Raw genomic sequence first — 61,614 nt, 5'->3', positions numbered from 1 at the left:
AGTTCCCAGCAATCATTACGTATAGCAGAGAATGCTGCCCTGACCACCCTATTTAAAAGTACAACTCACACCTGCCCACACCACGATGGACCCTACTTACTTCTCCTCCCCTGCCTTATTTTCTTTATGTTACTTGTGAACATAAGATGCTGATGCAGGACAGGCAACCCTGGACTGGAGTTTAGCCCATGAGGGTTCTTGGCAACAATTCAAGGGTGAGCCAGTGGTAGGGTAGAAGAAAACAGCTTTATTGAGGCGGCAGTGTTATGGCTCAGGCAGTATTACATCTCCGTGACTGCTCCTACAGAGATGGGCTACCCCATGGGCAGTGTGCCGAGAGTAGCAGCTCAGGGCAGTTTTGCAGCCATATGTACACCTACTTTTAATGACTTGGAGATTAAGGGCCAGTTGATGCAGAAATTTCCAGAGGAAGGGTGGTAACTTTGGGATACTTGGGTCATTGCCTTGGAAAGGGGTGGTAACCCTGGATGTTGCCATGGCAATGGTAAACTGACATGGCAGATGGGTGAGGTGTCTTATGGAAAGCTGCTTCCGTCAGGTCTCTGTTTTAGCTAGTCTTCAATTTGGTCTGGTGTCATCGGAGCCCAGCATCCAGAGTCAAGTCCCTCCTCAATACCATAGATCTAATTTATCTTACCATAGATCTCATTTATCTTGTTTATTGTCGTTCCGTTTTCACCATGAGGGCTGGTATTTTTGTGTTTTATCCACTACAGAAACCTCAGCACCTAGAACAGAATGGAACCTAGTAGATATCTAGCAAATATTGGTTGAATTAATAAATGCATTAATTTCAAGTGAATTTTTTATATGTTAAAATTATGATTTTTTTTTTTTTTTTTTTTTTTTTTTTTTTTTTTTTTTTTTAGTTTTTAGGTCTCAAATATTTTAGAGGCCCTTAAAATCTATATAGACTGTAGGTACTCTGCCTTGTGGTGGGGCTCCTCCCCCAGCTTCCACCTTGTAGGCACAGAGTACTCGATACTCCTTACTGGGGACAGCAGACTCGGCTGTACTCCTCTCACACCACCTTGAATCCTTCTTACAGTCTCTTGTGGGTCCTATCTCCACTTCCCCCCCACCTTCTTTGGGCTTTTTCCTATACCTGTGATTATTTTTAAGGAGCTGCCGCAGGCTACGAGGGCTGCTCTGCTTACAGGGAAGATAACCAAAAGTGCCTGGGAGTTTATGCCTCTCCCAGGGGCTCTTAGCCAGGGACCAATCGTAGGGGGAGTATGAAAGCCCACTTCTTTTGCTGCCAGTTGAGAAAAAATCTGGGGTGAGATTTACACTTCTGAGCTCCCCATAGGATCAGGCTGAGGCTGAGATTTGCCTGAAGTCACATCTTGCCTGGCTGGCTTCTTTCCCTTCCCTGGGCTGCTTCTCCCATCACCCCACACAATTCTTCTGGGGGAACATTCTCAGTAAATCCTTGCCCATGAATCCTCATCTCAGGTTCTACCACTGGAGAATCTGACCTGGCACCCCCACAGCAGCCTCACGCAACATGTGCTTAATTTCCTTGGGGTGAAGTTCACTGTGGCTGCTGCTACTGCAGCCTGCACGCCCAAGAATCCAGGTAGGACCAGGTACCTCCGTCATGTTCTTCATGGAGTGAATGGCCTTCTGGGTGCACAGCCATCCCCAGACAAATACCTGAGAGGAGGGAGAAATGATGGGATGAAACAAGTTTTAAAAATGACCACATGATGCTCAGAAGCACAAAGGTTGGAAAATAGTGCCATAATATTGAGAAATGGGTTCAAGCTCAACTCACTTACAGATTTATTATGTGACCCTAGACGAGCCTCCATTTGATCAACTCCAGCAATTTTTGCCCCCTAAGTTCAAGTCTGTGTTGAGCTTTTGATTCTCCCAAAGAAAATTATACCACTGCAATAGCTCTTGTTTCCAGCTTGCTTGTTTGAATTAAAGCTTTGTGGCATTTTAGTTTATGGTATCTCTGGGGAGGAGTGAATATGTCAGTGTAATTAACTCATCTGATGAGAGAGGTCTTGTTTATTTCCCCTACAAAATAACAGGTGGTGGTTGAGCTCTGATACATTATGGTGATATGAAACACATTTAGAATAAATCACATTAAATAAACAGGGAAACAAAATGATTTCGAGGTACATTTTTTATTGTTTTAAATTAAGTTTTGAAAGTGAACAGCTGCATACCAAAAAGCCACACAACTGCTACTCACCTCCAATTTGCTTCTTTGAGAAAGGGTTAATGGCATTTTTAGGTTCAACCGATTAGGACTACTAGAAACTTAAGTATTCTCAAATTATTATCCAATCACTGTCTTTCTGAGCACCCTCTTTTTGCGTGGGATGTGGCAGTCTAATCAACTTGAGTGATCAGTTAAAACAACCATATGCATTTCATTTCACAAAATCCACAATGACATGCATTTCAGAAACATGTAAGAGTAACACCATGTGCTGGGCATTAAGTAAATAAAAACAAATATGGAAGAGTCTTTCCTACGAGAAGTTCACAGTCTAAAGAAATATCGTAAATAAAAAGGCATTTCCAGGTATTAAAATTGTAAGGAATATTATTCCTTCCTCCAAAAACTTTTTTTTTTTTTTTTGATATGGAGTCTCACTCTGTTGCCCAGGCTGGAGTGCAGTGGCATAATCTTGGCTTGCTGCAACCTCTGCCTCCTGGGTTCAAGCGATTCTCCTGCCTCAGCCTCCCAAGTAGCTGGGCCTACAGGCAGGCACCACCACCCCTGGCTAATTTTTGTAATTTTTGTAGAGAGCGGGTTTCACAATGTTGGCCAGGCTGGTCTGGAACTCCTGACCACAAGTGATCTGCCCACCTCGGCCTCCCAAAATGCTGGGATTATGGGTGTGAGCCACAGTGTCCAGCCAACCTGCAAAAACTTAATGTAACTTCAGAAATTGATTTTTCTTTTTTACAATTAAATGAATCAAGATCCTAGAAAGCAAGAACAAAAAATAAATTCAGCAAACCAGAAATGATGAAGAATTCCTGATGTGGTTCAAGGTGAGAATATTTGATTGGAGCTATAGAGATATTAGGCTGAGAAAACCTGTGAGAAGGAGAATATGATGTAAGGGAAGTGGAAGAAGGATGGGAAAGGGGGAAGGAGAAGGTGGAGGGGAGGCACCGAGGAGATGAGGAGGGGTACAGGGGAAAAGAATGCAGAAAGGAAAGAAGGAAGGGAAAGAAGGTAAAAGTGAGGGGAAAGAAGAAGGTGGTGAAGGAAGGAGGGGAGAAAGGGGGAGTGGAAAAGAAAAAGGAAAAGAGGTAAGTGCTTGGAAAGATTGAATGGGTGGAAAAAGGAAGCAAAATGGCTGGGAAAAAGGAGAAAGGGTGGAGAAAGTGAGAAAGCCGAGCAAAGCTGGATCAGATGGATGAGGACAACGTTATGACTTTTGGCGCATAATAAAACTCCAGCCTCAGGGTCTACAATCAGAAAGAGCAAAAAGGGCCCTTATGAAACTGAATAAAGACCCTCAAAGATACTAGGTCTGGAACCTGTAAATATTACCTTACATGGAAAAAAAGGTCTTCGCAGATATGATTTAGTTAAGGATCTTGGGATGAGGAGATGATCTTGGCTCACAGTGATGCAAAAAAATAATTTTAAAGGCATAGAATATAGACCCAAAATTTCCACTATTTCTCAAGAACGAGTTCTAGAAGGAAAGAAGAAAATTATATAACAAATAATCATAATAAAAGAACATTTTCTAGAGCTGAAGAATAAAAAGTATCTTTAAATTGAATGGGGCCTTTGAACATTCAGCAACAGAAAAACTGATGGCAATAAAAGACCCTCCCCTATAAACATTATGATAAAATGTCAGAACAAAAACTAAAGATAAAAACCTGAAAATAAAAAAGCTAAAGTCATTTCCCTTTAAAGGCTAAAGTTCTGATTGTCATTAGCTATCATTGTGCGCTAGACAACATTGTAAGATAGAAGACGGTGGATCTGATCAAACAGGCGCTTGACTATTTGCTAACACGTAAGAAATCAGAAACCTTACCATCCACAGAGTCTCTTTGAGTTCCTTGAAGATATACCACAGGAAAATTACCAAAGAATCTATGATAGAAGAAAATGACATACAAGAAAGGGTAGAAAACAAGAAACCAGTAAAACATAAGGTCAAATTGTGGAATCAAAAAAAAAAATAGGTTGAATACATAGAAACAGAGAGTAGAACAGTGTTTACGGGAGCAGGGAGGAGAAGGAAATGAGATCTGATAAGTCAAAGTGTACAAACTTGCAAGTAGGCAGGAGCAATAAGTCTAGATATCTAATGTACAGCATGAGGACTATAGTTAATAACATTGTATGCTAAAAATTTTCTAAGAGAGTAGATTTTAGGTGCTCTTACCACAAAAATGAGGCAAATAAGGAAGGGGATGGATATGTTAATCTACTTACCCATAGTAATCATTTCACTGTGTAATGTATATCAAAACATCATGTTGTACTCCTCAAATATATACAACAAAAATAAATAAGTGAAAATGTATAAAAACTTTACAAAAGGAAAAAAAGAAATAGAACTTTAAAAGATGGCAGAATTAATACAACCTCTTCATTCACACTTTGATAGGCTGGATAGAAGCATAGCCAAGCCAAATGCTTCTAAAGCGTGAATAGTTTTAATGTGATTCTGGAATTGAAATTTCAAAAGGTCACTGTATCATAGATAAGGAAGTGAGACTGGAGAGGAGTGAAACATACTAAGGTTTCTTTCCTGCTCAGAGGATACTGACTGACTCAAGATAACACTGGATAGATAATTTTCCGTGTATGTGATTTAAAGTGTACATATAAGCATCAAAACATAGAAATAAGATACAAAACTGTGAAACTACTAAACACAAAAATAAGTAAATCTAATCCACTAATAACAGTAAAGTTAAAAATATATATATACCTAGTAAAGGAAAGATATCAATGAACAAAGATAGATGTTCAATTAATAAATATAAATGAATTAAATTTAGTTATAAAATGGTAGATAATTTTTAAATGATAAACATTTCAATAGTACAAAATAATATTCAGTATGAGTAAGAAACAGGGCAATATGGGCAAACATAGGACCAAAAGAAGCATTTTTAAGATGGCAGAGATTTTGGTCAAGTTAAAATGCTGAGGAGAGGAAATTGATAGGGGGGAATGAGATGAGGAGGAGATGATTTATAAATTGATATCTCTGAAAGGTAGGATAGACTGGATCCAGAGCCAGATGGAGGGATTCACCTCAAAGAAAAAAAAAAAAAAAAGAAGCTTCCAGATTTTTCAGATTTTTCTATACGTCATTTACAAGCTGTCATTGAGAGTCAATAACCAAGGTTTCTCTATTATCACCATGATGGGAGGATTCTTTATAAAAACACATTCTCTCATTAAAATATTGTGAATATTTATTATTATGGAGTTAAAAAACAAAGATTATAAAGAAGATTTTTAAAACTTCCTAAAACACCATCTTCCAACTTCTTTCCACTTTTAGTTAAAAAATAAACAAGTTTTCATTGTTCTTTTTTGTGACCAGTGTTGCCAAATACTACCTGTTTTTTTTTTTTTTTTTTTGCTTTCTTTATGTATGATCTTTCCATTGAACAACTAGGAATACAGCTTTTGTGATGGAAAAGGAGCCATAATTTAATTTTAATTAATCTTAATTCTGCTTGATTATTAAAAAGCATTTGTATGAAAAAGTACATTTCCAGTTTAGCCCACATGGTCTTCCCCAATTTCTACAGACAATTCCCTGCTAACATGGTTCTCTTTCCAAGGAGCCCAACTACCTCTGGAATGGAGATGAGGGTGGGCTCAAAGAGGTACAAGGCTAGAGGCAAGTCCTCACACCCTGGAAGTCTCATAAATGAACAGCAATGGTAGATAGTGATTGAGAATATGGACCCTGGAGCCAAACCTTCTGGTTTTAAGTCCAAGCTCTGCCATTTATGAGATCTGTGGTCTCAAATGACATAATTGTCTTCTCTATGCCTCAGTGTTCTCATCTGCAAGATGAGGTGGGTGTGTAAAAATACGCTGTACATCATGGGGGTCCCTAGAGATTTTAGTGTACTGATGAATATTAAATGCTTGGTTACAAGAGTGTCTAACACAGACAATAAGCATTATTTAAACATTAGCTTGCATCATAAAATTATTTCCTAACTGTTGGGTTTCCCTGAGAGTACCCGGTCTTGATGAGTCTTTCTCATGTGTGAAATTTCATGTTTATACTAGCAAAGTTCTGAGTTTCTACTCTATGCCAGGTCCTGTACTAAGTGCTTTTATGAGCAGAGTCTTTATTTGATCATTCATGTAAGAACTATTAATATTTATTCAGTCCCTTCTTTGTATTAAGAAACATTATGTCCAGAAATATTATAGTGAAGAAAATTAGGGATTATCTCTAGTCCACTTACAATAGTCAAATAATTCCTCATTTAATTCTCACAATGGTCCCATCAGGAAGATACCATTTTGCAAATGAAGAATTTGAGTATCACAAGGGCCCAAGGACCCAGGCCAGTTAATAGCTGAGTCTGGCTCCAGATCTCACCCTCTTCATCATTTTTTTATACTGTTAGTGGTGATGGGCTCTCTAGGCTGGTTGCGGATGGCAGAGAATCACATTTGTCTCATGCCTGGTTGGTAGAGGGCCTTTCAGCTGCCTCCCTAAATGCCCTGTCCTCAGGATCACCTGGACCCTTATTGCCTATGGTATTGACCTGACTCTACTTAGGAAACGGCCTGATTAACCAGAAGCCCATGTCAATGGTCAAATCCTCAGCAAGGGTTTGATCATATTCTCTCCTCAATCCCTCAGCATGGGAGAACCCCAACAATTGTACTATTTAGGAAATGCATCTCATGCATTTTTCTTTTGATTCCTCATGCCTTTTGAGAACCTCTTTTCAACTGTTAGTCTACTTCCTGGTTGGGCTAACCTTCACCTGCTATATCCTGTTGTGGTCACTTCTGGTACCCAGATACCTGTCCCAGTACTCCAGAAAACAGGTTGAAGCTGGACACTCTCTGGAAAACCCAGCAACAAGAAAAGACCAGAAGCCTTAGGGCTGATACCAACAAAACACTTCTCTCTGTCATTTTCATTGAGGACATGGTATACTCAGTCTGCACGGTGGCATGCCCCCAAATTCTACAGGATTTGAAGTTTTGAATAATCCCAGGCATTGGTTGAATCCTGCCTCTACCATGTTCCTGCTCTGTGACCCTGGACCAGTTCCTTAGAGTCTCTTGCCCTGTTTTGTGTGTGTCATTTATAAACTTGAGATCAGTGCAACAGTTCCCAACCCATATGGTTATCATGAACAAAGACATGTACTAAGTTAAACATTAATACAGTGCTTAACAAAGAATATGTCCAATAAACATTATCATAATAATAATATTCTAATTATTATTTATTTTGGCCATTTTGATCTGGGATCATGCAAAGTACGGTCTCAATGGTACTTTCATTCCTGGAAAACCTATCCCTCCTTACACACATACAGAGTCTTTTTAACTCATAGTATAGCTAAAATGTAGTCACTTTTAAACAAAACAGAAAAATAAATATATTGAATAAAACATGATTTTTCACTTATTCTGAATGTTGATGTTTGAAGGAAAACATATAATTGAGGATGAAGAGAGAGAGGAAGAGAGAGATGAGGTAGCAATTTTATAGGGCCTTGCTACTCAGTATGGTCCACAGATCCGCCTCATTAACATCACCAAGAGCTCCTAAGAAAAGCAGAAGTCCAGGTTCACCCTAGTCCTACTGAATCAGAATCTGCATTTCAAATGATCCCAGCTAATGCCTACCCACTTTAAGGTATACATTTAGCAGCACTACCCAGGGCTTAAAGCTGGTGGTGCTGGCTCTTCATGAAGTCAATTTTTACTTTGGAAAGTCTAGGTGACCTTTTTCTAGATGTATGTCTCATTACCACAACTTTTATACTTACCAGTAATAATTAAAGCATTTTTAAAAGTTCAATAATTAAAATGGAGACAATGTTGGTGAGGAGAAAGAGAGGGACAGAGATAGAGACAAATAGATCAAGGCAGATTTTCCTAAATGACTGCCGTACAAGTCTCAGAGGCTACGGTGCCTGGGCTCTGGTTGCCAAGCAGACTAGCTGTAGCACTGAGATTGGGCAACATGGGTTTCAGTTCAGATCCTGGGTTTCTTCTAAATCCTACTGTGGCCATGAAAAGATGATCCAAAGAGGAAGTTCCCTTATAAACCAGTGGTGCTCCAAGCTTGACTCAAGTGGATACTTGCACTGGATTTTGAAGAAAAGAAGAACCAGGAAAGAAGGAAAGAACACAGAATTTGAAGTCAGGGTCTTGAGTTCAATTCTACTAACACCATCGACTGGTGGGAAGTGTAGCACAGAACCAAGAGCCTAAGGGTCAGTTCAGGCCAGGATTCAATACTCAGTCCTCCAGGGGCCAGTGTCAGAACATGGGTATGTTAGAAAACCACCCTGCTGTGGTCTGAATGTTTGTGACCCTCAACATTCATCTGTTGAAATGTTAACCTCCAGGGTGATGGTATTAGAAGGTGGGGTCTTTCAGGAGGTGATTTGGTCATGAGGGCAGAACCCTCATAAATGGGATACATGTCCTTATTAACAGGCCCAAGAGAGCTCATTTGCCCCTTCTGCCATGTGAGGACAAAGAAAGAAGGTGCCATCTGTAAACCAGATCCAGAGTCTGTTGATGGTTTGATCTTGGACTTTCCAGCCTCTAGAATGGTGAGAAACAAATTTCTGTTGTTTATAAGCTACCTGGTCTATGATATTTTGTTATAGCAGAAGGAAAAAGTATTTTGTTAATTTTCCTAAGTAAGATTCTTTACTGTCAGTTATAGCAAGCTTCAACTATACAGAGTCCCATATGGTTGTTCCCACTGAAAGCAGGTAAAAGAAGCATCATAAATACAGAAAGTGCAAAGGTATCTTTGTGAATAAGGAGTTACAAACTAGACAACTTGAATTGGGTCTGGTTCAAAGGCCTATTTTGTTGCTCTAAACATGAAAAAAAATTAAGTATCAGAGTGTCCATAATAATCCAGATTTCTGGCTTCTTTTAAGGCAATTTGTTAATACTGAAACCACATTTAAGCAGGATAACAAGCAAATGGCACTGACCTTGGCTTATCCCTGTAGAATTCAGTCAGACAGTACCCTCCAGTCCCTGTTTTCTTACATATGCCTGATTCACCCAGTTACGTTGGCTGATGAATCTTGAGAAGTATTTCAATTTGCAACCCCTGCCATAAATGAAAGACCTCTGTTAACCAATTTGGGGTGAGCTAGAGTGAGGTTCCTCCCACCACCGACCCAGTCTGGAACCCAGACTCAAGGGACCAACGTCCTCAGTTCATAATGATCTGCAATGCAGAACAGTTATCATTTCATTTAATCACGATGCAGAACAGTTATCATTTCATTTAAAAGTAGTGACTGCTGGAATTACATTTCCCATGTAAAACAATAACACAATTCCCAGTTGATCAGCAAATAAATAAGAGAAAACAGCTTTGTAATTATTTCGACAGTGGTCGGGCTCAAAGAAACCCATCAAATCCCATTTCATGAGAGAGAGCGCTAAGCAGAATTGAGCAAACATTTTACCTGAGTCTAGTCCAACGCATCCTGCTCCAAAGATGACTCCTATAATGAAAATCTGTCGTTCGCAAATGACTCATCATCTGAAAACTGTGCTGAAGATGCTGGAAATGCGGGTGATGCATGTGAAAACGAAATTAATCAATATGAAGATGAAGATCAGCAGTCTATCACAGCTGAGCTGTTTGATAATAATGAACAGGGGAAACAGACAGGGCTCAAGAAACTCATGAAAGTGCAGGAAATGTCAACAGGAATTATGAATTAGTAACTATTGCTAGAAATAAAGAAACCAGAGTAAGAGGACAAAAGAACAGTACTGTGTTGGGAAATAACCCCGTGCATTTCTACCTCCCTTGTCTAAGCCACCAGTGTTGCTCGTATGTATTATGACACTGGACTCCTCACTTGCCTGACCCACATCATGTTATCCTCACAGCAGCCAAAATAATCCTGTTGGAATGCAACTCACGTCAAGGCACCCTTCTACTCAGAATAGTCCACTGGCCTCTATGTCACTTGCCATTAAAGCCAACATCCCCACAATGACCGATGAGACCTGCATCACCGGGATCCCACTTCCTCCCATTGCCCCTTCACTTACTCCAGGCACACCAACCAGAAACACAATGTTCCCAAGACACCAGCCATGGCTCCTTCTTGGAGCACTAACAGGTGCTCTTCCAAGAACTTGGAAGTTGCCTCTCTTAGGCAACCTCAGAACTTGTTCCCTCACTTCTTTACAATCTTCCCTTAAAAGACTTGTCTCAGCCCAGCCCTCCCTAGCCAACCTATCTGAAGTTAACAACCCTCTTATCCTAGCCAGATAAATTCCCTACTCGCCACCCTCCTTCATTTTGTTCTTTAACATATTATTATCTCAAATACACATATTTTAGCCAAACATCTGATTTATTGTCTGCCTCACCTGTTAGACTACAAGCTCTAGGAGATCTGAAAGTTTTGCTTATTTTGTTCTCTGTTGCATCTCCAGTACCCAGATATGTACCTGGAATGCAGTAGATGCTTAATAAATATTTGTCAAATACATAACTGTAATTCAGAGATGTACAGGAAAAGAATGATGACAACAATGTGTAAAAGAGATTGTTAAATTTGCCAGAAATACATCCAGGTAACAGCCCCCATCCCCTCCCAGAGGATTTGTAAAGGTGGTGAGACAACACCAATCTTCTCCCAAGTGAACAGGTAAAACGAAGGTTCTGGGACCACTACAGCTGAACACTCTGCCTGCATTGGTGGTATCCTGGCCCTTTTTTCTCCTCTGGGGTAGTTATATGGTGAATCCCAGCCTGAAATCACCAGTCAGTCTCTTTCTGTCCCACTTCTTTATCAAGAATCAAAATGGACTGATTTGCAATTCAATTCAACAAACATTTATTTACTGAATTGAATTTGCAAGTACATTAAGACTTCAATGTGACATAAAGGGAAAATTGTTAAGTTAGTCCTACAATGAGTTTTACTTCCACTTATTTATGAAGATCAATGATAAATATTTGACATCAATCTGATTGCTTTTTATTTGCACGTCTTCTATAGGAACCATTGATGGCAATTCGGCAATATTTGATGCCTATCTGCAAAACTACAGCAAAGGGTATGAATTAGGAAATGATGCATTTGCAAGATGGCCATTCTCAAAATTTATTATCAGCATCTGAGTGGGTCTTCCTCCTCTATCTAGAAAACTGATTCTCTTATAAGGTACTTCACTGCTTCAAGATAGACCAAGGGACCACAGAGGAGAGGCAACATTCAGTAACAGCCATACACCTAAGTTGGTATATATTTTACATGGAGTCTTGCTCTATTGCCCAGACTGGAGTGCAGTGGCGTGATCTCTGCTCACTGCAACCTCTGGCTCCTGGGTTCAAGCGATTCTCCTGCCTCAGCCTCCTGAGTAGCTGAAATTACAGGCACACACCACCACACCCAGCTAAGTTTTGTATTTTTAGTAGAGACGGTTTCACCATGTTGGCCAGGCTGGTCTCAAACTCCTAACCTCAAGTGATCCACCCGCCTCAGCCTTTCAAAGTGCTAGGATTACAGGAGTGAGTCACCACACCCAGCCAGTAAGTATATTTTTCATTATCCTTTCTCCTTCCTTCACCTTAGAGGAGATATCTTAAAGGTCCAAGAAGCCCCGATGACAAATAATCATGCTTGTGTCTGAGTGCATTCTGTTTGCTTCCACAATATTCTAGAGAAGTGTTTCTCAACCTCAGCACTGTTGACTATTGGAGATGAAAATTTCTTTGTTGTGAGAGGCTGTCCTGGACGTTGCAGGATGGTTAGCAGCATCTTTGGCCTCTACCCAGTAGATGCCAGCAGTACTCTCCTCCCTATCAAAACATGTCTCCAGACATTGCCAAATGTTTTCTGGAAGGCAAAATTGTCCTCAGTTGAGACTACTGTTGTAGAATGAGTCTTTCCATAAATTGAATTACGTTTTCAGCACCCAGTTGAAAATAGTACATAATTAGGCCCTATAAATGTATCACCATGGTATGTTTCATAGTCACCCCTTCCTCTCCTCATGTATTATCTCACCATACTTCAGGGTCTTGAGAGTGTCCTAATCCGGGAGCAATTTGGTTGTTTTTTTTTAAAAAAAGTAGAAATCCACTTAATTTAACCAAGTAAGGAATTATATATCCTAAGTGTGCACAAGAACTTCTCAGACCAGAGAAGACAGAGTGAAGACTTATAGGACTTATAAAGTAGACAAGTAGTCAACTCTTTCTTCTCTCTCCCTCCTCCTTTCTTTCACTCCTCTCTCATCATTTGTCCTTCACATAATAGCAAGAGTGATCCCTTTAAAATATAAATCTGGGCTAGGCGCTGTGGCTCACGCCTGCAATCCCAGCACTTTGGGAGGCCGATGAGAGCAGATCCCTTGAGGCCAGGAGTTCAAGACCAGCCTGGCCACCATGGTGAAATCCCATCTCTACTAAAATATACAAAAATTAGCTGGGCATGGTGGCATGCACCTGTAATCTCAGCTACTCAGGAGGCTGAGGCAGAAGAATCGCTTGAACCTGGGAGGCGGAGGATGCAGTGAGCCAAGATTGCCCCACTGCAATCCAGCTGGGTGCACTCCAGCACTGCACTCCAGTCCCCTTGAGACTCTGTCGCAAGAAAAACAAACAAACAAACAAAAATCACATCTATATAAATCTGGTCATGTTTTTCCATCATGCTTTAAATAAAATCACCATGATGACAGCTTTAAATAAAATCACCATGATGACAGTGACCTTCTGATCTGGCCACTGCTTATGTCTCAGACCTTATAACTCTCTCCCTCCCTCTCACTTCTATAGCCATATAAGCTTTCTTGCCCCACTATATATGCTCACATCTCATGGATCTTGCACCTGCTTCCTCTGCCTGCAATGTCTTTTCCCCAGATAGTCCTGTGGCTTACTCTCTCATTTTATTCAAATTCCTGCTCAAGTAGTACCTTCTAATAGATATCTTCTGCAGCTATTCTATCTAAAGTAGCACGGTCCCTGGCCCCCAATTTCTACCTATTCTCTATCTCCTTATTCTCTTACCCTTTCTTCATTGCCTTTGACTCTGTAACATAATTTCAGATGGCATTATTTATTTATTTTCTTCCTGTCACCTCAATTAAGCACTTTCTGGGAGGTTAGGCCATTCCACTCTCATAATTTCAAAGCCTAAAACAGATGATGGCATTTTAGTAGGTTCTCAGTCAATATCTGTCAAGTGAATGAATACATATCTCATTCTTTATCCTTTGAAGAGGGACTCATATGTTCAACACACTTACAGGTAACCCATCATAGATAGTCCAAAACAGCAGCCTTAAACCTTGAGTCCATGAAGTGATGTTTGAGCTTCACTCCAGTTAATTAATCCAGTCTTGGTATCATTCTAAATTTGGAGGAAGAAACTGTCTTTTATAGTCAGTCTTGGCTGGGTATCCATTCCTTGTTCAAGCAGCTGACATCAGAGATCAGGCTTTAAGGCTAAAGCTCTTAAGCCATAAATAGGGCAGATTCGCTAAGAAAAAGGAATAGAATGGGCTAAGATGCTCAAATCTTAGGTATTGGGTACCTTAACCTCATCCTCTCCTCCACTGTCAATATTCTAAGACTTTCCTGACTGCTAATTTTCAGGGAGCCAGGAAATAAAATCCCTTCACAGAGTGAAAACTCAAGAGTTACGCTGTCAAGAAAAAATGGCTAAGGTAATACCTAGGCCAGAAACCATGGCAAGTAGATGCTAACCCCAGCCTATAATTTGCTCATAACTAAGAGTTTTAATCTTGAGATCAAAGTAAAATGCCAAGATCAAAGTCAAAGGAATGCGACTGAGGAGAAGAATGTAAAGTAATCTCAAAGACCATGAAGGCAAGAAGAAAATATGCCCCAATTAGAAATCAGATGCAGTCCAGGTTGCAGTGTGGTTGGCTATACACATGGGAATGGACATTGGGGGAGAGAAGGGAACATTGACACTCAAAGATTTAAGACAGGCAGGAAGAAATAAGCATGTGGGCTTCTACAGCTGGAATATGTCCCTCCACCAGGCGCAGTGGCTCATGCCTGTAATCCCAGCACTTTGGGAGGCCAAGGTGGGCGGATCACTTGAGATCAGGAGTCCAGGACCAGCCTGGCCAACATGGTGAAACCCCATCTCTACTAAAAAAGTACAAAAACTAGATAGCATGGTGGCGCGTGCCTGTAGTCCCAGCTACTCAGGAGGCTGAGGCTCAAGAATTGCTTGAATCCCGGAGGCAGAGGTTGCAGTGAGCTGAGATCACGTCACTGCACTCCAGCCTGGGTGACAGAGCAAGACTCCATCTAAAAAATAAAAAGAAAAAGAATATGTCCCTCAAAGTTCATGTGTTGGAAATTTAATTCCTAATGTGAAAGTTTTGAGAGGTGGGGGGGTTTTAAGAGCTGATTAGGTCATGAGGGCTCTTCCTTCATGAAAGGATTATGTTACTTTCATAAGAGTGGGTTTAGAATCACAAGAGTGAACTCGTTATAAAAGGAAGTTTGACTCCCTTTTGCTCCCTCAAATGCTCTCTCTAGCCCTTGTGGATACTTTCCACCATGTTATGATGCTGCAAGAAGGCTCTCATCAGATGCCAGCACCATGCTCTTGCACTTCAGAACCTCAACAACCATGAGCGACATCAATTTCTGTTCGTTATAAATTATCCGGCTTGTGGTATTTTGTTATAGTAGCACAAAACAGACTAAGACATGGATTGAGCATGAGGAAATAGGTAAGAAACTGAATTCTTACTTATTATTTGATAAGAAAGTCTTCCACAAGAGGGTAGACAGAGCAGTACCCCTTAGCAGCAGATCAACTAGGATTGAGCTCTGATTGCTGGAAAGAATGTCTACATACTGCGATTATAGGCCTTTCTGGTGTGAGAAGATGTGTGCTCTGTCCCGAACAAAAGGCTGAGCTCAGCAGCAGGCAGTGATTGTAGCTGGGCGCTAGGCCCATGAGATTTCTCATGGTCCTAATAACCAGCTTCCATCATGAGCCAATCCATCATGTACATTATTTCCACGTTAATGTTGTTAAAATGACACTAACAGCATGTCACTCCTTTGTTCAGAAGCCATCAGTGACTCATTGATGCCTAGTGGATGAAGTACAAATGTCTCAATCCTGCACTTGCAACTTTCCATAATTTACACTAAAGTGTTCATTGTACAAGAACCAAAGAATGCAGGACTGGGCATTTGTGTCCTCCAAAAAGAGATATGCTGAATTTCTAACCCCCAAAATCTTAGAATGTGACCCTATTTGGAAATAGGGTCTTCACAAATTCAACTAAGTTAAGATGAGGTTATTAGAATGGGTTCTAATCCAATACTACTGGTGTCCTCATACAAAGGGGGAAATTTGGACATAGACAGCACAGAGAGAAGATTATATGAAGACACACAGAGAGAAGATGGCTATGTGACAATGGAGGCAAAGAGGGGAGTGATGCATCTACCAAGCCAAGGAATACCAAGGGTTGCTGGCCTTGGCATCAGAAGCTAGAAGACTCAAGGAAGGATTCTCTCCTAGAGCTGTCAGAGAGAACATGATGCTGCTGACACTTTGACTTCGTACTTCTAGCTTCCAGAACTGTAATAGAATTCATTGTTGTTGTTTTAAGCCATCTGGTTTATAATATTTTGTTAAAGCAGCCCTAGAAAACTAACATATGGAAAAAGGGGCATACCAGGATCTTCTATTTAATTTCACATGGGAAAAGTGACCAATATCTCAGTTTGCCTGGGTTTTCTCAGGGATTTTCAGTGATAAAACTGGGAAAGTCCCAAGTACACTGGGACAAGTTGGTCACCTTGTGTGGCAGCCTCCTCCCTTAGTAGGCAGAGTTCCAGGGAGGAAGTAAAGCAGCTTTCACAAAGTTCCTCTGTCGAGAGTAAAGTTAGGGAAAACTGTTAGGTAGGATATGGCAGCCTTAACCAATGCACAGGGGCAAGGAAAGGTCAAGAGACCCTAAATATAAATTTAACATGAAGGTCCTAGAAATTATGATTGGTAAACTAGTCCCCACAGGAGCTAAATCAGGAGAGAGATAAAGCAAAGGGTAATTTCATCTTGGGGTGATGGTGAGAAATAAAAATAGTCCATATTTGGCCCTCCTGGAGCAGATTCACCAAATGTTCCCCAGCACTGGTATTTTTTTAAATTTGTATTTGTTTATAGAATAGGTAGAAAGATACCTTTTTAGTATGAATTTATTTCTTGTTAGGGTCAAGCACTTTCAAATATTTACTAACCACTTGTATTTCCTCTTATGTGAATGGAGTATTTGCCCATGTTTCTCCCATAGGTTTTAGTTTTGAAAAATTGGTTCACATGAGTTCTTCAATAGTAAATATATTTACAATGCATGTGCCACATATGTTGCACCTATCTATCCATGTTTATAGTATGCTTTTTAATGCGGTCTATGTTGCTTTCAACGTATAGAAAATTTATTTAAATTGTTGATATTTCCTTCGTGATTTTTAACCATTTTTTTTAATTTTTCTCTTAGGCAGTCCTTACCCATAATTTAAACTTGTTTTTAATTTTTAATAGATAATGGTAATATTTTATCCTTGGAAAGAGAGGAGCATAAGATTAAAACAGTCATAATTCCATTTCATTATAAAAAATCATGTCATCTTTACTTACTATACTAAATGGCTCTTGTTCTTCCTTCCTATGGCTGGCGCAGCATAAGCCAGTGCCTGGACTAGGGTGAGGGGAATAAGGTGCCAAGGGCACCAAATGGAAGGATTAAATAGTAATTAACTAATTAGTATGTTTGAAAACATAAATACAACACTAAAAATCCAAAGAGTGACAGAGGGTAACAGAGGAAGCAATGTTAGAAAAATAAGGAGGAGGATAAGAAGAGAATGAAACAACTTTAAAAATTGGTATCAGAAATACAATAGGAAATTTCATTGAGGTGGGGTTGTGAGGATGAATTGAAATTATTATTTCCTTGTTAATGAATGCAATAGATATTGGAGAACCACACTAATTATTGCTCATTTTTATGTTATTCTGTACTTATAGAACTTACCTGTTTAAGCCCTATTTCACAGTTTTGCTATGTGATATCTTTGGCTAGAAGAAGTGAAAGAATGGTGTCTTGAAAAACTAAAAGTCAAGATTCTTTATGGAATACAGTCCATATTCTATTCCTTCCTTATGCACTTGAAGAATTATCATTCTCAGGCCTCCGATAGACTGCAACTGCTCTCTTTCCTTCTGTACCTAGCATCCCAAATGTCAACATGGAGCTGGCTGTGAGCTTGCCTTCCACTCTCTGTACTGCTGGGGTACCATAGAAAGGCAGTTGGTCTTTGTCCTGGCTCCTAACACATATTTCTTAAGTTCCTTGTAATTTCCTGCATAATAAGGGTGACAGGAGCATCTTTTGCTCAAATGAGGTGACTCTTGGCGGGTCCCTAGATAGCTTCAGGATGGGGAATAGTTGCCAGAAAAGACCAAACCTTGATTAAAAGCATGGAACTTTTAGCTCCCAACCTCCACCTCCAGGGAGGGGAAAGGGGCTAGAGATTGAGTCAATCATCAATGGCCAATGATTTAATCAATCATGTCTACATAACGAGACCTGCATTACAAACTCAAAATGACCAGGTTCAGAGAGCATTTCAGTTCACAACCACATCTGTGTGCCAGGAGGGTGGGGCACCTCAACTCCGTGAAGAGAGATGCTGCATTCGGAACTCATCTAAACTTTGCCCTATGTACCACTTTATCTGGCTGCTCATCTTTACCCTTTATAATAAACCAGCAGAAGTAAGTTAAGTGGCTTCCTGACTTCTGTGAGCCATCCTAGCAAACTGTCAAAACTGAGGAGAGAGTTGTGGGAACCCCCAGTCTATACAGCTGGTTGGTCAGAAGCATAGGTGACCTGGGATTTGCAATTGGTGTCTGAGCCCTTTAACTTGTTGAATCTTTTGCTAATTCCAGGTAGATGGTGTCAGAGATCAGTTGAATTATTGGACACCTAGCTGGTGTTCAGAGAATTGGATAATTCGTTGATGTGAAAAGAAACCTCTGATTTGGTGTCAGAAGCATTGTTAAGTAAAAACAGTTCAACTGTATAACTTCCCCTTTCTTGGGAATTCCCTTGCATCATTTCTGCCTTTGATAGCAGAGCTTAGTGGCTCTTTTGATCTCATCATCCAGAAGTACAAAGTTCACCTTTTAAAGGAGAAATAATTATACAAAATATTGCATTTTTTATTATATATGTAATTTCTCTTAAGTAAGATTTAACATGTATAGGGCAATATTAATTGATTTAATGTGGCTTATCTTTTGTTTTAAATTAAATTCCCCTAAAAATAATTTTTATGTATAAATCTCTGAGAAGTTGTGTTTTCTTTTTATGTACTCTCAACATTTATCAAAGACTAAATAATTCCCATTTATAGATGGTGTTTTTACTTTAAGTTGCACTTTCCTATAATGTGATTTCAATGTATAGGAAAAACCAAATCATTCCATATATTTTTTTCTATACACATAACCTTGATATGTATGGAATCTAGATGCTTGGAATTTAGGTTAACACGATGGATGTGGCCTTTTACATCAGGAAGTTTAGTATGGAGAGTGTGTTAGGGAATGACTTCCCTCTTCTGGCCTAGAAGTTCTGCCTCTCTTTACTGCGGCATTTAGTTGGTGGACGGGAATGATCCACAGGCTCTTAGAAAATTTGTTGGTATGCAGCAAACAAGCTCACCTCTATTGGTTCCTGGCAGGAAGGAGGGATGCAGCAGCAACTCTGCAATTGTGAGCAATAATTTCCAAGAGAGATGTAAGACTGTGCTAATATTGTCAACACCTTGTTGATTAACTTTCTTTGGAAAAGCATGTATAGCAACTAATCAATAACAAGTCCAAGTCTTCTCTTCTCCTACTATTCACTCTTTGGTTGATGGAGGTTAAAAAAAAAACTTATGTTTATGTAATTTTTAACAACTACCAGAACAAATCCTGAGTCAATGTTTGACAATCTAAATCCCTTTAAAGTCCTCCTAGGGATTGCAAGTTGTTTATTGATCAAATCCTCATGTTTAGAAAATGAATTCCTCTATGAAATTGGGGGAAGAAATTCCAGTCATATGAATGAGTTGGTCTTTTCTTCCAAGGCCAATAGTGAAATAATTTATAGAGAAGAATTATAAGTGAATTAGCAATTGAGACACTGGGACTTATCTTCAGAGGAGAAAATCTAAATATTTGTCCAAATGAAAACGGTCACACTTCTGTCTGTTAAAGAAAAAAGTAAACAAGAGACACAGTATTTAAGTCCTAAGAAGAGTGGCTAGAAAATGAGGATTTAAAATTTTATCCAAGAAAAAGAATGAAATAAGCACATTTTTACCTATTTCTCCTTTAAACGAGTTACATCTGTTGAAATTATGCATTTATAGACATTAACAATTTGGACAGTTGAGCAATTCTTTATTGCATTTTGTTCCTTAACTATTACTTTTAGGCAGGAGTGATACTAAAATAATCAGCAACCTACATAGCACTGGCATGGCACTAACCATTCAGAACAGACATTCCCTTGTGCAGGCTTTTTTCTTTACTCTTTATTCTTTATTCTATAGCTGCTTGATCAATAAGAAGTCTTAGTGTAGGACCTTAGGTGACCAGGATGAGGTAGGGGATCTTCAGAGGAAACTAGAGAAGAAGCAACATATAAACTAGTATGGCAATACCAATCATCTTTGCTGACTATCAGCTCTTACTTTTAAGTCCAAAGTCAAACTTCATTATAAAAGACATCACAATACCATCCCAGTTTTATTTTATTTTTTTTTTCTGGGATACTATTTTGTCTTAAGCAATTGTGTTATTAGCATAATCCCAATTATACATTCTTGAGTTAAAGCTGAAAGAAAAAAACCTGAGGTTTAGTCCTCAGGTTAAATGTCAACGAGGAAATGCAAGGTTCTTAACAAAATAGAAAGTTTTAATGTTATGTGCTTTTCATTCCAACCTCTTCTTTTTTCATGCTCCTAAGTGTTTTGGTATGTTGCATTTAGTTTGGATGGTATATTAATCAGGGTACATCAGAGGAAAAAAAAGACCAATGAGATGGGAGGAGAGAGAAATAAGATTTTTTTTTTAATTTGCTCATGAAATTGTGGGGGCTGGCAAGTCCAAAATCTGTAAGGCAGACAGGCAGACTGGAAATTCAAGTACGAGTTGATGTTGCAGTCTAGTGTCTGAATCTGCAGGGTAGGCCAGCAGGTAGAAAACTCAGGCAGGGTTTCCATGTTCCAGTCTTGAGACATAATGGTGTCTTCGTTTGGAAACCTCAGTCTTTGTTCTTCAAGCCTTCAACGAATAGAATAAGTACCACCCATATTATGAAGAAAGCAATCTGCTTTACTTAAAGGCAATTGCTTTGAATGCTAATCACATTCCCAAATATCTTCACAGTAACATCTAGACCACTGTTTGACCAAATAACTGGGCATCATAGCCTTGCCAAATTGACACATAAAATTAGCCATCGCAGATGAGTATTTCTGAAACTTAATAATATGAAGGATGATGGAACTGCTAAGGTATGGCAAAATAAAAAATCCATGACTAATCCAGTACCTTTAAATATGTACTTTATGCTGGGCCCAGTGCCAAGTGCCTCCCTCTTCTACACCTTACAATAGCTTGAAGGGGTAAATATTGTTATTATTCCACTTTGTACACGACCAAACAATGGTTAGGAGAGATTGCATCACTTTGCTGTATTAATTTCCTATTGTTGCTATAACAAATTAGCACACATGTTTTGGCTTTAAAACAACACAAATTCATAATCTTACAGTTCTGGAGGCCAACAGTCAAAACTGGGTCACGCTGGGCTAAAATCAAGGTGTCAGCAGGGCTGTGTTCCTTCTGGAGGCTCAGGTCTAGAGAAGAGTCCATTTTCTTACCTTTTCCAGCATTTAAAAGCTTCTTATATTCTTTGGCTTGTCATCTCTTCTTCTATTTTCAAAGTCAACATGCTAGCAGTTTCTAACCTCTCTGATTCTGACCTCCTTTTTGGGATGACATTTGTTCCACTCAGATGATTCAGGATAATCTCCCACCTCAAGATTCTTAACGTAATCGTATCTGCAAAGTCCCTTTTGCCAGGTAAGGCAACATATTCACAGGTTTCAAGGATTAAGACACTAGCATCTTCAGGGAGCCATTACTCTGCCTGTCACACTTGCTTAGTCTCACACAGCTGATAGTAGTGAAGTCAGGGTTCAAACCCAGTCCCATCTAACCCCAGAGTCAATGATCTTGACCACGGTAGCTTTTCACCTCCCTCAAATACCATGCAAAAGGAATTTAAGTCATTAGAGTGACTATGTATTTGAGCATGAGCATGAGCAGCGATCATCAAAAGCATTTGTCATAGAAAAGCAAGCAGGTTCACAAAGCACTGCTTAGTAAATTATCCACAGGCACATGAAAATGCTTTGTTACAAAGAATGCTTAAACGTCTGGAATTTTACTTCCATGACCAACTGAAAAAGCAAATTATTCAGGCTTCCAACACTAAAATGATGCTTCTCTGATCACACAGATTAGCTACAAAGCCAAATTTGGAGAAGACTGAATTTTTAAAGAGTATCTTGGAAGAAGAAAGAAAGGAGACAAACAAGGACACTTTAATGCCAAAATTAGGGCTACTGTCCTCACACAGAACACCCCAAAATCTCAAGGATCAGTTCACAGACTTGACCAGCTCCAAGAAGCCACATGGATAAAACAGGGATGGGAGGATTTGGAAAATAAAGCTTGGAATCCCCCAGCTTACGACAGAAGGAAGAAGGATGTATTTACTTGGATAAAGAGAGTTCAAAACAAAACTCCAAAAAAATCACAAATAAAATTGCCCAAGGAAAATGAAAAATAATAAAACAAACCATCCCGTGTGAACACACTGTCTATTCTCCTTTAACGGTCTTTTTGCTAATTCCTCAGTTCATCAAGTTGCAAGACAACATTTTAAAAATGACCATGGAAACAGCCTGTTCGAAGGGCTGGCAGCGGAGCACAGTCGGCAAGGATGCCCTGTTTACAACGCAGATGCACACACACACACACACAAACTTAAGTTGATTTTTCAACAACTTGATTTCTACTTCCATTTTCTCTGCCCTGGGAGATATTTGGCTGTTGATTTAGAGATGCGATCAGCTCTGAAATACTACTTTTCTCCTTATTTTTATGAGAAGGAAGATTAAACAAAAAGAAAAGAAATTTCCATCTGCCTTCTTTAACGCTTCCCTAGGAAAAACTGATTGACTTATAATAGGCAGCAGTGGTTCTCAATTGGTGCTATTTGTGCCCCAGTGGGCATTTGGCAATGTCTGGAGACATTTTTGGTTGTCAGAACGGGAGGTGGGGAGACAGGTACTACTGGCTTCTAGTGGTAGAGGGGATGCTGCCAAGCATCCTATGATGCACAGGACAGCCCCTATAACAAAGAATTATTCAGCACAGAATGGCAATAATAATAAAGGTTGAGAAAGCCTGACCTATAGCCTAGTGGATAAGAACAGGGCTCTGGAAGTAGATAGCCTGTATTCAAATCCTGGCTTCACTGCAGACTAGCTGAACACCTTAATGTTTCCATACCTCCACTTCCTTATCTCTAAAAGAGATAAAAAATGCACCCACTTTAGAGGGTTCTTGTGGGCATCAAATAAGTTAGTCAAGGTAAATGCTTAGAGTACAGCCTGACAAATAATATGCATATCACAAATGATGCACGTATTGTTAAATATATCTTCGTAGACTACTAACCTCACAGGCTCAAAATTGCTTACCTGTTTAGCTTCCTCAACTCCCTCACTGAAGTGTGAGCATCCTAAGGACCACACTGGATCTTAATTGTTTGCTTCACCTCAGCACCAAGCACAGAGGTTAAGAAGACTTAGAAGAAATGAGATGCCGAAGATCCAATCCACTGATGGTAGCCTTTGTCATTGGCCGTCACCCACATCCACTCAGCCCTTGGCACTCTGGGCCCCATGGCTTGATGTTCTCTATGACCGAGGGCTTTCTCTGATCTGAAGTGCCAGGGAATCAATACTGCCAGTAAGCAGCCGTCAATCAATAACAGATGGAATTAGTGTATTAATACCCCAGTTCCCCCGGCCCTCACAAGCATCACTGTGAGGTACATGTTCCCCACTGTCTCAGGCTTCCCCAGCAGGTGTAAGCTCCAACTGCCCAGAACAGTGCCTTGCTTGATAACATGCCCTTTCCTGATTGCCTTCCCATCCTTGTCTCATTTTCCCCCTCTTCCGCCACTGTTTTGTGGATTTACCTCCCATGTAAGCGACTGTACTCTGACCCTGGTCTTCCAGCTGGCACCTGGAGGAACTACAACTAACACAGCACTCCAGGAGTAGGATGGACCAATTTCTCCAGGAAGATGATCTCCCTGACTAAATATTCCTGCACATTTGTGGGAGATAAGAAATCACAGTACTTGGACTCAGGCTCCACTCCTGTCCATTTCTCATCTCTTGGGAAGCATGTCCCTTTCCACAAGATGGCAGGTGCTGAAACGGGAAGTAGAAGGGGAAAAAAATCCATTTTCAGAGTGATGAACTAAATAATTTGCCTCCAGGTCTGAGACGGGTATTAAATGAAACTTGAGGTAATCTTCCGAGCAGAGCTTGGGGGCACCTGTGACTTTTAAATGGAGCTACTCTGTTTCTAGGGAAATACATACTTTTAAAAATTATGCTTGAAGCTAAAAGCTTCCAACAATAAATCTCCCAGAGGCACACCCCTCTAGGGACAAATATACTGGGAAATCTTCAAAGAGGGTGCTCGGTTTATCACTTCGTGTCTCTTTCCCACTGCAGAAGGAAATCCCTTTGTTTCCACTGAGAAATCAAGTCCACTGGGACCTCTTCGAAAGATCAAGAGTTCTTCAGCTCCTCCCATCCCCACCCCTTAAAGACCAGACATCATTTCATTCTGAAAATAATCCTTTGGGGGTTGAAAGCAGACAGCATACTAGCAATCAATGCTGTTCCTCTTGACCTGAAGAAAAAAAAGAAAATCAACCTTCAAATAACAACAAGTACCCATTCCTGCTGTGAAATAAAAATATAATCTCACATCTGTTCCTTTATCTTTCATGGAAAACCGGGTGATACTATTACTAAGAATTTGTTGAGCACTTACTATGTATCTTAGTCTGTTTTCTATTGCCTATAACAGAATACATGAAACTGAGTAATTTATAAAGAAATTTATTTTTCACAGTTACGGAGGCTGAGAAGTCCAAGGGCAGGGGAGTGCAGCTAGTGACAGTCTTCTTGTGCTGGGGACTACAGAGTCCTGAAATGGCCCAGGGCATAGCATGAGAAGGGGGCTAAATATGATAGCTCAGGTCTCTCTTGCTCTTCTTATAAAACCACCAATCCCACTCCTATGTTAACCCATTATCCATTAATCTATGAATGGATTAATTCATTAATAAAGTCAGAGCCCTCATGATGCAATCACCTCTTAAAGGACCAACCTCTCAGTACTGCCACATTGGAGATTAAGTTCCAAGAACAGTTTCGGAGGAGACAAACATTCAAATTATAGCATTATATATAAGGCATTTAAATTTATCTCACTTAAAAACTCCACAAGATAAGTAACAGTATGTCCATTTTACAGATGGAGCCTGAGAGGCAAAGCTTTAAAAAATTGATGAAGATTATGCTATTAGCTCATAAATAGCAAAGCTGGGATTTTTTTTTTAACCCAGGAGAGCCTGACTTTAGAATTCTACACTCAGTGATTACCTTACATGAAACTTAAGTCAATTTAACTAATAAACATCATCTGAGGAAAGCTGATTAATTATTCCAGTAGATATCAGGCAAGAAAACAGGGAGCGTATAAAAACTGACAGTCGTCAGAGGGAAAAGCCCAATGAATGGGGAATAATTGCTGCTGATGGCCAGTGAAGTCTTTCATCTAAGATTCCATAATCATCATAAACTTTACTTCTCATATGTATATGAAACATGCGTGCAACTACAACACAGTTGTTGAAGAATCTAATTTGCAGGAAAATGAAATTAAATATAAGAGTAATAGAATTAATAGAAAAATGAGACTTGGAGATGAATCTACCCTCACTAAAGAAAATGAGGAAAAGAGACCCATGTTCTACTGCACTGAGACCAACACTGTGACTGAAAAACCTCTCAGTTTCCTGCAAAGTGAATGTGCTAAATTCTCTTCACATTCCCCATCTGCCTCACACTCAGAGCTGTGTGTCAGACTGCCCTAGCCCAATTCTGAGCTCCAACACTCACTAGCCATAGGGGCTTGAGAAGTTCCCTCATCTTTTGTGAGCCTCTGCTTCTCACTAAAATGCAGCCAGGGCTAATAACTTCATCAAAGGATTGTTGTGAAGATGAAATGAGCAATGCATGCAAAGGCATGACTCCGTGACCAGCAAGTAATAAGCACTCAGTAAATATTCCTGGGTCTCCTTCTGCCCTCACCTGAATCCTGAGAGTGCCAGGCAGTGCACACAGACACCACTGGCCCCAAGCTCTATCCAGTGGCCTTTGAGCTTGGCTTCCTTTGCAGACCAGAGTAAAGAAGGGAAACGGTTAGGTGAACTAGCCTCTGCATTGAGTTCCTGGGAGGGGGGGACTCTTACATTGGTGATTCAACCATTTATAGGACTCCAAGTTCAGGGAAGGGCCCTCTTTCATTCCCAGCCCCCTGGGATGAGATCTTACGGGGATGAGCCTAGAAGAAAATCCAGCTGTAGGTGCATGGATTCTCATGGTGCTTTGGGATGCACTGAGCAGAAAGAAAATGCTTATAACCAGGGGAAGATACATAAACAAGTGGGTGTTAGGAAGACTGATGAGTGGCCCAGAACATGAACTCTTTCTTCAGAGGTTCATAAAAATAGCCCTTATTGACTGAAATTACTTTAAAGAAATTATTCCTAGCCCTCATCATAAATGAATAAAATTGTTCCTTTATCTCCAGTTTACAAGTTGGACTGATCTCAAAGTTCAAGTATCTTACCATAAAGCCCTAGTTGGGAAGAGGCTGATTTGGAATACAGACTCAGACATCCTGATTCTGCACCCTGTAATCTTTTCTCTCTCCCTTCTGTGTCCCTCTTGAGTGATTAGTGTTTCTATAGATACCTAGAAACAGTGGGTTGTAGACAGAGAGATGAGCTGCTCAGCTCAGACCTCCCTTCAGGAAAGGCCTTACCATCTAGCTGAGGGGTGTGGGTCAGCAGACTGTACCCCCTCCCCACTCCTCACCATCTGTTCTTGAATGCAGGGGCTGCCACAGCTGCAAAGTGCCAGCTGAACCCAGGTCATGCTTTCGGAGCAACTCCTATAGTGATAGAGCAAGGTGGGGGCATAAAGGCCCAGTCATTTCTGTCCAAGGCAGGACGCTCTGATAGGCAATACCAGCCCCAGAGCTCTCCAAAGGGTTGGCAGGGGCTTTATCAGAGTTGCATGTCAGTTCAACGTCTGCCTCTGCCCGATCTTGCTTTCTCCCCTTCTTTTTATAGGTGTTAATCCCAATAAATACCTTAAACTCCCAATTCTGCCTCCAAAGAACCCAACCTGCAGTACAAAATGAAGTACAGAATGTGGTCTACAGAGCCACTCTGATCCTAAAATCACAATCATTCCCATTCAGAGGGCCCAGGGAACTCAGGTCTTTTAAGCCACAGAAAGATAGGCTCAGGTAGGGAAAAACAGAAGTTGAGTTTCGGAGTCAAAAGACCTCTGTTGGACCCTTAGCTCATCCACTGTCTATCTCTGTGTTAAGCAATCCAGGTGACCTAACTCAACCTTATAGGAAAATTATAACTAATATTACTTCATGGGATCAATCAAGACAATGCAAATAAAAATCACAGTGCATTTTATAATGCTTATCACTGTCATCCTGACATATCCCCCTCATTCCATTATAGATGAATGGGCATAGTTATTTGTGGCATGGGAGAAATGCTTCTCTCTTTCCCAAACTCAATTCCCCTCTTGCTAAAGGAGAGTAAATTCCATTCTTTTCCAAAACTCTCCAAAATCAGCAAGAAAGCGAGGAACGTTGTTATTCTTGTATGGCAGAGCTGTAGCATATAATTAAATCACTAAGAGGCAAATTAACTCCTCTAGCAATACTCTTCTAAGTATTTGTGGGCAAACCCATTAGCATTGTGCCAGTAAACTCTGAAATTTCTTTGCATGCAGACTGAGTAACTACAGCCTCAAAGGAAAGGGGTGGGGTGGGTAGTGCGGTGTACGGTGATTTGACCTACCATGGAGATATACGGGAGTGTTAGGGTGGGGAATAGATAGGATGCTAATGATGTGTTGTGACTATATTTCATAAACCCTTGAAAATATAGCTGCCAAATTTCTTCTACATAGAGCCAACAATAAATCTATTTGTTTCCCAGGAAAACCATTCAAGAGTTTTTGGTTTCCCATTCACTTAGTCTTCATCAACTGCCCCCAATTTTGCTGAATTCACTCAGCTTGGATTATTTGGTTCTGGAGAGGACATAGCTAGGCAGGGTTACTGAGTCAGTAGAATGGGCATCTTCCAGTGGGACACTTTGGAGCTGTTTATTTAGCAGGGTTTTCAGAATAATGAATATAATTGGCTTTGACTCTGTAGCCAAATATATATTTATGCTATTGACTCAAATTCAAGCTGACCAATCTGGTTGGCTGTCTGCGGCCTTCAATTCTTCAAGGGTTGAGTGTTTTAGTCAATATGTTGATCATTTATATGATGACCCTGCTTAAACCAGTTAATAAAATGTAAACAACATGAAAGTGTATTGGAAGTCAACATAGCCCATTATTGTTGCTTATACACTCATCGAAATCCTGAGCAGGGCATCTGACCTGATTGGAGGTTTCCTCCAGAGTCAAACAATAATTTCAGCTGTGAAAAAAAAAATTTTATGGCATGTAAGATTAGCCCACACTAATGCAAGGTCAAAAATAATAGAATCAATAGGCAAACTCAATACTGTTAACATTTTGAGAAAATTACTACCAGAAAACAATGTCAACAACAGATTGAAGTGGGTCTCCAAAGTCGTCCCATTGATTTCCTTTCACTTTGGTGACAACCTAACTCTTTCTTTTATGCAATATGGAATGTTTTAGCCTTCGTTTCCCCCAGCTCTGCTTTAAACATGGAATATTTCTGTTGTACTCTTTTTGACTGATGTCAAACATTACATGTGTCAGAAAAACGTATATGGTTGTCCATATCTAAAACAATTGAATATGAAAATTTATTCCATCATGTAGAGCGTTTCATGGGTCTTTAATTTAGGGCTCAGTTGATAAGTTCAAGAGTTATTTTAATTATAGCAAGGCATCCAAATGCAAATGTAAACAGTGTCATTAATAAATTATCAACTAAGTAAAAACATAATACTGGAAACACATGGACTTGAACATAGTTTTATATCAACTATATTGCAAGCATTGTCATCACCCTTGATGTCTGAAGGAGAGTTTACAGTTTGGCAGACCCACGTTCTTTAGTATTGAGAAATCAGACAGTAGCCATGCATTAGCAATGGAGTTAGCAACCCCAACCCCACCCAAGACTTTTCTGCCCCAGTCTTCCCATTTTAGTCAAAGGCTCTATCACCCCCAACTCCAACCACTGATTTATTCAAACCAAAACCTTAGGAATTATCATTTCTCTCTTTCCCTCTTTCTCATAGCCAATCCATCAGCAAGTTGTGGCAATTTTAACTCCAAATTATATTCTGAATCCATTTACTGAACTCCATCTCTGGTTATGCACTGCAGTAGCCTCTTTCCTGGTCTCCTTCTTCCTATTTTATATTGAACATGGCATAACGATCACTTACAAACACAAATCAAGTCCTTAAAACTCTTTCATGGTGCCATTGCCCTTAGTATAAAACCCAGACCTCCATATCATTACCTACCAGGCCCTATATAACCTGGTCCTTGTCCACCTCTCCTTCCTCATCCTTGGTCACTCCATTCCTAACTTCCTGAGCTCCAGCCCCACTGTTCTTTCGTGGCTCAGAACATGCCAAACTCAATAATATTTCAAGGCTTTTGCCTGGGCTGTTTCTTCTTCCTGGCACATTTTTCTCCCAACCTTATTCATCACTGGGTTCTTCTCTTTGTCTGGGTCTCAGTTCTCCTGGAAGAACCTTCTCTGACATGTCATCAAAGGGTGCCCTTAACCTTACCCTCATACCTCTTAGTTACTTTTATCATCTTCATCATTTCTAATTAATATGAGATTCCTTAAAGAACTAAAAGTAGAACTACCTTTTTTTTAATTATACTTTAAGTTTTAGGGTACATGTGCACAACGTGCAGGTTAGTTACATATGTATACATGTGCCATGTTGGTGTGCTGCACCCATTAACTCATCATTTAACATTAGGTATATCTCCTAATGCTATCCCTCCCACCTTCCGCCACCCCACAACAGGCCCCGGTGTGTGATGTTCCCCTTCCTGTGTCCATGTGTTCTACCATTTGATCCAGCAATCCCACTAGTGGGTATCTACCCACGGGAAAAGAAGTCATTACACGAAAAAGATACTTGCACATGCATGTTTATAGGAGCACAATTCACAATTGCAAAAACGTGGAACCAACTCAAATGCCCATCAATCAATGAGTGGATAAAGAAACTGTGGTATATATATATATGACGGAATACTACTCAGCCATAAAAAGGAATTAATTAATGGCATTCGCAGAGACCTGGATGAGATTGGAGACTGTTAATCTAAGTGAAGTAACTCAGGAATGGAAAACCAAACATCGTATGTTCTCAGTCATAAGTGGGAGCTAAGCTATAAGGATGCAAAGGCATAAGAATAACACAGTGGACTTTGGAGACTCAGGGGGAAAGGGTGGGAAGGAGGTGAGGGATAAAACACCACAAATTGGGTGCAGCATATACTGCTCAGGAGATGGGCGCACCAAAACCTCACAAATCACCGCTAAAGGACTTACTCATATAACCAAACACCACCTGTTCCCCAATAACGTATGGAAATAAAAAAATTAATAACAAATAAATTGAATCATAAAATATGGGGTCTTTTGTGACTAACTTTTTTCACTTAGCATGATGTTTTCAGGTATCACCCACGTTATAACACATATCAATACTTCATTTAAAAAAAGGTTACTATTTATAACTGACTCCGATGTATAAAAGAAAAGGGAGGGGGAGAGCTGAATCATATTCTCTAACATATACCCCTTTGTTCTCAAGCTTGATTCACACAGACAACCAAACTCTATTCATTTATCCATTAAGGGCATTAGTACTCATCTTGCTAAATTTTCTTTGGAGTAATTTTTCAACCTTTCAGAGTTTCTCCCTAATTTCAGGGTTCTTGTCCCCTTCCCATAATGCACCTGGGCATCAGGGAAAGGTCGGTTCCTCATGGTGCCAGGAAGGCATTTCTGGCCTGTGAGCTCCCCTTTCATGACAGCTCCTTCTGTTCATGGTCTTCCAGCATCGCCCTCCACACTTACTGCAATTACTGTTGCAGAGGGTGGCCTCCCTGCTCAATGGGCATTCCAGGCTGGTGTCCACCAAGATGCAGTTGAGACCCACCAGTCCTTCGGGCTCTGTGTTGGCCTCTGGTGTTAATGACCCTGGATCTCACCATTGCTTCTGGGCATGAAGTCCCAGTCCCCTCAACTTCCTCTACCTGAACCCAGTCTTCTTCCAGGCAAAGAGTTCATACAACATTTCCATATCCCCATGAGTACAAATGGCTGCTTGTTTCCCCACCATGTCGGGGTATGTGCAGTCCTGTGATGCTGCCCAGGCCAGCCGATGTCACTCTCCTTTTTCCTGCCTCAGCCTCCTGAGTAGCTGGGACTACAGGCGCATGCCACCACACCCGGCTAATTTTTTGTGTTTTTAGTAGAGACAGGGTTTCACTGTGTTAGTCAGGATGGTCTCAATCTCCTGACCTGGTGATCCACCCACCTCAGCCTCCCAAAGTGCTGGGATTACAGGCGTGAGCCACCGCGCCTGGCCGAGCAGTAATTTTTAAAAGTCTAAATACTATCAGTAGGCAAGGATGTAACAGAGGAAAATTCTTATGTAACACAGGAAAATTCTGATATACTGCTGGCAGGAGTGTAAATTGGTAGAACTACTTTGGAGGTCAGCTTAGCACTATCTGGTAAAGCTGATGTGTATATCCACAACCATGTAATAAACCCATGCAACAAACCTGCACATGTACCCCTGCAAATGAATCTAAAATAAAAGTTGAAGGTTATATTTTTTTAAAAAAACAGAAGCTGCCAGAGTTGCCCAGATGTGAACCACGAGGAAACAGAAATGAACATACACAGAATATATGTGGAGATGGAGTCTACAGGACTGGCTTCTAAATGGCACACAGGGAATAAGGAGGGAAACAGGCATATCAAGGGCGAATCCGAGATATATGCAAATTGTTTCACATAAGGAACAGAACAGCTCTCCAGCTATGGAGAGCTGATATTCTTAGAATCTCAGTTAATAATACTAAACATCGTTGGTAACAAGGACTGTAGACACACAATAGAATTTAATCGCTGTTACCACAGTCTCACAATGGGAAATTACAATGCCCTGAATTTAATAGGTTTCATTTTTCAAAGTGAATATTTTGCTTTTACAATCTCTCACAGCCAGCCATGCTCTTGGATTAGAACTGATTAGAAAGTTTTCTTTTATCTAGAAACAAGGCCCTTGGCTATTCATACAGACTGGTTAGCTTTGTCCAATGGAAACAAAGGCCACTTGCCTTCCTCTTCCTCCTTTATGTTCCAATGTTTTTGTTTACCTCAGACAGGACTTCAATTTTTTTTTCCATTTTAGCACAGCAGTGACAGTATAAGGAAAAATAAAAGGTGTCAGAAGACCTGAGTTCCAGTCCACCAACCCCAGCACTTGGATGGGTCACGCATCATCTGATCCCCAGGTTTCTTAACCGAGTTAATAATTACATTCTGCACATATTTATTGAGTAGCTAGTGCTTCAGGATCTGTTATGTATTAGTGATATGGTGATAAAGTCGTCCTCGCCCCTGACCTCACAGAGTTTACAGGATTCCCCATCCCCACCCACAAACAAAATGTTTTGTAAAATTAATGGGACAGACAAATGTACACTTATTAGAATTTTTTAATTTATTTACAGTCTTTTAAGTGGCTCCACCTACCTTCTAATATGATCAATTATGATTCAAATGCCTGTTTTGCACATTCTGAAGAAATGATCACATACAGTTGGGGAGGTCTATAATCCCCCATCTGGAATTTTCAGGCCAAATATATTTCAAAATTCAAGTTTTACTTAGATTTTAGGTTAATAGGTTCAGATATATTAAATCATAATCTCAAAGGAAACTGAGGCTGATCCCTGTAATCAAGCCCAATATTTCTGCAGTGCAACCTAGCCTCAAATGTCACTACACACACACACACACACACACACACACACACACACACATAGTCCTTATTCATGTTGCTGTGTGGGGATATCCCTTAGTTCAATTTTGCCCATCAAGTGAAGCATAAAACAAATTTAAAATAGCCAACTTTGGTCTTCAGGTGGTTTTTTTTTTTGGATTTCAGAATTGCATGTAAGAAATTGCAAGCCTACAGCTCATAATTTTGAAATAAGCAGGACATGGGTTGAGCCTTAAAAACCAAATTTATCAAAGATATTCATTACAATTGCATTTGCTATAATGGTATTTGACCTATAGATGACCCAGCTTTATAAATAAACTTAAAGCACCTCCAGGTCCATTAATATTTCATTGATCCATAAAATACTTTCAAGTACTTATATTTATCTGCCTCATAGAAAGACCGTATCTGATGTAGAAACCACATGCACAAAGAAAAGCAGCCTCGCTCTGGTGTCCTGGATCATAATTCACATGAACATTAGGAGTCAGCTCTAATATAATTTTTAAGGCCCCAGGAGGGACTAATGAAAGTTGGCATGACAGAATTGGACCATGCCATATGGTGGGTCAGTTTTTCCCATGCTCAAGATAGCAATATTAGAGTGATCTCTTTAAAATGCACATTGGAGCCAATGTCTTCCACTTAAAACCCTCCAGTGGCTTCCCACAGCACCTGGAAGAAAGGCCAAATTCCTTAACTTGGTCTGGCACCATATGACCTCATCTTTCTCCATCTCTCCTGATGTTCCAACCACCTGGCCTTCTAATTTACAAAGCTCCCACCCACCTCAACACCTTTGCCCAGCTATTCCTCCTGCCTAAAAAGACTTGAACTGGCCCCATCCTTATTCCTAATGGCTTCCCTCCATCACTGAGGTTTCAGCTTAAAGGTCACCCACACAAAAAGATCCCCGACCACAACTTTATCTGAGGAAGGCACCCGGCACAGCCTTCATCAGGTTTTCTGCAGGAAAGCTGAGGCAGGACAGGTGAACAGCTTAGAGCTGTCTAGTTTAAATAATTCTAGTGGGCTCTGGGACTTAAAGCTGTTCTAGTTGTCTGGTACCTGGCTCCAGGTTGATCTAGGGTAGGGGACATATTGGGCTGGTGTGTGAGAGTAAGCTACAGGAGAGGGCTCAGAGTATGAAATATGGATCACAGAATAAATGGAAACAACTTTGGTCATTAGTTTGGCCTTGTAATTAATGGATGTCAAATAGACAAATTCAGAAGCTACGGAAACACAGACTGGTGGCACCCAACACTAAACCAAATATAAGACTGTTTTAAATAAGATAGAAGTTTATTTCTTTCATGCATAAAAGAAGTCCAAAAGTAACAAATCTAAGGCCAACATGGTCTCCCAATGGTGTCATCAGGGAACATATGTCCTTGTCTTTCCACTTCCCCAACCCAGCACAAGAGTCCCTTCTCAAGATCACTTTGCACTCATTTCCCATTGCTGTTGTAACAAATGATCACTAATTTAGTGGCTTAAAGCTACATATATTTAGTATTGTACCATTCTGAAGGTCACAAACCAAAATGAGTCTTACAGTGCTAAGAAAAAGATGTCTAGGAAGACTGTGGTCCTTCTCCGGGCTCCAGGAGAAAATCAGTTCCTCGCCTTTTCCAGCTTCTATGGGCTGCCCACATTCCTTGACTCATGGCCTGTCCCTCCATCTTCAAAGCGCATCACTCCAACCTCTGCTTCCAAAGTCTTTGACCCACTTGCTTCCCTCATCTAAGAACCTTTCTGATGACAGTGGGCCCACCTGGATAATCAACCCTCTCAAGATCCTTAATCACATCTGTAATGTTCCTTTTGCCATCTAAGGTAAGGTACTCACAGGTTTTGAGAATCAGGACATGCATATCTTTGGGGGACCATTATTCTGTCACCATGCATTGAATTCTCCAGGGTGGCAGCCAGAGCTCCAGGCATCAAATACACATTCCAGGCAGCAGAAAGAGAAAGGAGTGGAAAGTGTCACTATCTCCACCTGCTTTAAGGAGCCTTCTCTGAAGTCCTCATAGCACTGTCTCTTATGTCTCCTTAGCTAGATGTAGTCATAATGCATGTGTTCCAAAGAAATGCAAGAGAGGCAAGGAAATGCAGACTTTTATGCCAAGGGGTTATGTGCCCAGCTCAAAATGAAGGTTTGCTACTAAGGAAGAGGTGGAAATAAATATATGGAAGCCCCTAGCAGTCAATACTACAATCTCCAACAGCAATATAGGTGTCATGATTGCAGAAACCTTCTCTCTCTTCTGGCTGTTCTCTCTCACAGAGCTTGGACAGCCATCTGGGACCCAGCTGGTCCAGCCATAGACTGTGGAAATGTGACATGAAGCCATTCCTGCTGGAAAATCTGAGTCCTTTGAAGGCAGGGCCATGTCTTTCATGCTCACTTATTATTCTCAGTGCCTAAAACAGTGCCTGGTGCCCAACGGGCTTGCAGTAGCTGTTGATTGTGGAATGAGTCTAATCTCTTTCACGTCTAGTATAGACGTTCTCAACTGGAGGTAATTGTGACTCCCAGGGGACATTTGCCAACGTCTGGAGACATTTTTGGTTGTCACACTGAGATGAGAGGGTGACTGGCATCTAGTGGGTAGAAGCCAGTGATGCTGCTAAACATCCCATAATGCCCAGAACTGCCCTCAACAACCTAGCCTCAAATGTCAATACTGCCAAGACTGAGAAACTCGGCTCTATGATAGGGTGTCAAAATTCTTAGACCTCAAAATTCTAAATTTGTTTAAAAATGCCCACCATGAACTGCCTGCTAGGACTCTGGGTGGAAATAGCCCCATTGCCCTCATGACAGAGCCCCATTGCCCTCCTGTTAAAATGTAAATTCCATGGGTGAAGGGTACAGTGCCTTATGACTCCACCAACACTTGCCCATCCTGTGTCATGCCTTGGGGAACCTCCACAGCCATTCTTGCTGGAGAAACAGCCCCCTCCCTGCAGGTCACCAAACACGTTTCCATATCCACAAGCACCTTCGCTCAAGACACTCCTTTCTCCTTTTTCACCTGTTTAATTTTTGTATATCGTCCAAGTACCAGTGCAAGAGCCATTTTCCTTTGGAAAACTTTTTCTGAAGTCTTTTTCATCTTCCCATCAGGGTGAGTCATCTTCTTGCCTAAACTCCCATAATACCTTCATCATGGCAGATCACTTCTTATTGATGTGTTAATTTCCCAGGGCTACTATGGTAAAGTACCACAAACTGGGTGGCTTAAAACCACAGAAACGGTGGGGTGTGGTGGCTCACGCCTGTAATCCCAGCACTTTGGGAGACTGAGGCGGGTGGATCACCTGAGGTTGGGAGTTCGAGACCAGCCTGGCCAACATGGTGAAACCCCATCTCTACTAAAAATACAAAAATTAGCCAGGCGTGGCAGCGGGCGCCTGTAATCCCAGCTACTCGGGAGGCTGAGGCAGGAGAATCACTTGAACCCAGGAGGCAGAGGTTGCAGTGAGCCAAGATTACGCCATTGTACTCCAGCCTGGGCAACAAGAGTGAAACTCCGTCTCAAAAAAAAAAAAAAAAAAAAAAAAACCACCACAGGAACATTGCCTCACAGCTCTAGAGGCTAAAAGCCCCAAATTGAGTTGTCATGCAGGTAATGCCTCCTCCGAAGGCTCTAGGGGAGGATCCTTCCTTACCTCTTCTAGTAGCTCCAGGGGTTCCTTGGCTTGTGGCAACATAACTTCAGTCTCTGCCTCCACTTCACATGGTCATCTTATCCCTGGGTCTTTCTTCTTATAAGGACACCAGTCATGTGGCATTAAGGGCCTGCCTTAATTAGTTACCTTATCTTCACTAATTATATCTACAACAATCCTACTTCCAAATAAATTTACATTCTAAGTTATTGGGTGTTAGGACTTCAACATATCTTTTTGAGGGACAAAATTCAACCCATAACAACTAGTATAATAATAAATAAATGTATTGGTCTTTGAAAAGAATATGAGAAAAATTCTACCAAGTAGGTTTAAGTTAAAGAGGAGAATGTTTTGGACATGCCAAGGAGGTAAATGTAGCTTCAGGCATAGCTGGATCCAGGAGCTCAAATACCAATCAAAGGGCTTGATATCTGTCAATCTCTAAATTCCACTTTGCACTGTGCTCAGCTTCATGTTCAGCAAGATTTCTCTATGTGGTAACTCCCAGAAATTGTGGGTTTACATTACTCTTACACTTAGAATCCTTATCAAGTGCAAGTACAGCAGATAAGAACTTTTCTTCTGGTTTTTGCCAAATATATAATTGAATATTATAGCAATACTTGGGGTCAGGTGGCTAGCTGAACCTATTGCTGTGCTAACTGGCTCAGCCTGGTCCCATGCCCACAGCTGGGGTTGGGAATAGACATACGGTCAGCCCTTTCTATAACTCAAAGCCCGAGAACAAGGAAGAATGATACCAAGGAAAATCAGAAAGAGGAGTGGATATATGACTGGAAAATCAGCAAATACTTAGCACAGATAGTTTTTTGTCCCCTTTTTTCCCAGGAGATGCCAAGCAAGCTAATGTCAAAAGTGACATCCATCTTGACTGATTTTGTGAGAAACAACACCAGACAGAGTATTTGGCACATAGTAATTGGTCAATAAATGTTTCTCAAATTGAACTGAGATTTTATTTTATCTGGTATCTTTCTGGCCCTCTCTGGGCATCTCTTCCTTTCTTTTGATCTAAGTGTCATGCATTTGTCCTCGAGTGCATCCCTCTTTTCTCATAAGTGAAAGTTGTAAACTATTCTAAATATAACTTGTCTTTTATTCTTCTTTCCCAAAAGTATAATCTTACCATTGGTGGACAAAGACTTACTATGTAAAGCTACATGACTGTTATGATTGTGATGACAATGCGTTTGAATGCCACCTTTCTCCCCAGGTTCCCACCAAAGTCCTCAGAAGATGTGTGATTTATAAGAAAGAATATTATGCACAGAAAAATCCCAACCATTCATTTTCTGCCATTCTCATGTCACCCGGTGAACAGATGTTGGTCAAAGAATAAGTCAACAGCAATTGGGTTCACCAGCTTTCGCCAACGGATCATAAAAGAGTTCATGATTTTAATCAAAGTTTGTCATCCATCCAGAACTTAATAAATGAATTTCCACCAAAAGGAAATTTAAGCTTCTGAAAGTTACCTAGCCCAAGAGTAACACAGTTAACTGCGGGTTCAGAAAGAAAATAAAAATCAATCATGCCAATTATTTTACTAAATTATCTTAAACTGCAGTGTATCACAAAGGCTCAGGTAAATGTCGACTGTCACACCAACAAGCAGTGCTGTTCCCATCACTGACCTTTTTCTTGCTAAAATGCATGTCAATATGCAAAATAGAAGTGTTCCATATGAGAACCGAACGCACTATCCATTTCAAGAATTTCCCAAAATAATCTGCAGGAAACGGAATTCAAGGGACAATTCGGTTTATCTAAAGACATGTACAAACAACCTTTAAAAATTGTCTTGTCTGAAGATTCGCTCCTTCAGTTTGTCAGCTCCTGTTTCAATGGATTCAGATCTGAGCTTGCTTCAAAATAAGATGCAGTGGAGTGGGATGTCCTGATGGCAAAACATCCTGAAATATCTCATTTATACACAGGTCATTTCTCTGCCAACTTCCATCATCTAGAATATAACTGAAAACCCAGTGAAAAGCAAGAGAAATGGTCCTTTGAAGAGCCCATATAGATGTAGTCAAACTCAAGCACTTTGCTAATTAGAGAGCTACAGTCAGAACCTACGGACTCCGAACTCTTCTTAAAAATCTAACGATCTCGGTGTAACAGTGAAGGGCCTATCAGAAATCAGATGGCTTATTTAGACTGGGATAATTCAAGGGCAGTTCAGTAAAGGCACTATTTACAAAGGGGTTTGGTGTCAGAAATTCAAAGGAGCTGTTACCGTCCTGAGCTCTGAAGGAAAAGAGGAGGGCATTGTTCCCAGAATCAGGAATGAGGAAGAGCTCTGTGGAAAAAGGCTACCTGAAGAGGAATGATGACCACAGAGGAAACGACCAGCCAAGGCAACCCCAGAAAAAGTGAGTCTAGAAAACAAATATCCCGGCCTCCTCTCTTCCTTCTTATTTCTTGCCAGCTTGCCCAGCTGAAAGGCAGTGAGCTAGGGAGCCAGTTGATGAAGCCCCTAAAGTTCAGCTTTGCAGCCAGAGAGCAGGGTAGGACAGGGTGGCAAGTGGCCCTGCCGGGGCAAATAGACCATGACATATACACTTCGTTGATCACTGTGGGTTTTTCAGCCCACAGTACATGTGGGGAAACTAGAAGCAACTGTTGCTAAACGCAGTACATGGTCATGCCCAGAAGGGAACATCTAACAACAACAAAGAAGAAATCAATTTTTCCTGCAGATACTGATATTCTAATATGTGAACAGGAATTTTTGAAAGTTTCATTCAAAGATACAGATTCTCTCCCCAAATGAATTCAAATAGAAATCATACAGAATGGGACCACTTAGGATTGGGCCCCAATTCTCCATGGTGCCAGAGGACACCCCTGTAGTACTGATACTTTAGTAATTTAACAGCAAGTAGTCCAGAAAAGTTTTTAAAAATCCATAAACTTATCTTAAGCAGGTAGAGACATTTAGGAATTTTTTATAGGGCTTTTGTCCCATAGTAATTAAGATTTATTTGATAATTTATGAAACACACAGTAATAATAACTAACATGTTATTGAGTTCTTACTATGTACTAGGCACTTTACACACAAAGGTCATCTCATCCTCACCCCAGCCTTATGAGCAAGCATAATTATTTCATTCTTATTTTACACATGGCAGTTAAGTAAGTTGCCCAGGGTCCCACAGCTGGTAAGACACAGCACCAGGTTTAAACCCAGGCAGTCTGGCTGCAGAGTCTGCCCTCCTAACTAGACACACAGCCTCTCTAGCTCACATTTACAGCACCTGCTATGTGTAAGCACAATGCAAAGGAGATGAGAAAAAAAGAAAGAAAGAGAAAGAAGAAAGAAAGAAAGAAAGAAAGAAAGAAAGAAAGAAAGAAAGAAAGAAAGAAAGAAAGAGAGAAAGAGAGAGAAGGAAAGAAAGAAAGAAAGAAAGAAAGAAAAAGAAAGAAAGAAAGAAAGAAAGAAAGAAAGAAAGAAAGAAAGAAAGAAAGAAAGAAAGAAAGAAAAAGAAAGAAATCCGTGGCACCTCAATGAGTCTATAGTGCAGCAAAAGTAAATGGGAATGCATGGTATATTATTTTTCTATTGTCATGTAACAAATTACCACCAATTTAGCAGCTTAACATAATGAGCTCTTCCCATTCATGAGCTCTCAGTTCAGTTGATCAGAAGCCCAAGCATGGCATGACTGGATTCTCTTCTCGGGATCTAACAAGACCGAAATCAAGGTGTCGGTTAAGCAGCATTCATACCTGGAGGGTCTGGGGAAGGATCCATTTCCAAGCTCATACAAGTTATCAACAGAATTCAGTTCCTTACAGCTGTAGGACTGAAGTCCCCATTTTCTTGCTGGCTCACAACTCATAGAGGCCACCCACACTCCTTGCCATGTGACCCCCTCCATCTTCACAGCCAGCATTGGAGAATCTCCCTCATGCCAAACCCCACTCATTCTTTGACTCTCTCTACAGGAAGAGCATGAGCTCCTGCAAGGGCTCACCTGATTAGGTCAGGCCCACCCAGAATAATCCCCTTATCCTAATGTCAACTAATTATGCATCATGATTACAATGGTAAAATCCCTTTTTCCATGGGCATGATATCTTGTCATAGTCACAGGTTCCTCCCACACTTAAAGGAAGGGGATTACACAAGGGTGAGGGTCAGTGAAAGTCATCTTAGAATTCTGTCACCAACACCTGGCAATGGTGACATGAGGCATTGACGTGAGATGGTCACAAAGCAGTGTGGAGCTGGCCAAAATGACCTTCTAATAAATTATATATATATCATATTATAGTGATATGTAATTATAATAATATATTACACATATTACATATAATATGACATTTATAGTATATAAATAATACACAGTGTATATAATATATAAAAATTTATATTTTATATGTATATATTATATATAATATATACTTATATATTGTATTAGTCCATTCTTATGCTGCTATAAGGACATACCCAAGACTGGGTAATTTATAAAGAAAAAGAGTTTAATGGACTCACAGTCTCACGTGGTTGGGGAGGCCTTACAATCATGGCAAAAGGCGAAGAAGGCACAAAGTCACATCTTACATGGTGGCAGGCAAGACAGCCTGTGCAGGGGAACTGCCCTTTATAAAACCATGAGATCTCATGAGGCTTATTCAATATCACTAGAACAGCATGGGAAAAACCCACCCCCATGATTCAATTACTCCCCACTGGGTCCCTCCCACTACACATGGGGATTATGGGAGCTACAATTCAAGATGAGATTTGGGTGGGGACACAGCCAAACCATATCATAAATATAGAAACTTGAGTTGCAAGTTTTCCATAGTGGTTAAAATTTATTTGTCATAACTTATATATAAGTTTTATATATATAATATATAATGTAAATATCTATTATATTATATATAATATATCTATATAATATAGATATATTATATTTATATATATTAGAGAGACAGAAAGTCATTAATTAACCTTGCAAACCTGGAGTCAGACTACAGGGATCCTCCTTGGGCTCAGCCTCTATTGTTCAAGTTGTTTAATTCCTCCAAACCTTGGAGAAGCTTCCTGCTCTGATGTCCAATAAGTGACAGTATATTTCTCATAAGGTTGCTGTGAGGAGTAACAATTAAATCCATGTGGCTTCCTAGCACAGCACCTGGCAAGTAGGCGCTGGGTACTCTAAGCTATTAGAATTAATGTTAGCATTGCTGTTAATATCTTTATTGCTATTCATATTTGAGTGAAATAAGCCTAGACTGAGTTCACAGCACAGCTGAGAAAATTTCCATTGCTTTTGTGGTTTAACATGGATTCTGGGAGCAATAACCCTGGTCACTGATGCATCAACTCCGGAATAAATGCCAGTGGCCGCTGGCAAGAAAGGAACAAGAGCATCCCATATTCCAGCTCCATTTACAAGATGGCTTATTGCTTTTATAGATCCTTCAGACAATGGCACAAAGGCTTCCAGAGAGAAAAGCCTGAGATACTCTAATATGTATATGGACAGGAACATTTGTAAGATTCTTCAAAGCATATGGTCTCCAACCAAAGCAGACAAGCAACTGGAAACAGAAAAAGTTCTCCTCCTCTATCTATTTAAGCTATAACAAGCTTCTCTTTTGCATTCACTTTAATTTAAACAACGTTGTATGTCAGGCTACTTCCTGCAAGTTGCAACTAATTTCAGCTCCTTTTGCATCATCACTCAAGAGAAGGCACTCACGGAGACAAGGTGTGGGGGTTGTTTCATTATTGGGGACTGTGTCCTTTCCTGAAGCATCATCCTCTTTAACTGGTGAGGAGTGTTTTCTGATTTTTTTCTAGAGCAGTGTCCTCCAAAGTGGAAAATAAGCAAAAAAAGACATTAGACCTTCTATTTATACTTACTTCAAACTAAAAATAAGAAAGAAATTAAATTGTGTTATATTTTAATAAGCAGCTTGACACTTGCCTCACTCCCTCTGCGTTGGTTACATATGGTATTGCAGAAATTCTGAGAGAAGGTGGGAATTCTACAACTCAGAGGAATTGGGGATGGGGGAGACAATGGCATTCTTTTTTTTTTTTTTAATTATACTTTAAGTTCTGGGATACATGTGCAGAACACGCAGGTTGTTACATAGGTATACACGTGCCATGGTGGTTTGCTGCACCCATCAACCCATCATCTACATTACATATTTCTCCTAATCCTATACTCCCCAAGCCCCCCACCGCTCCCCCCCTCAACAGGCCCTGGTGTGTGATATTCCCCTCCTGTGTCCATGTGTTCTCATTGTTCAGCTCCCACTTATGAGTGAGAATGTGCAGTGTTTGGTTTTCTGTTCATGTGTTAGTTTGCTGAGAATGATGATTTCTAGCTTCATCCATGTCCTTGCAAAGGACATGAACTCATCCTTTTTATGGCTGCATAGTATTCCATGGTGTATACGTGCCACATTTTCTTTATCCAGTCTATCATTGATGGGCATTTGGTTTGGTTCCAAGTCTTTGCTATTGTGAACAGCACTGCAATAAACATACATGTGCATGTGTCTTTATAGTAGAATGCAAATCAATAAACGTAATCCAAACAGAAGCAACGACAGAAACCACATGATTACCTCAATAGATGCAGAAAAGGCCTTCAATAAAATTCAACACCCCTTCATGCTAAAAACGCTCAATAAACTAGGTATTGATAGAACATATCTCAAAACAATGAGAGTTATTTATGACAAACCCACAGCCAATATCATACTGAATGGGCAAAAGCTGGAAGCATTCCCTCTGAAAACCAGTACAAGACAAGGATGCCCTGTCACCACTCCAATTCAACATAGTATTGGAAGTTCTGGCCAGGGCAATCAGGCAAGAGAAAGAAATAAAGGGTATTCAAATACGAAGAGAGGAAGTCAAATTGTCTCTGCAGATGACATTGGCGTTCTTACTGCCTCTAGCCTACAGCCTATTGAGGTTTCTTGTAATTTACACATGCCTACTAATGTGGATTCATAGACAACATTATCACCTCTTAACTATAGCAGCTCTCACAAAAAGGACTAGTGGCTTAAAGATTCCTACAAAGTAATCTGAATTGAAGGAAATTTTAACAGTGCAAGCATCTGCATGCAAGGAGAAAATGGCTGTAACTTCGTCCACCATTAACAGGAGCTTTTTATCAGTTATATTGTGATGTAAAAAAAAGTGATGATGAGCAACTCGGAGCTGTCAAAACAAACGAACAGAAAAGGAAGTTATTCAGCAGATTATGTAACATATAGATTTACATTTAAAACCATGATCTGATATTTTCTGTACTAGAATATAGGCTCCAGAACAGCAGGGATCTTGTGTTTTTTCACGCTTTTTACTCATATTCTTAGCTTGGCACATAGCAGACATTCCATAAATATCTATTAATAAATAAATTAATCGGTAATAATGAGGTTTACATTTTTCAGAGCCTCAATCATCTCTCCCATTCCATAGGCTGGCTTACAATGTGATCTTGCTATTCCCTCATCAAGAAGTATAGTCTAGGCCTGGCGCAGTGGCTCATGCCTGTAATCCCAGCACTTTGGGAGGCTGAGGTGGGCAGATCACGAGGTCCGGAGATCGAGACCATCCTGGCCAGAGATCGAGACCATCCTGGCCAACATGGTGAAACCCTGTCTGTACTAAAAATACAAAAATTAGCTGGGCATGGTGGCAGGCGCCTGTAGTCCCAGCTACTCAAGAGGCTGAGGCAGGATAATTTCTTGAACCTGGGAGTCAGAGGTTGCAGTGAGCCGAGATCGCACCACTGCACTCCAGCCTGGTGACAGAGTGAGACTCTGTCTTAAAAAAAAAAAAAAGTGTAGTCTAATTCCCAGCCCTTGAGCCAAGGCAGGCTTATGACAGCTTTGATGGATAGATTATGGCAGAGAGAATGCTACGTGACTTCCAAGGCTGTCAGGAAAAGCCACACAGCTTCCCTCTCTGGTTTCTCCTGAGATGCTTATTCTGGAGGGAGCAAGAGCTGCTATTCAAGAAGTCCAGCTACACTGAGACCATCGTGGTGAAACGGTCACATGAATGCTCTGACCAACAGCCCCAGTTAAGGTCCCAAAGCTGCCAGCCATGGCAATGGCACAACTTGGACATCCTTCAAATGACTACAGCCTCAGCTTCATCCAGTATCAGACTGTACTACACGAGGACCTCCAAGTGAGAACCAGTCAGCTGAGCCCTTTCCTAATTCCTGACCCAGAAATCATGAGCAAAACAAACTTGTGAGTTTAAATCACTAAATTTGGGGATCATTTGTTACATGTTACTAGATAACTAAAACAATAAGCCTCCTCCCAAAGACATGTTATGACTTAATATTTTTTATTTTTTATTTATTTTATTTATTTATTTTTTTTGAGACAGAGTCTCACTCTGTTGTCAGGCTGGAGTGCAGTGGCGCAATCTCGGATCACTGTAACTTCCACCTCCCAGGCTCAAGTGATTCTCCTGCCTCAGCATCCCAAGTAGCTGGGATTACAGGCGCATGCCACCATGCCCAGCTAATTTTTGTATTTTTAGTAGAGACGGGTTTCACCACGTTGGCTAGGATGGTCTTGATCTCCTGACCTCATGATCCACCCACCTCAGCCTCCCAAAGTGCTGGGTTTACAGGTGTGAGCCACCACGCCTGGCCTATTTTTTATTTTTTTGAGATGGAGTTTTGCTCTGTCTCCCAGGCTAGAGTGCAATGACTTGATCTTGGCTCACTGCAACCTCCTTCTCCCGGGTTCAAGAATTCTCATGCCTCAGCTTCCAAGCAGCAGGGATTACAGGCACCCGCTACCAACCATGGCTAATTTTTTGTATTTTTAGTAGAGACAGGGTTTCACCATGTTGACCAAGCTGTTCTCGAACTCCTGACCTCAGGTGATCCGCCCGCCTCAGCCTCCCAAAGTGCTGGGATTACAGGTGTGAGCCACCATGCCTGGCCATGGCTTAAGATATTTTTTAATAATACTATGAAGCCATCACAAGTCATGAAACATGTAAAACTAAGCATGCAGTTCATTTCTAATACTAATTTTATTTAGTGAGAGCAATGATATTTTGGTACTATTCACAAATAGAATAATTAGATTACAACTAATTTCAGTTTTATCTTATCAATTTGTAATAGACCTAATGTTTGGATCCACCCAAAATCCACATATTGAAATTCTAATCCCCAAAGTGATAATAGGTTGGTGCAAAAGTAACTGTGGCTTTTGCCGTTACTTTTAATGGTAATGCCAGTGGCACAACTAGGACATCCTTCAGATGACTGCAGCCTCAGCTACAGCCAATTCGTTTTAATGGCAAAACCACAATTACTTTTGCACCAACCTAATATTAGGAGGTGGGGCCTTTAGTGGGTAATTGGGTCATAAGAGTGGAATCCTCATGAATCCTATTCCCTCATCAAGAACTGTAGTCTGGCCAGGCGTGGTGGCTCATACCTGCAATCCCAGCACTTTGGGAGGCCAAGGCAGGCAGGTCACCTGAGGTCAGGAGTTCAAGACCAGCCTGACCAACATGATGAAACTCTGTCTCTACTAAAAAATACAAAAAGTAGCCAGGCGTGGTGGCAGGCACCTGTAATCCCAGCTATTTGGGAGGCTGAGGCTCGGGAATCACTTGAACCTGGGAGGCAGAGGTTGCTGTGAACCGAGATCATGCCACTGCACTCCAGCCTGGGCAACAAGAGCAAAACTCCATCTCCAAAAAAAAAAAAAAAAAAAAAAAAAAAAAAGTGTAGTCTAATTCCCCAGCCCTTAGGGCAAGGCAGGCTTATAACTGCTTTGATGGATAGATCCTATTCATGAGGACTCCACTCTCACGACCCAGTTCCCCACTAAAGGCCCCTTTCGTCATGTGAGGATACAATAGAAAGTCAGTAACCTGCAGCCTGGAAGACGACCCTCACCAGAACCTCACAATGCTGGCACCCTCATTTCGGACTGCCAGCCTCCAGAACCATGAAAAATAAATGTGTGTCGTTTAAACCATCCAGTCTATGGTATTTTTGTTACAATGGCTCAAACTGAGACATCATTTAAAATTATAACTGCTTATGTATGCTTTCTAGTGGACGTAAGATATCAATGCTTCAGTGCAAGTATATAATTTATAAATAGGTATACAAATATTGGGAATGCATGTTTAAAATATTTCAAACTGAAATGTAAGATTAAATTGCTAGCTTAGTAAATGAAGAAAATAAATCAAACCTCTCCCAGCATCCTGCACAACATTTCAGGAGGTTCTTGGACTTTTGTCGTAGAGACCTGGCCTCACTTTAATGAATCCCATCTTGGGTATCTAGCAGGCAATGTGCACAGTGCTTGTGTGCCGTCTACGCTGTAGTTGCCAGACCTCTCGGATTCATCACTGTTCTGCTTCTCACTCCCTCTGCACATTTAGGCAAATTACTCTAACCTTCCCCTCCACCCTTTTTCTTGAGACAAGATGGAGTACAGTGGTGTGATCACAGCTCACTGCAGGCTCGACTTCCCAAGCTCCAGTGATTCTCCCACCTCAGCCTCACAAGTAGCTGAGACTACAGGTGTGTGCCATCACACTCAGCTAATTTATTTTATTATTATTATTATTATTATTGTTATTATTATTATTGTTATTAGAGACAGGGGTCTCACTAGGTTTCCCAGTCTGGCCCTGAACTCCTGGGCTTAAGTGATCCTCCCACCTCAGCCCCCCAAAGTGCTGGGATTAGAGGCATGAACCACCACACCTATCCTCTAACTTTTTTCTGAGCCTCAGTTTCCTCATGTGTAAAAGCCGACTTATAAAACTAGATAGCTCATAGGGTTATTGTGAAGATCAAAGGAAAAACTTTCAGTAAAAAACCTATTCAGCATTGCATGTGCGTAGCAGACTCAGCACAGGTAGTCAACACTAAATAAACATCAGCTGCATCTTCATCCTCATTATTATGAGGGGCAACCTCCGAAAGAACACAGGAAAGGCAGGAAAGGCATGCACAATGGGGCCATAGAACAGATTTTGAGTGATGGTCCTAAGGACTCGAATGGGGAAGATGCTCAGTCTTATAAAGAGAAAAAAGAATAAAAATCATGAAACTACCACAGTATCAAGTGCAAATAATTCTGGGATAGCAGTGATTTGGAGAAATATGCTGGTGAGAATATGAAGTTCTGTAAACTTTCTGGAAAGTAATCATCTGTGTTCATTTAAATAAAATTATACATACCCTTTGACCCAGCAATCCTACCTTTGGAAATATATACAAAAGCAATAGTGTACAAGAATATGTTTTAAAAAATGATGTGTGTATGTGTGTTTATGTATATAGGCATACATACATACATACACATCCATGCATTTGTGTCTGGTTATAATACCATAGAAAAATGACTAGAAGGATATGCACTAAGCTGTTAAAATTAGTTACTTTAAGAAAGATGAAGATGGAGAGGAATAGAGCAAAAAAAATTCCTTATGCGCTAAATTGCTACCCTTGCTATAAATCACTGGTATTTATATATATATATATATATATATATATATATATATATATATATTTTTAATAAAGAAACTAGAGAACTTGGAATTTCACTGTGTTATCTTAGATAAAGCCACATATAAATCACACCCTGCCTTCTCCTGAAGAGGAGTTTCTGGTCTTTAAAAGATGAAGTTCCAAATGGTGGATCCTCGTACCTTTGACCACTGGGGATGGATGGTGTAAGTGTGGGAGAAAAGGAGATGGGAGAGAGAGGAAAATCATGCAAAAAGTCAAAATCTTGGAATTTTGCATTTCACAGTCATGTAAAATAAACCAAACAGGCAAAAAGCAATGATGAGAACTTTTCTCACATAAAATATCTCCTATTATACTCCCCAAATTATAAACATATTTGAGATTTGCCAAGTACATATATTCTAGCATGTAAAAAAAGAAAATACACCTTATAGATAGACACAGGATATTTTTTAAGAACCTACCAACTGTCAGTCACCCTCCAGTTGCTTTCAAATATCAATTTAGTCTCCAGAACATTCCAGTGGTTGAGTAGGCAAGCACTCCTAGTCATTGGCACTTTAGTTTGAAATACCATCATGAGCCACTCCAGTTTCTGAGGGAGATTGTTCTGGAGTACAGGGGAATTTGGCCTAAAGGAAATGTTTTATTTGGGATTCTTTTGGCAGCAGGTGTCAACATCTAATTTAATCTGATTTTAGCAAAAAAGGGACTTTATTGCCTTACTTATCATGGAATTTTTTGCAATAAGCCTACCTCCCAGGAGGTATTCTGGCCATTCCAAGATTTCGTCAGGATTCTTTCTCTAATTTTCTCTAATTTTCATCTCTGCTTACATCAATGCTGGCTTTATTATCTGGGTGACTCCCTTCACAGTAACAGAGCATCCAACATGCATTCTATACACTTTGTAGCTCTAGTGAAAAGATGTCTTCTTGTTCCCTATAAAGTCCATTAAAGTACCTTATCACATCTGGAACCAAGGAGGAAGAGTCAAATCTATTCAAACTCTTTGGATTGGGATGAGGGAGGCATGGTTCCTCAAAAGGAAATTTGAGATGTTACTATCAGAAGGTCTGGACTTGGGGTAAGCAAAGCAACATATGTCTGTTTCAGGAAATAACAATAAGTGGTTTCGGCCATGGTGTCCTGCAAACTCCCAGGAACCCTTCTGTAGCACAAAGCCTGCCATGTGGTGAATATGGCTATGAGTGAGAAATCAGGGAGCCCCAGAAAGTCACATGAGGATAATGGAAACAGCTGGCCTGCTGATTCAAAGTCTGGGTTTGGAATCCCCTGATGAATCCTACACTCTTTAGAGTTTGAGAACCTTGGGTTCTGAGCTCTGTTAAAAAAAGAGAAAAAAAAAAAAAGGATACCCCTGCTATACCTGCCCACAAACCTATAGCCTTGAGAAGGACATAAAGGTAGGGCTTATGAACATGGGCTCTGACAACAATCCAGGGCCATCTCCCTCCTACCCTACCTGCCACCCGTTAGCTTGTGATGTGTGGAAGTGATTTAACTTTCCTGCGTTTCATTTTCTCATCAGGAAAATGCAGCTGATTGCCAACTACATGGACTTCTGGCCAGCATTAGTGCTTTCTTCAAGAGTTGCATAGGGGAGCAGCTAAGAAGGTGGGGAACGGAACCCCATGTTTAGGAGGAGTTTGCTCTCCTGCTTACCAGTGAGGTGAACGTGCTCTGAAATTGTTTCCTCGCCTGGGAAGAAGTAAAGTTAATGATAGCACCTGCCTTCTACAATTTTCTGTAGGATTAACATCACAGGTGTTCTGCACTGTGCCGGCAGACAGCAAGCACTCAACATATGGGAGGTGCTCGGGCTCTCACTCAGATGCAGGTCTCGTGAGCTCAAGGCTTTGTGTCTGTCTTAGCTGAGCTGTAACTTAGAACAGTGCCTGGCACATAATGGATGTCCAACAGATATTTGTCACAGAAAATGCTGAATGCTTGTCATAAATTCAGTATCACCTCAACTCAGCCTTCTCTTCTACAACTTCTCCTACTTCCCAAATTTTCTGATTCAGATTTTATATTCAGTGCATAGTTATCAAGAACCTATTTTGTTGCAGGCACTCATCTACACTCTGGGAACGCAGCTGTGAATAAGACATGCAAAGCAGTTACTCCTGGGAGTTCATATTTCCCTAGAGAGAGGGAGGGGGGTTGTATACCCAGTGGTGATAAGGTCTAAGAAGGAAACAAAGTGCAGTGATGACAAGGAGTTGAGGGGCGGGAAGTCAAAAATGTGTGATCTGGGAAGCTTCCGGACAAGACGGCTTTTGAGCTCACTCCCAAAAGATCCAAGGAGCCAGCCATGAATAGGGCTAGTAGAAGGGAATTCAAGGTGGAAGTCCTGAGGTGGCATTATGGATTGAATTGTGTCCCCGAAAAGATATGCTGACGTGATAACTGCTAGTACCTGTAAATATGGCCTTATTTGGAAATAGAGCCTTGGCAAATATAGTCAAGTTGAGTTCTACTCAATTTAGGTGGGCCCTAATCCAATGACTGATGTCTTCATAAGAAGAGGAGAAGAGATGTAGAAACACACAGGGAGGCAGAGATGGGGACAAAGCACCCACAAGCCAAGGAATGCCAAGAATTGCCAACAACGTCAGAAACTCAGAGAAGGAAATGGAATAGACTCCCCTAGAGCCTTCAGAGGGGATACGGCCATGCAGACACCTTGACTTCAGCTTCCAGGCCTCCAGAACTATGGGAGAATACATTTCTGTTGTTTTTCACCACCTGGTTTGTGGGGCTTTGTTATGGCAACTCCAGGAAACTAATGCAAGTGGAAATAAGCTTGGCATGTTCAAGGGACAGAAAGGAAGATTGTTGACAGTGGACTGCGGGGGAGACAGTCAAGAAATAAAGGCAGAGAGTTAGGAAGAGGCGGACTCAGCAGGACCTGGTGGGCCACGGTGTAAACACCACCTGCTGCTCAGCCTGCAAGGGAAATCAGGGGAGGAGCTGTCAGCGGGGGCAGGACATGATCTACGTTTTTCAGAATCACTTGGGCACCTATACTACGGGGGCACATAGCAAAACAGAGAGACCATTTAGCCTGGAGATAGTCATTGCTAAGGGCATGGGGTGGCTTTTATTACCCTGGCAGTAGCATCCTTTAAATACTGGAAGAAAGGACCATCGACTGAGTTAAGTGAGTCTGGAAGCACCTTTCAACCCAGGAGCTGCTCAAGGAAAAAGGGTGGATGCTCATTTTTTGTGTGTGTGCCTCCAGATCTTTCCACCTCAAACCACAATCTGCCATCTTTCTCCCATTCTAAATTCACTAATAATGTTCCAGAAGTGAGGCACATATTTTCTGTGAAAGAGGATAGGTGCATACATCTGCACATAGGCACTTGCACATGGCTATAAATGAATGGCTCATACTTAAGGAAGAAGCAAGTATCAGTTCCTGCTATGTACGGTCAGCCTGTGTTTTCTCTTTCTTTCTCTAAGCAAGAAAATGCTGCATTTTGTATTTTTCCCTCACTGTGATCATTCTGTTTTTGTGACTGTGTATTAGTTACCCTGGCAACATGGTAGACTTGAATTTGATTGGCCAGGTTGTCAGGTTCATTGTGAGAGCCAGGGGCCCATTTTTGAGCACTAGACCTGTGCATGTTTACCGCAGCTACACAGACAAGCTTGGTCAGGAAAACCTGATTGAGCAGAACTTCTGCATCCCCTCTGTCTGCCAGAGGGACCCTTCCAGCACCTGCTGTGTGAATGTCCCTTGCATTGCTTTTGAAAAGATGCAAGAGCTCATCTGTATCTTTGAAATGTCTGTCAGAAAATGTGCTTAGCATTGGTATGTTCAGACCATGGTGCAGAATATATTTACTTATAACGAGAAATTAATTCTCCAAGAAGCTTAGGGAGAATGGTCTAATTGCTGGACCATGGGATTAGAACCTGTTACACAGATTTAATTCAGACTTGCTGTGCAATCTCCAGTAAGTCACAAACTCAGCCAAACGCTTCCTTTTCTGTAAATAAATTTCATTCATAAAGAAAGAGCCTCATCTTAAGAATGAAGTTCTAAGAGCACTGAAGATTTAAACTGGGATAAAGTTGTAGTCTCGTTCTTCCAACAATATTGAATCATTTATTTAATCAATTTATCAGATATCTTTTTTACTGATTAAAGTCTGTTTCTATTCATTTACCAATTACCTAGGAAAAAAACAAACTCCCATCTATGGCTGAAAATCTTTATTAGCCAATGAATAAATAAATCCAAAAAAGAGTAAAGTTAGATACAGACCAATGCCTAAAAAAGTTAATAACCGTGTTTTTCTTATTTGCACAAATTCCTAATTTGTGAGCCTAAATACCTGGCTCACTTCTTGCAATCCTTTTGTTTTTAAAGAAAGCATATCATCGATGCCTGGATCTATCACACTCTCTGTATTTGAACATATTATATCTAACTGTGCTATATAACCAGCATAGTCTTAATATAGATGTAAAAGTCATTGGCAAGCAGTCATTTTTCACCTTGGTTAAGTGTTACAGTATGTTCAGCTCCAGGAAAGCTAACATTTAGGCTGTCCAATTCAAAGAAGAAGAAGAAAAAAAGTCTGAAGGGAAAAGAGACAAGAAGCACATTCCAAATATCCTTCCAAAAAAAGGTGATTGCACAGTAATAATTAATTCCTCTGCTGAAGTTACTAGGAAAAAACGTGAACCATCTAAAACTCAGACCACCCCCAATCCCCCAATTCAGGAAAAAAAATGCCTCGTCAATTAGGCACAGGGCGACAAGAGAATCATAGCATAATAGGAAACTAACTCCTTCATGGTGGAGCCGATAAACCAAATAATACTAGCTTTAGAACATCACATGCTTTCTAAAATACCTGGTGTGGTTGGACTTTGTTAGTGAAACTTGTTTGCAAGACTTTATCAGTAGTGCATTCAGATTAAGCGTTGTTTCTAAATCTGCTAATTTGCTTGCACATGCCACAATGACATAGCTTTAGATTTGTGTAAGGAGTGTTAATTTGCTAAATATACCACAATTTTTATAACTTTGTTTTTTAGTCCGTCTTCATTGTCTAACACATTGGGAATCCCCCAAAATGGAAGTGGTAGGACTCTTGACCCTTGAGAGGCCTACTTGCTCTCAGATTTCGGTGCCAGGAAGGTTCTTCTGGAAATAACCCTCTTTTTTTTTTTTTTTTTTTTTTTTTTTTTTTTTTTTTTTTTGAGACGGAGTCTCACTCTGTCGCCCAGGCTGGAATGCAGTGGCAAGATCTCAGCTCACTGCAAGCTCCACCTCCCAGGTTCACGCCATTCTCCTGCCTCAGCCTCCGGAGTAGCTGAGACTATAGGAGCCCACCACCATGCCCAGCTAATTTTTTTGTATTTTTAGTACAGACTGGGTTTCACCGTGTTAGCCAGGATGGTCTCGATCTCCTGACCTCGTGATCCGCCCACCTCAGCCTTCCAAAGTGCGGGGATTACAGGCGTGAGCCCCCGCGCCCGACCCTGGAAATAACCCTCTCTTGACCAGGAGGCATTTGGTAAGAGACTCCCGTGGTGAGCCCTGGCTTGGGGCTGCTCCTTCCTGCTGGTCTTGTGCCCTACCTGCTTGGAAGCCACCCTCCCCGGTCTCTCCCTTCCTAGAACTCCGAGCCACAGGCAAGTGCCCAGAACATTACCCTGAGATTTTCAAAGAAGACAGAGAAGAATAGGAAAATGAAAAAACGCAAATATAAGTCTGTGGGGATGGAATTAATTAAAAGGAAAAAATAATACGAAGGCCAAGGAGGGGAGAGAGGATAAGAAACAACAAAAACTCATTTAGAGCCAACAGAGATCATCTGAGGGAAAGCAAAGAATGGAACCCAAACGAAAGATTTTGTGCAAGTCTAGGGAGAAGACTTGGGGATGTGCAGGGAGATAAAAGGACACAGTGATTAATAAAACAGAGGGGAAAATGAAAATGCAACACAAAGCCCTCCGGTTCTACATGCAAGCCAAGGTACATATGCCAATAAAAGCAGGGAAATGGGGAACAAAGGATGTCATAGCAACCTCAAGGAGCCCTGTTGTGCTACCGACTGCAGCGCTCATGGACATCCATCAGGAAGCCTCCAATACCCAAACCAGGTACTCAAGAGGGGAGGGCTGCGGCCCCCAGCCAGGGGGATCTGAGTCCCTGCAAGACACTCTTGTCTCACTTTCTTCCTTTCTCCCTCCCAAAAAAATCCAAACCAGTTCTGCGCCAAGCCTCTCCCTTCTTTTTCCAGCAGCTGTTTTTCTGAAATGCAGGAAAACCAACCTGGACCAAGCATCCTGATGCTTTCACACCCCCCAAATTATGCTTCCCAAGTTGTTTCAACCCTGAGTAATGTGGTAGCATTCCCTCGTGCTCTCAAAAAAAACTCCCTGCTCCTTTAAAACAAAGACAATGATAATCACAAAAGAAAAACGCATAAATGTGTTTTGCTTGCTGTTGCAAAATCAGGCATCCCACCATTCTAATTCATTTGGGGATGTGGACATCCAATGGGATATATAGCTCATTTGCCTGTGCCTAATTCAAAGAGAAATGCTCATTTCCTTCCACCTCTATCTTCTACTTATATTATAGGTCTCTTCTTTATTAATAGACCATCACTTCTTTCTACTTTCTTGTGGTTTGAGTGGGGGAAATACTGTGACATTTGGAACGAAACAGGAAAGATGAATGTTTCACCATCAAGACTTGGAACGCGGTGGAAAATAAAGGAGAACTTTTACAGGAACCTAATGGAGATATTGACATGTGTGTCTGGAAATCTAAACTTAGTAAAGTGTAAGGCAAGAACAGGCTTTCTCACTTTATTTCTGTATCTGGAAAGTTTCAGCGGCTGGTACCATATGAATATTTATTAATGCATTGTGAATCAGAACCTGTGATTATTACTCAAACTATCTTTTTACCTTGCAAGCTTCAACTCAGAAGAATAAAAACACATCTGCTTTTGCTCTTCCCATATTTTATTCAATGTTTTAACAGCTTTGCTGTAAATATCTCATCCATTACGATTTAGTTGTGACTATATCGGCTTCACGTCTCCTGTTTTATTACTGTCATCACAGTGAAACAACACACTGTTAATTCTGTTAACTAACAAGTTCATTGTTCGAGCTAGTCAGCCATCTCTCGTTTGTTGGGTCCACATGTTAAAAGAGAATTGGTTATAAATCAAAGAAGGGCCTGAGTGGGGCGTGTTCCCTTTGTTCAGATGAGTGGTCTTTATTTGAGATTGTCATTTAATATGCTGTCATGGAAGAAATGACTAAATCTGAAGATAGGGCCAAATCCAATTGTATTAGATGAAGAGGCTGCACAACCCTCCAAGAATTCAGCTCTAAAATATGCAAGCATACATAGAGCTTCAGATTCTCTGCATGAAACCTGTACTTCCTTTATAGCTCCCATTCAATTTAGACCTTGTAACCTATCTTCTAAATCTTTCCAGAGGAAACTTGCTAATATTTTTCACTCTCAATGTGAAAACTGAGTCAGTCAGTGTGGTCTGATGGTTAAGAATGTGGGCTTTCAAATTCAGCATCCTGGTTTGCTTTCCACTCTGCCATTTCGGAGTTGTATGCACTTGAATGATTTAGTTAGCATCCTGATCTGTAAAATGGGAGAGCAACAACACCTGCCATGTTAGGCAGTTGTGACAATTAAATGAGAAAATGTCTATAAACTTCTGTATCAGTCAGGACTCAGTATAGGAAATCAGAATCATTCCAGATATTTCAACCATATAATCAGTTATTCAGGTATTAGGTGTGTACAAGTTACCTATCACCACGACAATGTTGAGAACACACGCACACACATACAGTGGCTAAAAACAACGAGCATGTATTTAAATCACAGATCTGCAGGTCAGAGATTTGGGCTGGGCTGGGCTAGGCAGTTCTTCTGGTGATGCTAGGTTCACTCTATGCCGCACTGGCTGTTGGCTGGTACACCTGAGCCAAATGTCTAATTCTTCATAAGGATAGCCTGGGTTTTTTTTTTTGTTTTTTGTTTTTTGTTTTTGACAGAGACAGAGGAGCAAAAGGACCTCTCCTTGTGTGATGTTGGCTAACATCCCACTGGCCAAAACAGGTTACATGTTAGGTCCATAGGCAAAGGTTGGGATAGATAGAATGCCCACTTTTATGAAATAAACATGAAAAAAGAATGAGTTCCAAGGGCATTTGAAATGGGTACCATAGATCTTGGTCTATATCGGAAAGGGAAGGGAAGGGAAGGGAAGGGAAGGGAAGAGAAGAAAGGAAGAAACCTCATTTTAAGAAGGTCATTTGAGTCTACTAATTTCAAAACACAAATGAGTCGAATTTATTAGGAACAAATTCTGGTTCATTAGAACTAATTTTTCTAAGATACATTCCTTAAGGAAAACATACCTTAGTTGTGATTCTAAATCTGTCTCCTGAGAAATCTTGGATGACTGCTGATCATTTTGAATTCCTTGCCGCCCTCAACTTTTTGGCTTCATGTAAGAAATCATTTTAAATGAATTGAATAAAATTCACAAGTGTTATATGCCAGCAAATGATGAACTCGCAGGAAATATGACTCAAATCCACTTTTTTCATTTTGTTTTTTTTCTCATAATAAATCGAAATGAACAAATGTGGCTTTAATGACATCTTGAGTGAGAGCTTTTATTGATATATTATCAGTTGGAAATGTGTAACACTTTGGTAAATAAACTCCATTCTGCATATTTATAACCATATTGAAAAAGGTGTATTTGTTATTTTGTGTGACATTTTCTAATGATAGTGAAGTTTTATATATGAAGATATACACATACCATCATAAAAATGAACAATATTTCAGCTTACAAAATGTTTCTTTGATTGAAGATATTTTTGTACTTAGTTTCCAATTACTTTTTTTTTTAACGTGTGCTCACACACTTAAAAATACCTTCTCCCCCTTCTTGTAAAGCTGTAAACAGATGCTCCAAATTGTGTCAGCTGAGACAAAATTTGGAGCATCTGTTTTAGGGTGACAAGTCCTTCTTTGGACAGCTGAAGTTTTGATCATTAGCTAATTACAGTTTGTATCAGGTCAAAGTCTGGGTTACAAAAAAAATGGAAACTGGCTTAAGAAAAAAAGGGAATCCAGTGATTCACACCCACTGGCTTCAGACACAGTGTGATGAAGGTATTTAAATGATGCCCTAGAACCTGGTATCTCCCTATCTCTCAGCTATGCTTTCTGATTTGTGTTAGCTTTCTTTTAAGACAGGTTACCTCTACAAAGTCGCAAGATGACAACAGCTATAGAACAACTTCTTTGCTTCATAGATGGCAGAAAATAGTCTCTCTCTCTCTCTCTCTCTCTCTCCACCCCCTCCACCTCCTCTCTTGCTTTCTTTTTTTTCCTTTCCTCCCCTCTCCTTCTACCAGTTGAAAAGTCGAGGATCAGCCTACTTACCATTGGCTCAATTGCTCACATGCACATACCTGGATGAACTTTCATAACCAGGAGTGTATCAGTTATCTATTGCTATATAACAAATTACACCCCCCTCCTTCTTCTGCCAAACTTAGCAGCTTAAAATAACATGCATTTATTACCTCACAGTTTCTATGGGCCACAGATCCAAATATGGCTTCACTAGGTCCTCCAGCTCAGAGTCTTTTGTAAGCTCCAATTGTGGTGTCAACCAGGACTCCAGTCATTTCAAGGTTCAACAGGATCCTCTCCCAAACCCACTCAGTGGTTACTGGCAGGATTCAATTCATTGTGGGCTGTTAGACTGAGAGCCTCAGGTCCTCATTGGCTGTTCAGCAGAGACCATGCTCAGCTTTTTGCCATGTGGCCTCTCTGTAGGGCAGTTCACAACAAGGCAGCTGGCTTCATGACAACAAGCAAACAAGAGAGATGGAAGTCACAGTCTCTAATAACCTAATCCTGGAAGGGATATCCCATCATTTCTGCCATATTTTAGTCATTATTAGTGTATTATTCCATTTTCATGCTGCTGATAAAGACATACCTGAGACCAAGCAATTTACAAAAGAAAGAGGTTTAATTGGACTTACAGTTTCATGTGGCTGGGGAACCCTCAAAATCAAGGCAGAAGGCAAGGAAGAGCAATCCACGTCTTCCATGGATGGCAGCAGGCAAAGAGAGAGAGCTTGGGCAGGGGAATTTCTCTTTTTAAAATCATCACATCTCATGAGACTTATTCACTATCATGAGAATAACACGGGAAAGACTTGCCCCATGATTCAATTACCTCCCACCAGGTCCCTCCCACAATATGTGGGTATTCAAGATGAGAATTGAGTGGCGACACAGCAAAACCATATCAATTAGCAAGTGATAAGTCCATCCACACTCAAAAAGCAGGGATTACACAACAGCGTGAATACCACGAGGTGGGGATCCCATGGGAGCTATTTCCAAAGCTGCTTACTACCATGGATAATGACATATGCTGGTTGGTTTAACTGAATCTCAGCCCACCCACTGCTAGAGCTGGGGGATAATAAACCACAACATTTTCTAAACTATGAGTGAAGGTGACCATCACAAATGGGAATTTGCATATGGTTAGAAAGTTTGCATGTGGTTTGAATATGGTTAAGTGGATGACATTTATGAGCATTACTCACAACAGTCTGATGATACTTTATCATCGTAAGTGTTGAGAATAATACATTGTCACGTTCCTGATTTTGACACTGTTTCATGCATCACAAAGACAACATATTCAGAGACAGTAAGTTAAAACTACAGAAATGACGGTTGCATGATAAAACTGACCTTAACATACTTGAATGTAGATTTAAACAGAACAGACTCATGTCCCACTGACTCCATATTTTCTTCAGAGTGTCTGATGTTGAGATTTCTGAACATTTGAGACCTAAAACACGTGTACTATTTTTCAGAACTTGAAAATAATAAATGTTTATTTTCATTTGTGGTGAGGAGAAAGGAAAAACAGTATTTCAAGCAATTGACTGCAGTCATTTTTCTATTCTAGGGGTAGTTGGCTAATCCATATCCATGTTGATAGCTCTTTACTTAGGAAACCTTGATGGCTTATTTGGACGAGAAAGGTGAGTTCAGAGACTGATGTTGCAAAGATAGTTTAATGGATCTGTACAACAAAGAAGGAGATGGGCACCATGGCTCATTTCTGTAATCTCGGCATTTTGGGAGGCTGAGACAGGAGGACTGCTTGAGCCCAGGAGTTCAAGAGCAGCCTGGGCAACATAGGGAGACCTCCACCTCTACAAAAAAAAGAAAAATTAGCCAGGTGTAGTGTTGTGCACCTGCAGTCCCAGCTACCCAGGAAGCTGAGTCAGGTGGAGCCCTTGAGCCTGGGAGGTTGAGGCTGCAATGAGCAGCGATCCCACCACTGCACTGCAGCCTGGGAGACAGAGTGAGACACTGTCTCAAAAAAGAAAAAAAAGAAAAGAGAAGCAAAGAAAAAAGTAAGAGGGAAAGAAAAAAAGAGAGAAAGAAGGAAAGAGAGAGAAGGGAAGAGAAGTAGAGGAATAAAGGGAAGGAGGGAGGGAGGGAGGAAGGAAGGAAGGAAGGAAGGAGGGAGGGAGGGAGGGAAGGAAAGAAGGAGGATGAGGAAGGAAGGAAGGGAGGAAGGAAGGAAGGAGGGAAAGGAAGGAAGGAAGGAAGATGAAAGGAAGGAAAGAAGGAAGGGAGGGAGGAGGATGAGGAAGGAAGGAAGGAGAGGAAGGAAGGATGGAAGGAAGAAAGATGGAAGGAAGGAAGGAAGACAAGGGAGGAAGGAAGGAATGAAGGAAGGAAGGAGAGGAAGGAAGAGTGGAAGGAAGAAAGATGGAAGGAAGGAAGGAGAGGAAGGAAGGAAAGAGAGGAAGGAAGGGTGGAAGGAAGAAAGATGGAAGGAAGGAAAGGAAGGAAGGAGAGGAAGGAAGGATGGAAGAAAGATGGAAGGAAGGGAGGGAGGAAGGAAGGAAGATGAGGAAGGAAAGGAGGAAGGAAGGAAGGAAGGAAAAGAAGGAAGTTTTCAGATTCTCAACATGGAGGGAGAAAGAGAACCCTTAGATTGAATGCGGGCTCAGAGAATACTATTACAGTTGAGCTTTAAAAGAAAAGGTAATCCTAGAATGCTGAAGTTAGGGACCCCTTATATTGGAGTTAAATGGCAGTGACCGATTCTGTCTATTACCTGTTTAATAACCATTCTCTTTTATCTCATGTATAACAAACAATGACTTTATTTTCAGAGTATAAAAACATTCAGTGAAATATTCCCTTTCAAAGGTTCCCTTTTGGCGATACGTAGCCATGCGAGACAACATAGCCATGAAACAAACAGAGTCCGCCAGTGGCTTCCTAGGAACACATTTGCTTTCCTGATAAAAGAGGACAGATGCAGTTGCAGAAGTACCTGTGCCTCTTTTTTTTTTTTAAATCTCTTAAATGCAGATGTAAGAACTGGTACTGAAGCAGCCATCTTGTGACCATAAGGAAAAAGCCAAGAACATCAGAACCAGTGGCCTAGCCATCGCACAGTCATCTAAACACACCTCTGGACTTGTTATTATGTAAAAAAAAATAATAATAAACACCTGCTCTTGTTATTTGCAATTCAACATAATCCTAACTTATATAATATTTATCAAATTGATACAAATAAGAAATAAATTACTTAGGAATAAAATTTCCAGTAGTTTGTCAAGCATCTCCAATCTTCTGATTTATTTCCCATTGCATTTTTCCCCAATAAATATTCATCTTCAATACTCAAGAGTCTTCGTTATGTCAGAGGGAAGTTTCTCTGAAGCTAAAATCACAATAGAAAAATATATCCAGAGGTATAGCCCTGTATCCCCCAGCAGTTTCTTTCCTCGGTTACGTCATTTATTGTCAGGGCATATCAACAAAACACAACGAATGGTCGGATGTGGCTGTCCTTGGTCATGATCTCTTTCATTCTTGAATACCTACTCATCACTTACAGTTCTGCTTCAGTTTACTGTGCAGAAGCCACTTGTCACGTAACATCCAAATCTGGTCATTTAGGACTTAACTTCCCTCCATCTCTTCATACTGAGATGCAGCGATGGGAGATTACCATTTCTTCTTTCAAATGTTGTTTATACACATATTTCAGGCATAAACTTTGTGGGAAACAAAAATGAATGAGGAATGAAGTTGCTCTCAACAGCGTCTTGTAGCCATAAACTTTCATGAAAAAAAAAAAAAGAAAACCTCAAAGGTCTTGTAGAAGAGATAAGTCATCCACCCAACCACCTAAAATATAAAATGAAAAAGTAGCAACGGCCATACCAGAGGCAGAAATTAAGGCAATGGGCATTCATAAGGGAAAAAGTGGTATTTCTGCAGTATGAGAGAGAAGATCACATTTTAAATGGACCTTTAGAGAGGGGAACAATTAAATGGGTGAAGTCAGGGTAGGAGGAGCTAATGAGTGGCTAATGAATGGAGAGAGCATTGCAGAGGCTGTAGGGGGCCATCAAAGGCGGTGGAGCAGAGCAATGGTCATCTGCATGTAAGCTTCC

The 61,614-nt window shown here is 40.6% G+C and overlaps 1 long non-coding RNA gene across 1 annotated transcript; it reads right to left on the bottom strand.

Annotated features, from left to right (window-relative positions):
• Positions 1 to 20,301: 20,301 nt before the first annotated feature.
• LOC103888831 (uncharacterized) lies at positions 20,302 to 50,038 on the bottom strand. The gene is made up of 4 exons (XR_008516997.1): positions 49,720 to 50,038; positions 48,870 to 49,006; positions 23,100 to 24,330; positions 20,302 to 20,607 (listed from the first exon to the last, which is right to left on the bottom strand). It is a non-coding gene; the product is annotated as an uncharacterized LOC103888831 (long non-coding RNA).
• Between the last annotated feature and the right edge of the window lie 11,576 nt (positions 50,039 to 61,614).

This window comes from Pongo abelii, chromosome 21, assembly GCF_028885655.2.
Source record: "Pongo abelii isolate AG06213 chromosome 21, NHGRI_mPonAbe1-v2.0_pri, whole genome shotgun sequence".
In the NCBI taxonomy this organism is placed as follows: Eukaryota; Metazoa; Chordata; class Mammalia; order Primates; family Hominidae; genus Pongo; species Pongo abelii.
This window is presented reverse-complemented; position numbering and strand designations above follow the sequence as displayed.